Source organism: Mercenaria mercenaria, chromosome 2 (assembly GCF_021730395.1).
Source record: "Mercenaria mercenaria strain notata chromosome 2, MADL_Memer_1, whole genome shotgun sequence".
Taxonomy (NCBI): Eukaryota; Metazoa; Mollusca; class Bivalvia; order Venerida; family Veneridae; genus Mercenaria; species Mercenaria mercenaria.
The window spans coordinates 13841170-13902117 of record NC_069362.1 but is presented as its reverse complement, the minus strand read 5'-3'; the positions used below and the strand labels follow the sequence as shown (position 1 = coordinate 13902117).

Below are 60948 nucleotides of genomic sequence, written 5' to 3'. Positions count from 1 at the left end.
ACCTTGTGTCCTGGTAGCGCCACGCAAGCCGAATTGGTCTCTCTGATGGGGTGTAGTGGTTTGGTACACTGCTTTTTATCGTTCTCTTATCTTAACTGCAACCGATTTCTTGTCCGTATTTCTTTTCTTTTCTTACTCTGTATGCTTTTCTCTTTTAGTTTTCTTGCGCACCGTTATATCATGGTCAAAGATGATGACAGTATAACGTACAACCTAACTTTGCAAAATATTTGAATTTTCCACACGTTTTAAGACACTGACCTCCATATTTTGGCTAAAAATGATTCTTCTTTAAAATTGCAGGTTGGTCATATTCTGAACATTAAAATATGAGTTTTTGTCTCTAAACTAGGCCTATCTTAAAAATTCCAAATCAAGAAAAAATGTCAGAGTCGGAAATTGAATCCGGGCCGCCGCAGCAATATAGGCCTATAATTAAAGCAGTTTGCCTCGAGTAAAGCGTTACAAACGCTTTTCGATTTTCAGTGTAGAAATTAATAAAAACAACTAGTTGTAATAATTCCGGATACCCAATATTTAATTCTTTTTTCTTGGCAAAAAAAAATAGCATCTCAAGTAAATAGGCTATACGACACTATAGATCTACATGTATTGTATTCTGATTTTCGCTTGAAGAAATTAAGTAAATGAGCCGTGCCATGAGAAAACCAACATAGTGGGTATGCGACCAGCATGGATCCAGACCAGCCTGCGCATCCGCGCAGTCTGGTCAGGCTCCATGCTGTTCGCTTTTAAAGCTTATTGGAATTGGAGAAACTATTAGCGAACAGCATGGATCCTGACCAGACTGCGCGGATGCGCAGGCTGGTCTGGATCCATGCTGGTCGCATACCCACTATGTTGGTTTTCCCATGGCACGGCTCAAATATCGTCATTAACTGTCTACAAAAATAAACCGTTTCTATTTTTTATTTGTTGTCACCAACTGTAATTAAATGTTTCTAAAGAGTAACTACTTTGGAATACCCTTGTAGGCCGTATATTGACGGTCCTAATCTCTTACACAAAACCGTGCATGGGACAGACTGAAAATGTCGGATGACATTGTTCATGATAATTTTATTGTTATGCAAATATAGACAAATACACCAGACCTGATAATTTTGCATGTGGATAATTTGCCGCGACATTTTTGATCTCTTGGACAAATTCTGCAAGTCCAAACAGAGATAAAAGGTCTTTATAATGGTACGTTTAAAAGATTAATCCGTCGGTAACCGACAAGTATGTTTAGACTGGTGATTTTGCGTAACAGGTTTCCTGGAGAGAAGTATCACTTTTTCTCTAGAGTGTGAGTCGGCAAAACTCAGATAGACTGATTTTTGCAGCGTATGCCACGAAATGTCAATAACTGCAATATCATAAACATATCCATACAATTGCATTAAAACTCAAAGACAACCTACTTATATTATTTCACCATCTGCACTGACTGTTGTCTAAATATTTTGTTATAAGATAATACACTGCTTCCTCTGTTTCATCTTGGAACATGATTTTAGGCAAAACTGAGTCTCTACTAAAAGTATCATGTTGAAAATTTAGTAGATCTGGGGTAATGTTCGCCGACTGAGACTGAGTTTTGCTTTCTACAGAAAAGTTTGTACCCTTTCCGCTTTCAGATTTTGGAGCTATATTAACAGTATGCTTACAGGGAGAAAGGAAAGCTAAACTGCGACGAACATGTGCTCGTGAACTAGAAATGCCATCACGTGCAGACGATCTTGCGCCGCACAAAGGCGAAAGCCCGTGCACAAAGCGTTTCCTTGAGACTAACGCTGAAGAATCAGTGACCGACATGAATGACTTCGCTGAGAAATTTCTACTCGATTCGCTTGTATCTACTCTAGATGATGTCCGTGTTGTGGAACTTTCCGCAGCCAGTCGTGTCTCTGGATCCGGAGTTGACGTTCTGAAAGTACTTTTTGCGAGATATTCGATGTCGTGTTTAAATTCCTCAGTAAATGAGCTCGTACTATGTGTTCTGCAGTAAATTTTTGGTATATTTTATGAAATTCTTTATTAATTTTGATTTTAATAACTATAAGTAAGGGGGTGTAAATTGTTGTTATATTATATGATATTCTTTTAATGTATGTAGTTGGGAGTCTAAGCAATTCAACATGTACAGACATACAACATGTTCAGGTAGATCTAAACAAATAAAAGATAGATATACAATTGAATAACGGTATTTGCAAGGTGGAAATCTATTGCCTGAAGATGTCTAACGCTATATCCCTTTAATAATACATTACCTGCGATTACGCATAAGGACCTTTGAACAGAATATCTAACTGAGAGGTCAAACACATTTTTCAATTAGGATACTAGTTACATGACTTTGATCAAACACATTTTTACAATTAGCACACTAGTAACATGTGTTTTAATCAGTAAATAGGGATTAGATTGTGTCATCAAAGATTTACTTAGACACCATTTTTTTTGTATTACGGACAGTTTTATGGCAGTTAATTTGCTTACTTGCCAAATCCTGTTTTAGAGTCCGAGACGAACCGATTTTATGTACGTATTTTTCAATGGTCAGTTGAATTTGTAATAAGATTTTTAATTGGATAATTTCGAAGAAATCAATCGTTTCCAAATCCTTTATAAGCACATCAGCTACCCCGAGAAAGCCAAAACTCTGGCTTCGTAGAAAAATAAATGTTATTGGGAGCTGACAAGATTTTTATTCTTTTTATAGGTAAGTCAAATTTTGTACTCTGTATTTTTTTCACATTGGTAAAATCTGGATTGGTAACTTTTAATTTTTAACAGAGATCCTATCTTAATGCTACTTTTTTATTTTAACAGAGATCCTATCTTAATGCTAGGCACATGTGTACGGGAATTGTTTGTTTTTATATCTATCCAGCTATTCACACAACTAATTAGTATATTTGTTCATGTGTAAGATTTGTACTTCTAAAGTTTAGTTTTATCATATGCATTTCGCTATTCAGAAAACTTCAAAGTAATTTTGTTTATGAGTAAGATTTAGTAGGTTCTTTTTACTGTTGATTTATTACAGAAATTATGTTTTATAATGAAATTGAACTAGTTATTATTCACATAGAGAAAAGAAACGTATACTCTAATTCTCGATCAGTTAAAGCGTACTTTCATTTAGAACTTATTTAATTTTCGTTTTTCGTCCATTGGAATAGTATTCTAGGCATTGAGTACTCTTCGTAGGAAAACAAATTTAGATGTATATTTAAAAAAAAAAACTAAAGCAAACTGAAAACATAACTTTTAGGCATTCCAAAGCTTATAAGAAAAAGCTAGAATACATGATATTTATGTTGCATGAATGTTGATTTAATGTAAGAAACCAGAATGGTAGGATTTTTGTTTGTGTATATTAAAACTATTTGTTGATAAACTTAGAGTATGATTTTCTGGTTCATTAAAGAGTTAATCTCTAGGCTTGGTGAATTATTTATCATTTTCTAAAGTTTATTGAGCATTGATTCAATGTATGTTTGATGTTATGTATGTGATTTATATGAATGTTTGTAAAAAAAAAAAAAACTCTGGCTTCGTAGAAAAATAAATGTTATTGGGAGCTGACAAGATTTTTATTCTTTTTATAGATCTTAGTATCCCCGCGGCCTTAGCCATGAGGCGGAGAAAGAAAAGGAAGAAACCCTTGTAGCAAGGAGCCTATATCAAACGGCCATAAGTACTATACAGTACAGGCTGAAAGAATAACCATCCTTACAGACATACCGACAACATCTTTTAAGTGTAACACATATATAGAGAAAACAACATAAATTAATGCGTAACATATGCGGAGCCTCGGGCTCATTCAAATCGCTGATACTGAACTGATCTCGAAAGCACGATAGTCTCGTGGTAGGGGACTCGGTTTCGTTCAGTTCGCTGGTACAGGATTTTTCATCAAAGGATGGCAAATTTTGGGGCCCAGGGTTCTTTATGTCACTCATAAATGACGTGTCATCTGATGAAGTATCGTACCGTATGTTCACTGATCCCTGATAGCTATCTGCACTACAGCTACTTAAGTTAAAACTTGGAAGCGATGTACTACTTTCGGTGTCAGATCCGACCCGGAATATTTCAGACTGATTGTATGATTGTGACACGTCTCTTACAGAAGAATATTTGTTGTAAGAACCTTTTGTCAACGGTCTCTGGTATGATGATGCCATAGAATTCTGTGAATCCGACGAACAATTTAGATATAGTTTACGGAGGCTTTCGCTAAGTCCGAGACCTGTTTCCAATAGTTTAGCCCTGGATTTGTTAAGAAAACACATGCTGTAACTTGAAGATGAACTCAAGGATTCAGAGCTGACATTTAAATCGTGTGATTTGTTTACTGTCTCATCTAATAGTTTACGTGTTGAATAATTTGAACATGTAGGCGAGTGTTTTGTAGTTTTCTTACAGCAAATGTTGTCTTGCTTAGGAACATTTTTCAATTCAACCGACCTTTTTACTTTACCAAATAACTTTTCTGTTGTAGTTTCACAGCTCTTGTATGGTATTGATTCGTACACTATTGCGAAGCTTTCTTCATCTTCCGCGGTGATGTCATTCGTAAACGCCATCACATTTTTCGCAGCTCGTGCATTCTCGGACTTCTTCGGAGATACACTGAATTTCCCCAAGGCTGACATAACTTTTCTTGTAAGTGACTTCACAATGCGTTCACCATCTGTAATAAGAATTGAGTCCAATACGGTTTGAAACCAAATCTGTCAATGAGAACTTTTCCCGTATTGTAAGTTTTATAATTATGACTATTAGGGGTCAGATTTTATTATTACTACATATTCTGTTATAAATCGGATATACACCGGAAATATGAAAATCGTTTTGGAGATAAATAATTAACGGTTGTCAATAAAACGTTTTGCTTTTACTTTTAAAAGAAAGATACGCAACGCACATACCTTCAAAATTGAACTCCATTCTTGTTGATTTTATTTTTATAAATTTTGATTATATCTTTGGTCTATAGATGTTTTGCATGGCGTCTACCGTAACGTCACTACGTCAAGCAGACGAAATCCCGCCATCAGAGGACATTTGGCCCCAACATTTTCTGGTATCTTTTATGATTTTAATATGGTATAGAAGTGAAAAATATTTCACCAGTTTGGGTTTTACAACCTTTGTAAATTTCATGTAAATTTCAACAGTATTCCTTATTAAACTCCAGTAGGCCCCTGAAGTAGAAACTCTGGCGTTTTAAACCGTATCATGCTGGACATGATTGATTCTAGTTTTGCGGCCAGTGTAGATCAGGATCAGACTGTCTGATCAAGATCAGCACTGTTCGCCATTCAGTCAGTATTGTTTTGGTAAGAACCTATTTTAACAGTTAATGGTACTGTCCAAACTGAAAGCGTATACTCTTCATATTCGATTTCGAGATTGCCCGGTTGTTACGAAAATGCAAGTTTCCGTTATGACCGGAAGGTACCGAAATATCATGACGGTTCATTTCCTTCAGTTCAATCTAATTTTTGTAAATGGTTACGCATTCAACATGTATATTTCTTTGTCATACTGACAAGAACAGCAACGGTACCCTGTAACAGCACCATATGTAGTGAGGGGTTGTTGTGGGGAGGAAGTAGGCATATACATAGCTTGATTCAAACTCACTTTAAAATCTGAGCATCGATAAATTTGTGTGTGTCTGAACGACTACAGTACTCCTATTCACAGACAGGAAACAACAGGAATGTCTACTGAAATGCAGCAATCGAAAACTGATTTATCCAAGTAACATGGCCTGGAAAAGCTCTCCAGTTGTTAGTTCTTTCCGGAACTGAAGCGAACGAAATCAAAATACAGCATCCTGTATGGATCGCCGCCAAAATTACCCATCGCAAAATGAATGCTGCAATTGGTGAATTTCATGTTCAACAATGTATACTACATGTCAGTTCGTTTGTTAAATTCTAAACGCAAAATATTAGTGACTTATGTATTCAAGAATGCAATCTTTAAATTTGCAAACATGTACATGTTATCATACAAAGGTCTTTAAGTGTAGCCAGTACCTTTATTCAGAGTCACAGTTTACATGCAAACAAGTTGTAATAGTTCATTATCGCATAGTGCGGCAATTTTCCTTTGATCTTTGCAGCATGTTATACATAGTAACACACATTATTACTACAAAACTGTGCTGATATCTTACAAAACTGTTGCGATATATATCAACACGGAAATCTCTATGGAGTTTCATAAGAAAAAAAGTGTTCCGATATATATCAGCACAGTAAAACTGTTCCGATATATATCGGAACACTTTTTCTCTATTGAGGTCCTATCAAGGGAGTATAATTTTTTCCTTTCAAAGAAAAGATGATTTTAGCTCCAATTTACAGTTCACAGAGAAAGAATTGTCACAAACACCTACATTTATAAAGTAAAAGAATAAATAAACTAGAATATTTCAAAAACTTGATAGTTATTGCCAAATTCAGAAATACATGAAATATATGAAATTCTGAGATTTCTCAATGTTTCTTTTTCTTTGATTTTTTTTACAAACAAAACAACAAGTTTTACAATATGTTGGCCAATGAAATACAAATATTTAAAACCAATGCAGAAATTTGTTGGGTATTTTATCTGGGGAACACATTTTCTAAAACAGAAGTTTTAGTGTTTCAGTCAGCGAGGCGCAGAAAGGGAATCAAAATAGTAAAAATAATAATAAACAAATTTAAATGAAAATAATATATAAATTTTAATGATAAACTATGCGATAAAACAGTTATAATATGTAGTGCTCGTGTGTTACCAGGATATATCAGAGCTAGGGGTACATCTCGTTATTTTTCTCTTCACATATCTGTCTCGGCCTACCGGCCTCGACGATATGTGCAGAGAAAAATACCCTCGATGTACCCCTAGCTCTGATATATCCTGGTAACACACTCTCACACATACTATAACTATTACTTAACTGTGTCTGCAGTCAACGGTTAATATGTTAATATCTTTCAACAATACGATACATAAAAAGACATAAAGCTGAACAATGTACTAGGCACAAATGCGAAAATGATATTTTTTTCTGTGAAAAATTCTAACTGCAAAAAAGCTCGATATGTACTGTATCCGAAAATAATGTGACATGTAAAAAGCAGACATGTAAAGTTTGTTCATATATTTTTAAGTACGCTATAATGTTAAACACATGAAATGAAAATTCACTATGTGCAACATTTCTCATAATAAATAATTTTGGCGGTGAAATCCCTGTCTGTAAAATACATGGGTTATGATAATGCCATCTTATCTTAAATGTACAGACGGGCAGACACTATATGGTTTGATTTTGTTTCAAGCCTTAACAATTAATGGTGATCAGCCTACGACTTCGACAAAATATCAATATTTTCTCTCTTTTGTGTGATCTTTGCACAGTATGCGGGCAAATGCGAACTTGTATGTTAATGATGATTTAGCAATGAATTTTCTTTTGATTAAATCAATTAAAGTAATGCAAATTATGCAAGTTTTATATCCCAAATAAAAATCTGAGCATTCCGTTAATGACAGAAATAGAGTGGTGGATTTACGAAAGCTTCTTACACTTCATATTTCATACTTCGCACTTCAGACTTTAAACTTCATGGATAAATGCTTTATTATTATATAGGATCTTTCTTCATATTTCAAACTTCACATTTCAAACATCAGAGTTCATACTTCAGACTTTATACTTTAACTTCATACTTCACATTTCATACGTCTGAAATTCAGACTTCATACTTCACACTTCACATTTCATACCTCAAATTTCACATTTCAAAATTCAGACTCTCATGTGTTTTGACTGACGTCATGCGATTTTCATGCGTTTTTTTTCTACTTTTAAAACATCCTAGAATTCCCGAGATTGGGCATAATGACAATATGTTTATTTTTTAATTACAAAATAGCTCCGCCATGTGATATATAAATCCGAATGCGTAACCGAAAGGCATTTAAATAAGTCACATCAAAGACATCTTTACGGTGTTCCGTTTGGACAATCGTGCCTTTTTATTGAATCCTAAGCCGCGATGCAGGATGGTACGATGACGAAAATGCGAAGGTGCGATGATGAAACAACGATGGCACGATGGTGAAAACGCGATGGCACGATGATGAAATTGCGATGGAGCGATGGTACTATGGTAAAATGTCGATGCTATATCGCGTTTTCATCATCGTACCATTGCGTTTTCATCATCGTCCCATCGCATTTTCATCATCGTACCATCGTGCCCTCACGTTTTCACCATCGTACCATCGCGTTTTCACCATCGTGCCATCGCGTTTTCATGTTCGAACAATCTAGTTTTCACCATCATACCATCGCAATTTCACCATCGTACCATCGCATTCCGGTGGTCACGCGCAGCGGTACAGTGTTTCTTACAGAGAGATGTTTCAATAAAATACATGCTTGATACAATCTCATTTTTACATTGCACTATGTTCCTTCTACATCCTAACAAGAATAAGCTGAGTTTGAACAATATAATATGACTACTACACCAAGCTTTTTATTTACTTTCTTGCATACATAAAATACAAAGGACGTGACCTTGAAGGTTTGACACAGTTTTAATGAACTGAGCACTGAATATTTTGTGAAACATTTTGTAAAAAAGCAGAATCGAATGGTAAATTTCTTCTCACAAAATACATTGATTTATTGTTTACGAAAATGTAAGTGCACGGAACAACGCATACCTAATCGGAAGGCGATGGTGATAACGCGATAGTACGATGGTGAAAACGCGATGGTACGATAGTGATAACTCAATGGTACGATGGTGAAAACGCGATGGTACGATGATGAAAATGCAATGGGACGATGGTACGATGGTGAAATCGAGATGATACGATGATGAAAACGCGATATTACATCGACATTTCGCCATCGTACCATCGCACTATCGCGATTTTATCGTCGTGCTATCGCGTTTTCACCATCGTACCATCGTTGTTTCATCATTGTGCCATCGCACAATCGCGTTTTTGTCATCGTACCATCGTGCATCGCGGTTAAGGATTCAATAAAAAGTCACGATTGTCCAAACGGAACACCGTACAAAACCGTGTTTTAACACTATTTAGACACGATGGACGGTTATACGTCGGACGTAATAATTTCACGAGAACTGACTTGGTATGAGGTAAGTCTGAGCGTTCTGATTGGCCAGTCATGTAAACAAACCTAAGAAGTGATTTGTTTAAAAAAACAACTCGGAATGCATTTACAGTATGTCATTATACGTTTTGACAAAATTTGCTACGTTTAGTGTGTATTGAAAAAAGTTTTATCACCAAATTTCTCCCGCCATGCCAACGATGTAAACGAGGGATTATCTCATTCACACGAAAATTACTTAAATTAAGTATCAAAATTCATATGTTTTTCGTCCGATATTTTGGTAGAACTAAGATAGTTCTTGTAAAACATGTAAATACTGTAAATGCAGTAAAAAATCTTAATCTTGAAAATAATAATCACTTCTTGGGTTTGTTTACATGACTGACCAATCAGAACGCACAGACGCTACCTTATTCCAAGGTATACACTTACCCCATTGAAGTTTTTTGAATTAGTGGTCTCCGACCTTTAAGCATTGCTAGTCATATCAGAATTATTGTCAACCAATAAAACATCATGACAACCAATAGCGATGTAAATCCGTCTATAATGATTATGACCGCGTTACTTTTGACCCCAGAGACATAATTTGAATAAATATAGTAGAGGATAATATACTTCAAGAGAACGAGTTATTCCATATCACTCGACATAAAATAAGAACATGTACCATTCTTTGTCTTTTATTTATCTCATTGTTATACTGTTAAATGTTTTAAGATCATATAACACATTATGACGAACAAATGACTTAAGGCCTATGCTATTTTGAAATTATGAATTAGGTGGGTGGGGTACATGATATTATTTCTGATTAATTTCGAAGTTACTGTAAAACAAACGTTATTCCAATGTGACAATACATCAAAACCATGAAGTGCTGAACTCTTACTTTAATTTAATAAGTAAAGTGGGAAAAGTTATCAGTATGTTCGTGTCACAATTTTCGGGGTAAGTATTCTATGTCATTGTGCATAACTGCGAAAAACTATAACATACATAATAAAGCTAAACTATCCGTGTAAATGAGCTGAGAGCTATTTTTCTATTTCCGTTTATTACTTTTCTAAAAAAACACATTACAATTTACCAGGTGTTGGCAAAATTTGTCATTTTTGTGCACATGCCTTTACACATTAAAGAAGTCCGAACTATAGGTATGGTGTGCGAGAGGGGCCTGAGCGCTTACGTAGTGCTCATTTACAGGAATTGTACTGCTCATATATATATGAATTTTATAGGTAGATAAAATTATTTATGTCATTGTTGTACATTTGGAGCAAATCGGTCCTATTCTGAAATATGTTAATTTATATACTACGATAAAAGCCAATCAATGAATTCCTTTTATACCGTTGAACCAATCGTGAAACGGCATCTTCCTTCTTCGTCAGCATTTAAGAGTGAATTGCACGCTTCTTTCTTTAATTTTATTTTGGCTAATTTCTGGTTTTATCTTACCACCAAATGCCATTCCGCCTCCTCTTTCAAGTGACAATTTTCTAATTTTGAAAGATTTCTCTTAATATGCAAATTCATCTACATTTCTTGATATACTTTCGGCGGTTATATCCGCCCTAATATGTGAATATATATATTGTTATGGTATTGGACTGTAACTCCATTCAGATTTGAGAACATATCTATTTGTTAAGGACGGTATGTTTCGCCCAGATATGTGAAAATATAAATTTGTTAAGGTATTTTTCGGCGGTATTTTCTGCCCAGACATGTGAAAATATATATATTTTTTTAATGTATTGTTTTGCAATGGCGGTATTTTTCGCCCATATATGTGAAAATATATATTTGTTAAGCGGTATTTTTCGCCCAGATATGTGAAAATATATATTTGTTAAGGTATTGTTCGGCAAAACAAATGTTGCCCTTTTTCAGCCAACACTTAGTTCACTCTTATATTTTCCCATACATAGTCCTCAGGGTCAGTGCTTCGTTGTGAACAGATGCACATAAATAACTTTATCATAAGTCCGCAAAGTGCAACAAAAGAAATAGCAGTATTAATTTTGTAATAATATTATTTATTTACAAGGTATGTCTGACAAATGACATCGAGAATTCTAAATTTAGAAAGCTGCATTTTCAAGTACCTGAATTTTTCCACTTTGGTTAAAAAGAGTTTTTTCACAATAGATAATGACTGACTACAGAAGGTAATAAAAATACCATTGACCTAGAGAATGCTACAACCTACTAAACTTCAGAGTTTGTTTAAAATTATATTGAACACGTTTGCTTTAATTTAAGGTGAAAAATAAACTAGAACTCTATGATAAAAATCGAATAAATCATTTCGAACATGTTAGACAGTGAGAAAGAAAACATATCGTACGTATTATTTAGCATGGATGATTTGAACTGTGAATATATACTTTTTACACTTAACATTTAATTCCACGAGTACACACACATATACATATATATATTTACCTTAACCCTTTATACAATAGGAATATATTTGTTTTACCTGTAAGATTAAAGCATAACCCCTCGTGAACAAATAATGCATGTGGCGTTCACTGTTGATATATAATTGTAATATTATATTTTGACGTTACACTGAAACAAACAAACCCTTTTTGCATATTCATTTATATAAAACAAACAAACAAAAACGGGAACAATGTTTATTTTGTTTGATTGTGAGTAACACCGAAACGACACAATGAACTTTTCCCAGGTTTTGTTGGTGGTGAGAGGCTCCAGGGGTCCCTCCAGACATTTTTTGAGGCTCAGACTAGTACCTAGATCGAGACACTAACCTCAGTTGGATGGCTGCCTTACCTGAAAAGTTTCACACCTCAAGTCGGTTTTTGATCCCACGTCGGTGATGGGCGGGGAATTCGAAGCCAGCGACCATGACCATCAAGTTTTTTCTTTTGCAAGTATAAAACATAAATATTCAATTAAATTTCGTAAACATAACTGACAATGACATTTACCACGTCGGAAGTTACAAATGGTTTGCCGAATACACCATACTTTTAAATACAGAAGTTTACACACCATGTGGGTCGGAAAGCACGAAATTTACGTTCTTGAACGTATATGTGAATAGTTACTTTTGAAATGTAAACAAAGGCATAAAAGTAACTGTTTTCATGTTCGTGGTAAGGATCGACTTGTGATTGTCAATGTTCCCGATACGGAATATATATGAATGTATAAACAGACACGAGCCGTTTCATCTTACAGGACTTACAAGAACATAGTAAGCGGTTGTTTATTTATTGTATTTATGTTCTAGTAACCTTTGACACTGATTTCGAGGACAGACCGGGTTTGTGACATATACATGTCTGTTGTTGGGCTGGAAAAAGATAGATCCAAAATTTATACTAAAAGCTATATTGCATAAATGTTTCGTTATTTCTGTGCATACAATTCGGTTGTTTGAAGGTTAGAATATCAGAAAATTACAGGAAATAAAACATGTCTTTGAAAAAGTACCGATCTTTCATCATTTGTTTGGTTGGCGCATGATTACAAATTTAATGTTAGTAGGCCGTGATGTCCATGAAGCCATGTAAAGTGATAATTTTGATGACACGTTGGTTTTATTTTGTAATTGTGAGTGATCGTTAAGTGATCAGAAAGATCGGACGTTGGATGTTATAAAAAAGTGATGTTTTATTTAGATTAGAAAGTCAATCGTACTCTACAATAAGGAAATCTAAGGTAAAATACTCCTTTTATTTCGTTCACTGAAGAAAATATGGCGGACACAGTTTTGTAAAAGAGCGGTGCACGTGTGATTCGTGTAACATAGTTTAACGGCGTTTTCTTAGAAAGGTAACGCTCAGCTCATTTACACTGACATATCCTTGATTGAAGAATATATATATTGTATATATATGAGAGACTTACGGTACCAAATACTTACCCCGAAAATTTCTATGCATTTTCTTCTATTGCACTGTTGGGACATGTTTTTGATTGTCATTGATACTTTATAATTAATTCGGAGATACATTTTCTTATAATTATTAGTTTCTTTTTGATCCCCGTGCATTTCTCGCGTTGTTACGACAATCTCAGTTTTACATACGAATTTTGCATTGTCGAAATAGCATAGTCCTTAAAATACTTGATTTCTAAATTAATATATTCTACACCTGCTAAGGTAAATGCATCAATAGATCTGAGAAAAACATTGAAAAGTTAAGTTGGCATGTTTTTGGCCGCTCTATCTTCAAGCGAGAGGAGACCAGGCGCAAGCATGAGACAACACGCGATGCGATGACCCCTAAAAACCGCAGACGGCACCCAGCACACGGACCACACCCGAATGTATGACAGCAGACCTCAGCTCACCACGGCTTCGCACCAAAACGATGCCACGAAGCAAGTCAAGAGCTGCTACCAAACACTCAGTGCTAGAAAGCTGTCTGATATATGTCTGTGCTAAAACAAGAACGACAATATTGGCATTATTGTCCACGAAAACGGCACGCGTTAAATATTCATGAGACAGCCCAATTCTTCAGCTAGTAAAACTAAAATACGGACTGACCGGGCCTACCACACAAAACACCAACTGATGCACCCTAGACACACTTCACCTTGCAAGAAGCAACGCAACATAGGCACCACACAACATTATAGTGAAGCATTACAGACAACGGAATGCAACCAGGGCCTCACCAGTACCATTGTGATGCATTACAGACACTTCATATCGCAAGAAACAACGCAACATAGGCATTACCAACACTATAGTGAAGCACTACGGACAACGGAATGCAACTTGGGCCTCACCAGTACCATAGTGATACATTACAGACACAACCTAGGTTTCGCCAATACTGTAATTATTCACTATAGAAGCTTCACTACGCAAAAAAGCAAAGCAACCTAGGCATCACCAGAACCTATAGTGGTGCAGTACAACCACTTCACAAGCAAGCAACGCAACGCAACGCAATGCAATCTAGGACTCGCCAGTACTATAAGGACGAAATCCTAGTAACCCGAAGCAACTTCAGGTCAACCAACCTTAAATAGCAAGGTGCATCTTTTGCAATGAACAACCTTTGGTGCACTGTTTAAGACAATAATGCCCTTGTGATAGGCCCGATAAAGGCAAACATAGCTTCACCAAACTGAGCGGACCGTGTCCATAATTGACAGACGACAACGCAAATTACACTGAACTGTTCCGAATAAAATTCATCACACCAAACGCATAGATATATCTCTAGTTCGGCGTCTACCGTATAAATCGCCACAAAACAAACACCCAACCGGTTATTGTTTAGCAATCTTATTAAGGTTTCGATGGAGGCCTTGAGAAACAAAAATCAAACAACAACAAATCATAGAAAGAAAGAGTTGTTTGACATGAAAATTGAACAGCATGTAAAACATGTATATTACTTTACGAAACAAGTGTCAGTATACTGATATAAACATTAAATTCCGGAAAAGGGCTGCCTAAAGGGGCTCCACTTCCGGAAAGTTAAACGCCTTTAAAAAACTCACCATTTTCAAAGAACAGTTACAAATGTTCGTTTTGTTGCATTTGCAATAGCGTGCGAGTGGTGAAATTTCGCATAACAAGGTGGAACACAGTTTTCAGCAATTGTTTATCATTATTTCTTTACATATGGCATTCATTTTCAAAGGGAGACAACTGTTCCCGATTATTTTAAGTACAAATGGCATTCATTTTCAAAGGGAAACAACTTTTTCCGATTATTTTAAGTAATCTTTGAGAAAAAGTTGTCTCCCTTTGAAAATGAATGCCATTTGTAAAGAAAAAAAGATAAACAATTGCTGAAAACTATGTTCCACCTTGTTACGTGAAATTTCACCACTCGCACGCTATTGCAAATGCATCAAAACAAACATGTGTAACAGTTCTTTGAAAATGGTGAGTTTTTAAAGGCGTTTGACTGTGCGGAAGTGGAGCCCCTTTAGGCAGCCCTTTTCCGGAATTCAATGTTTATATCAGTATACTGACACTTGTTTCGTAAAGTAATATACATGTTTTACATGCTGTTCAATTTTCATGTCAAACAACTCTTTCTTTCTATGATTTGGTGTTGTTTGATTTTTGTTTCTCAAGGCCTCCATCGAAACCTTAACTCGATATCTCGCCTGATCCCCTCAATTCAACATTATTTGAGCGACAGTCCTAACATTTGAGGTATAATTACCGATTCATAAAAATTACAAAACACATAAATAACTGCCAGTGAGCATTATCTTTTATCTAGAAGCTAAGATACAAATGAAATACCTAAGCTAAAGTAATACACAAGTTCATGTAATTTCTTTCCTATATATTCTTTTACAGAAAATGTCTTAAACATTAATTTAATTTCCGATATCCTAAAAAAGCACACAGTTCCAGTTAAAAACATTCTAACGAATGCTGTTATTTATCAACACAATACACCTGAATTCCATAAATCGGGAACTATCCAAAAGTTAATTTCCAGGAAGTATCTACGGTACTTTGAAGTTCCTTCGACTTGGCTTCTATCACAGAACATTCATTCGTAACTTCTTTGAGTATGATTATAATTGGGATATCGGAGACTTCACAGTGTACGTTGCACTAACAGCTCACTGACATCTTCAATAAACGCCATATAAGAAATCTGTACCCTGAAAGTATAATACAAAACGCAGCAAATCTGACACAAATTTCTCCAGAATGTCAGGTCTTTCACCAAAAAAACTAAGTTAACCATAAAAAACTACTGCATTAGCAACTTTAGGGGTGTGGCGGGAGGGTAAGTTTATCTTTACTGAACGACATGTAGAAGAACTGTAGATTCTGTCAGTCAGTGTATAATAACGGTCTATTCGCCCTTTCAGACGCAATGTGAGAAATCTGCACGGGTTTTTGCTTTTATATCGAACAACTGGCTGTGTTCTCGGTTCGCTGAACATGCACATCAGTACTGTATTGATAAAACGAGAACCAATTCAACTGAATTATAAAGGCCGATTAATCCCGAATCCTTAGCAACTAACAAACATTTTAAGTCTCGAGGAATAAATGAAATTATTTTAAAGAAATAATTTATAATATTAAAAAGATTTTCCTTTGTGAGTCTGTTCAAAAGTACTGTCCCTTGGATGGGTCAATTTTGAATGCAGTGGACCTTTAATACTAGAGGACCGTTAGGTAATGCCACACACCATATATCTAAATTCTAGGCATTCCTGTTTTACACATGAAGACTTTTTAAACAATTTTTCTTTCGTTTACCATGGCAGCCAGAGCTCTGCATTGAATGGAACTGTTTTAGCAACTTTCATGTGCGTCACCCATGAGATTGTTTAAAAGTTATCCCAATATTTTTTCTCAAGAAGACTTGAACAGACGGACGACAGACGGTGAATTTCCCTTTATTTTTCGAATATCAACAAGCGATATAATCTGATCTCGGGAAGTCGTTTATTTTCCCAGAACATTTAAAATGTGCGCAATCAATACTACTTAAAACACAGATCTAAGAAATGGCGTAAACATCTATGCCAGTACACAATAAGCAGAAGACGTCAAGTCACGTAATGTTTAATCTATGAAGTGCGAAGTGTGAAGTATGAAGTGTGAAAGCTGAAGTATGAAATTTGAAGTATGAAGTCTGAAATATGAAGTCTGAGGTATGAAATATGGAATCTGAAGTGTGAAGTGTCACCATCGGTCTTTCGTATGGATTTCTATGAAGTAACCCACTGATATTTTAAAATACGGCTTCAGTAGCTTATGGAATTTGTTGTTGTTAACAGAAAAGACAGAATTTCATTTATCCATATACTTCGGGGAGTAAAAGAAGAAACAAAACATGTACATGTTGACTTTTTATATTTTGTTATCTACAAACGCATATCATATCACCCAACAACATGTGGATTATGCCCATTTGCTTGGAAGTTGTTATAGAAGCGACCAATGTTCGTCAATGTTGAGGAATCGTTGTGTAATAGACTTGCTGCTGGAGTTATCCATCCATTTCCAAATGAACGTTTTATTCTAGCCTCAAACCAAGAATACCTAGACAAAAAGAAAAGAAGGGAAGCAATTCATAAAAGGAGCATTAAAGCGATGATAAAATCTCCGAATGATGTTAAAAAATATTGAACCAGACCAGGGCAACGGTAACCATGATAACCATGCCATGCATAGCTATAATTTGTTGTGATGTGTGAAGTGAAGACAAGTCTTTATACGAACAGTGGCCTAGGATACAACCTGGATATTGCTAGTTTCTTACCATCTGCCATCGCTTTCAAGTTTCATTATAAAAGGAAGAATCAGTAAGAAGATTAAAACACTCGTAAAGAATATGGTTTATTTGGGTTTTATTACGGGGTTTAAGTCACACAGATATATTTCATGCCATATTGCGAATTTTATATGTGTCGAACTTACAATGAAAAGCAAACGATAACACCAGTTTAACAAAACAACCAAAACAGGTTTTGTTAAAAAAGGTGAATTTTACGGTTTCGGCAGTTTCATCAAAAATACTCAATAAAGATTACTTTTACTCCTTACAGTAATATCAAATTCAAGGGTTCTGGCTCATTGTTTGATAAAAAAGTGATCTCTTCAAAAGTTGCAATCTTATAGGCCCGAACTCTTTGTTTACCTGAATACGTAATCCGCAGCCTCTAGTTGTGGCAATAAAGTCTGCATTAAATGTAACTGTTGATTTTCGTCTGAAGATTGCGGGCACGCGAACTCCGTCAGCCATATTTTCTTGTTATATCTATGATACAGTTTCTGCAGGAATGACATAACATGATGGGCATCGCAACTGTACGCATGCGCAGCGACATAGTCTATACGACAACCATGGCATAACCTATAGAACTCATCGCTCCAGTGAAAATGTTGAGCAGCTGGTGCGGGACCGACAAGAAGTTTTCCATGAGAGTGCTTTTCTATTTCCGGCCAGGCATCAGCGGCTTGTTGTGGAGTCATATCAGCTTGATCTGCGTGGTCGGGCTCGTTGAAACCCAAGATAAACAGAGCATCTCCTTGTATATTGAGAACTGTGTGGTTGTTGTATCTCTTTACCATGGGAATATGTGGCGGCATTGACTGGTCCGTGGAAGGTGGACACACTTTTGACACTTTTTCATGCCAAAACGACAGGTCCATACTCCAGTCATACCTTCAGCATATCAAAACATATTCACAAGAAAATTACAATACTACAAAATATACAGGAAAACCTTCCAGTGTGTAATTTTTAACGTAGATCACAGTGTGAACAGGAGTTTTCCTCCATTTTAACATATTGACCTTGGTTTTGACCAATGATGACACAGTATCAAACTTGCCATGATGTTTAACGAGGCAAACATTCTGACAAAGTTTCGTTAAGACTGAGCCAATATTGTAACCTCTAGAGCGTTACAAGTAAAATGTTGGCAACACAAGACTGACGACGGACAGGGGGAGATCACAACAGCTCTCATGGGTTACCCGATTTTCAGGATGAATAGATTTAGACGATTATTGTTCAGTACGGCCTCAACACCGAACTTTGTCTCCACATACCTTATTAATGACAATTTTCGCCATATTTTCAGAGGTATGGGAAACTTGCTTCACATTTGCTATCCTTTGTTAAGGTATCACGGATAATATGATCGAATGTTCAAATTCCAGCATTTACTATTTTAGTTATGATATTCATTTGTGTACGCATAGCCGTGTCGACGGTACGGCAAGTTATACCGGTACGACAAGTTATACCGGCACGACAAGTTATATCGGTACAACAAGTTATATCGGTACAAGTTATATCGGTACGACAAGTTATATCAGTACAATTTATATCGGTACGACAAGTTATACCGGCATGACAAGTTATATCGGTACAACAAGTTATACCAGTACGACAAGTTATATCGGTCGGTACGACAAGTTATACAGGTACAACAAGTTATACCGGTACGACAAGTTATATCGGTCGGTACAACAAGTTATACCGGTACGACAAGTTATATCAGTACGACAAGTTATACTGGTACGACAAGTTATATCAGTACGACAAAAGATATGTAACTGAAATCTTACCACCATGACATGTTGTTGAGAACTTTGAAATCGTCGCACAGATGAATCCCGGGCCATAAAGACACGCCCTTTTTTACAGATCCCTGCACGGAGTTCGCAAACAAAAGAATATTCAATAGAATCAATAACGCCATTTGCTCACTATAAACGTTACTTAACAAAAGATTATAAATATGTAAAAACTTGCTAGATATCAGTATAATTTATAGTACGATAGAGGGTTGACCCAGAAGTAATTCCACCATGTATGATGAAAAGAAAACAACAAAAAATCATACATGGGTAGATCTACTCTGCAATATGGTCTAATATATAAAATACATCGATTACGGGATCCTGCTTTTGTTTCTTTCCTACAATTACCCAGTTATCAAAGCTGAATGATAGGATAATAATTTGGTAAGATTGCAAGGATAAGATATGCTTGTTTGTTTTGTTGAGTTTAACGTCGTATCAACTACACAGATAAATTGAATGTTAGCTCAATGATTTCAAGGATCAAGCAAATTACCCAATATTTTAACCTACTAACTCATAAGTAATTAATTAAGGATGTTCCGCTTAATCTCCTATGGCTGGAACTAATATGTAGAAGTTCCTGACAGAACTAGTCTTTGAATCAACATTATGCGAATCCTATTGTATGGCTGTTCAGAATAAGTCCTTTTACCAGAAACTGCAACTTATATATTTGCTCTGATTGCTTGATGTTCAGCTCTTATACGCTATCATTTATAGCATTCATGTACCATGATAGTATGCGCATGATGCATTGGCAACGCTGGATCTATCTTCAGTTTCTCTATGTTCAGCTTTTATACGCGGTTGTCATGAACCTTATTTGTTGTGAGCATAATAAACAATGTTTGACAGACAGTTTCTATTATTGTGTCCCTAAAATAAAAAAAAATCTTCAAAAGCACTGACTATGACGGATGATCAAGACCCTAGAAAAATATTCTATTTAAATACTTGAGCTGATTTTCTTTCTTAAGCTGACCAATTTTAAATAACCAAATAGATTCGCAATCCTTTGATAAGACCTCGTCCGTCACTGGATAAGCAATTGCCCAATAACCTATTAGTTGAAGTGCGTTCTGACTGGTGCTATTTATAGAAGTCATTTCTGATTGGTCGTCATTCGTATACCAATTTGTTGGTCCCATTTAAAAATTGTAGTATAATGCGTGATACTGGGAGGAAGCTTTTGCTGAAGTTATTCAAAAAATACCTAACATTTATTATTCACAGTGATTCAATTACATAATAATAAGATGTAATAGGAATTGGACACCAGCTGTGCTCGTACATCACGCCATCAACTCATCCGAAAACAAGAGCTGTCACTTTTAGTGACAAATGCCCCCGAAACGTGCCCAAAAATGCTAATGTCTGCGCAAAATATGCCAGAATAGTTTAGGTATGTATTATTTTGTGACAGACCAGAAAAAAAGTTCCCCAAAGGTAACCTTGATCTTCGAGCTAGGGGTCTGGATTTTGCGGATGTCAATAAACTCATTATAGGGAACACTTGTGCCAAGTAATTTTAAAATCCCTTGACGAATGGTAGAGTTATTGACCGGACAAGAAACAGACCGTGTTAACATAAGACTTCTAAGTGTGACCTTGACCTTGGCACTAGGGGTCGGGGTCTTGCGCATGACAAATCGTCACATTATGGTTTACATTAATTCCAAGTTATATCAAAATCCCTTCATGGATGGCAGAGTTATGGACCGGACACGAAACAGACCCTGTTAACATTTGACCTGTAAGTGTGACCTTGATCTTGAAGCTAGGGAGTCTGGGTCTTGCGCTTGACATGTCGTCTCATTATGGTGAACATTTATGCCATTTTTTTAAAATCCCTTTATGGATGGCAGAGTTACAGCCCGGACAAGAATTTACACGGAATCACGGACGTACGCACGGACGGACGTACAGTGCGATTTTAGTATGTCCACGTTCGGGAGCATAAAAACCCAAATTATTCTGATTTTATGAACAAACCAGGATTACGTAATCGTTTTTATGTGAACTTTGTAGTACAACATTTTTACACTTTATATATAGATAAACCTGCCCTCTCGCCATGAGCATTGTCGGCTGTATAAGGACGTTACTGTCTTATCGTCATGATTGAAGTAAATGACCGACTTCTTGAGACCATATCGCGAGTATACATAGACAGGAGTAATCAATGCACTTAATGAATTAAATGCGGTGGGCAAAATCAATTGTTAATAATATTCATCACTCCAGACATGATCTATTTTACAAGCTCACTCAGTCACTGCTTTAGGGGTGACGTTAATAAAAGACAATAAAGGGAGATGGGTACTAGGAGCAATGATCCCGTATATCGTAATACACAATAAAGTCATTGTTTAGGTTAAACAGTACTTAATGTCCCCTGCTAAAATTTTCTATGTAAAAATAACGTATAACATCTCTTTATCAGCATTAGCATTTTCGATTTTCACTTTTGTAAGGCTATTTTTGTCTTGAAGTTCTTTCTGTTGGCATTAAAAGTACGAACAATATGGAGTTGACCATAATGCAAGGAAACAATGGTCACGTCACGTAGACACCAAGAAATACCTATTTTCACTTTCATAATTACCAGCAGTTTTAGCTCAAACGTAGAAGCAACTCAGGTCGCTTTAAATCACCCGCTGACATTTCTTTTTACAATGAAACATATCTGCATTACTTGACGGGAAAATGATACTTTATACTGATATGGACTACATTTAGGGGAAATACTGAAGCACATCCGGCAAATTACTACCATCGTTCTCAAGATCCTGATATTTATGATCTTCGATATATATGATGCTGGACTGGTCATACAAATGCTAGATTTGCTACGAATAAAAGTGTTAGAGGATCAATCTCTAGTAAAACAAATGACCATTTATATTATATACAAAATTTTGGACTATTTTTATGTTTTGTATATGCTTCGGTTCAGCACAGAAGCGTACAATATTATTAGTAGAGTTTATATATTTTAGATGTACACAGCTTTGTTGGTTTGCAAAATATGAAGAACTTTGTATATTTATTACCACTTCATTCTTAATACTTCATACTCCTGAAATTAGGACTTCATACTTCACACTTCACATTTTATACTACAAACTTCACATTTCAAAATTCAGACTCTCATGTGTTTCGACTGACGTCATTGATTTCCGGACATTTTATTTTATTTTTAAAACAACCTGGAGTCCCTAGTTTGGATATAATGAAAATATGTTGTTTTCTTTTATTACGAAACAGCTCCGTCACGCGATATATTTATCCGAGTGCGTACTAATTATGGCATTGATGAACTTTTATGATCTGGTCTAATTAGGTGACACAAAAGAGCCGCGTCCACTAAAACTTCATAATAGGTGACATTCAAATCGGAGAAAAAGGGATACAACATTTATTTGAATTTTGAAGACAAAACCCCCTTTGACAGATTCAATGAAAGAAAATAATGTAAGGAACACGTTTTATATTTGTTTTTTTTTTTTTGAGTGAATCTAGCCTTGGGAATGCTTGTTCTTTTCCGAAGCCAGCTTCTCATGTAAGATATGATTAATAACATATCTATCTTTACTCAATGTGTCATGTACAATAAATTAAGTGATCAAAATATTCTTTATTGTGGCAAAACAGTTATATAATGATGATTTCATGTAGGTTTACTTACAGTCTTTTTGCCACACGTAAAGAGCGCATGCGCATTAAAATCAAAACATCATGGCAACCAATAGCGTTGTTAATGCGTCTTTAATGATTATGGCTGAGTTGCTTTTGACTTTGAGGCATAATTTGAATAAATATAGTAGACTATAATATATTTTCATAGAAGAAGATATTAAAAAGATTTTCCTTTATGAGACCGTTAAATAGTACTGTCCCTCGGATGGGGTCAATTTTAAATCCATTAATTCTAATACTTGAGGACCGCTAGGTAATGCCACGCACCTTATATCTAAGTTGTAGGCCTTTCTGTTTTACACATGAAGATTTTTAAAAATAATTTTCCTTTTGTTTACCATGGCAGCCAGAGTTCTGCATTGAATGACATTGTTTTAGCAATATTCATGTGCGTCATCCATGGATCATTCCCGTGAAATTGTTTAAAACTTATCCCAATATTTTTCTCAAGGAGATTTGAACGAACAGACGACAGACAGTGAATTTACCCTTATTTTTCGAATATCAGAAGCGATATAATCTATAATCTCGTTTATTTTCCCATAACATTTAAAATGTGCACAATCAATTATACTTCAAACTCAAATAAGAAATGGCGTACATATCTATGCCAGATAACGTCTAGACATATGATGTTTAATCTATAAAGTGCGAAATATGAAGTGTAAAATCTAAAGTCTGAGGTTTGAAGTCTGAAATACGAAGTCTGTGGTATGAAATATTAAGTCTAAAGTTGTGAAGTGTCACCATCGGTCTTTCGTATGGATTTCTATGAAGTAACCCACTGATATTTTACAATACTGCTTCAGAATCTTATGAATTTTATTGCTGTTAACAGAAAACACAGAATTTCATATATTCCATATACTTAGGGGAGCAAAAGTAGAAACAAAATATGCATATGCCGACTTTCTATATTTTGCTATCTACAAACGTATATCACCCAACAACTTGTGAATTATGCCCATTTCCTTGGAAGTTGTTATAGAAGCGACCAATATTCGTCAATGTTGAGGAATCGTTGTGTAACAGACTTGCTGCTGGAGTTATCCATCCATTTCCAAGTGAATGTGTTATTCTAGCCTCAAACCAAGAATACCTTGGCAAAAAGAAAAGAATGGAAACAATTCATAATAGAAGCCACCCTAAACTGACCAACAATTAAGGAGAATTAAAGCGATAATAAGATCGGGTGGTCGTGGATTCGATCCCCGGCCGCGTCATACCAAAGACGTGAAAAATGGTATCAATATTGAACCAGACCATGCCAACGGTAGCCATGGTAACCATGCCATGCATTGCATAGCTATACTTGGATTGCTGTGATGTGTGAAGCGAAGACAAGACTTTATACAAGAGCGCCGCCAAGCGGGGCAATATACGCCCGAAGGCTTACATCATAGGATGGGAGCAAAATTTTAAGAACTTGACTGTTGTAGCCAAAGGACTTGAACAACAAAAGGATAACTTCAAAAGAACAAATCTAAGTCCACAAAAAAATATTCAAAGTCTACAAAAAATCCTTATCAGGTACAGGTATGTAAAAATACACCTTAAAATTGGAGGTACCATCCATGTTGTACTACAGAAAAGTGGTCTCGGTTTTTCCCTACGGCCAATAATAAAAAAGTTTCAAAATAAGCTATTTATAGTAACATAAAAGGGAAGTAATTAAAAAAAAATTATTGTAAGTACAAAAAAGAGATCTGCTAAATAAAACAAGAGCACTGCAATGCAGAGCAATATACACAAAGCAAAGTCATATATGACCTTTGACACTTAAGTGTGACCTTGACCTTGAAGCGAGTCATCCGGAAGATGCGCTCTGCACATTGTCTTTGTGTGGTGAACATTTGTGTCAAGTTTCTTTGAAATCCTTCAAGGGGTTCAAGAGTTACAGAGCGGACACAAAACAAAGTGATATGACTTTTGACCCCTAAGTGTGACCTTGACCTTGAAGCAAGTCATCCAGAACATGCGCTCTGCACATCGTCTTGGTGTGGTGAACATTTGTGTCAAGTTTCCTTGAAATCCTTCAAGGGGTTCAAGAGTTACAGAGCTGACACAAAATTGCTAACGGACAGACGGACGGACAGACGGATAGACGGACAGACAGACACCAGCGTCATAACATAATACGTCCCTTCGGGCGTATAATAAGCAGTGACCTAGCTCTATGACCCTGATGTTGCGAGATTCGCTCCAGATGCTGTTTTTCTTTCTTACCATCTGCCATCACTTTCAAGTTTCATTATAAAAGGAATAATCAGTAAGATGATTAAAAATTCCTAAAGAAGCGAAATATGGTTTATTTGGTTTTTTACGGGGTGTATGTCACGCAGACATAATTCATGTCATATTTCGAATTTTATATACACAGAAAGCAGTGTCGAACTTACGATGAAAAGAAACATGCAGAGCAAACGATAACACCGGTTAACAAAACAACCAAAACTGGGTTTATTAAAAACGGCTAATTTAAAAAGTTCGGCAGTTTCAACAAAATTACTTAATAAAGATTACATTTACTCATTAATATCAAATTCAAGGGGTAGCATATTAATGTTCTGGCTGATATTTTGATAAAAAAAAGTGATACAAAGGTTACCTAAATACGTAATCCGCAGCCTCTAGTTGTGGCAATAAAGTCTGCATTAAATGTAACTGTTGATTTTCGTCTGAAGATTGCGGGCACGCGAACTCCGTCAGCCATACTTTCTTGTTATATCTATGATACAGTTTCTGCAGGAATGACATAACATGATGGGCATCGCAATTGTACACATGCGCAGCGACATAATCTATACGACAACCATGGCATAACCTAAAGAACTCATCGCTCCAGTGAAAATTTTGAGCAGCTGGTGCGGGACTGACAAGAAGTTTTCCATGAGAGTGCTTTTCTATTTCCGGCCAGGCATCGGCGGCTTGCTGTGGGGTCATACCATGGCGATGGGGCTCGTTGAAACCCAAGATAAACAGAGCATCTCCTTGTATATTGAGAACTGTGTGGTTGTTGTATTTCTTTACCATGGGAATATGTGGCGGCATTGATTGGTCCGTGGAAGGCGGACACACTTTTGACACTTTTTCATGCCAAAACGACAGGTCCATACTCCAGTCATACCTTTAACATATCAAAATATATTGACAATGTTAAAATAGAGGGATAATCTTGTTCACACTATGATCCACATGAAACTTGGTGAGAAGTATAATTTATTAAAACTAACACACCTGAAAGTTTTTACGTATACAATGTATTAATGTAATTTTCTTGTGAATATGTTTTGGTCAAAACCAAGGATAACGCAGTATCAAACTCCTCGAAGATGTTTTACGAGGCAAAAAGTCTGACAAAGTTTCGTTAAGACTGGGCCAATATTGTAACCTTTAGAGTGTTAGCAGTTAAACGTTGAATAGTTCTAAAGGATCGAATTTAGCATTGTTCAGTATAGTCTCAAGACCGAGCCTCGGGGAAGAAAAGGTCACGAGAACACTCTGAGTATTGCTGGAATGTTTGACATTGTTTTAATTTTAAATAAATTTATCATACCTTCCTGTATCAAATGCCAAAAGAAAATGCATTTAAAAGTTCAAAAACAATTCCCATATTTGATGATTTTTATGAAAAAGCAGTAAATATTTGACTTATGCTTACTTTAACATCTGCTTGACTATAAATTTAGTCACTGAATTTAATGAAAATGTGATAATGATAATGCATTCATCAAAGACCCGATATTGAACTGTAATTGAATATGTAACGTAAGAATATGGGTGACTTCCATAAAAAAAATTAAGTTGTATATCAGTCTGAATACACAGCGAAGTCTCAACAAAGACAGCACGCTAGCCTCTCAGTAGAACAAGAATAATAACTTGGCAAGACATACGTAACGGATTTATTTATTATAATTCATTACAAATTTACATTCTATTAAGGCAATGATAAAAACTTCAATCAAATTTTGTAAGTCAAGCAAGGGCGATAATTTGAATTAATTTCGAACAAGAGTTCTTTAACTTAGGTATGTTTGTACGTATGATTTGATGGATGTTTTATGTAGAGTATCAATCCAAGTTGAATTAAATTTAATAAAGAGTTATCTAACATTGTTATTTCCATATACTTGGTCACTAGGATGCCTTTTGTAAAATTTCAATCATACAATGGCTGCTGAGACATCAGCTTGCACGCACAACTTTATCCATGGTGTGACGCATACGACGACGCCGCCTACGACAACGCCACCGACGCTAACGCTTAAGTTGTCTTGTAGTCTTTAATAAAGGAGTGGCTAAAGAGTATAATTCATGGAATACTTTTTTTCACAATGAAGACTTACAACTTGTTAAGTATTTGAAATAAGAAAACCTTTCTTTATGAACGAAATAGCAAACAAGAGGCCCATGATGGCCCTATATCGCTCACCTGAGATTAATTGCTTGCTTGAACAAATTTCTTCCCTAAAGCTTCTAAAACAAAAAACAAAAAAAACTAGGGAAGTAGGTCATGGTAAAGATAATTCAAGATAACTAATGAAATTTGTTAAAAAAATATACAGGTGGTCTAAATCTCTTTGCTGTAGCTTCAAAAACAAGAAAGTAGGTCAGTAGGTCAAGGTTAAGAATATTTAAGATGAGTATTAAAATCTGTATAAAAGTTATAAACTTGGTTCAAATTTCTAAATTGACCCCTGGGTCATGATTTGAACAAAATTGATAGTTGACCACTAGACAATACTTAATACTAAATATCTAAGGTATGGGCTTTATGGGTCTGGACAAGAAGATTTTTGAAGCTTTTTCCTATCTAAGTCAATGTAAAACAAAGGACCCCCCTGGACGTGGCATATATTGACCCCAGGGTCATGATTTGAATGATCTTGGTAGAGATTCCACTAGAGCATGCCGCATACTAAATATCTAAGCTTTGAGCCTTATAGTTTAAGACAAGAATATTTTAAAAGGTTTTCCCCTAAACAATTACAAGTTTATTTAAACCATGTGGCCCCGGGCGGGGCCAGTTTTAATCTCAGGGGGATAATCTTAACAATCTTGGTAGAGGACAACTAGATGTAGCTACAAACCAAAAATTAAAGCCCTAAGCCCTGTGGTTTTGGACAAGAAGGTTAACAAAGGTTTTTCCTATATATGACTATAGAAACCATGGGACACCCAGGGCGGGACCACATTTGACCCTAGGTAGATAACTTGAACAATCTTGGTAGAAGACCACTAGATGATGCTACATACCAAATATAAAACCCTTAGGAGCTGTGGTTTTGGACAAGAAGATTTTGAAAGTTTTTCCTTTCGGTTGCCATCGCACCCAGAGTTCTGTATGGAATTCAATTCTTTGAACAATCTTTTAAAGAACACCATCCAAGAAACATTTCTGTGAAGTTTCATCAGTATTGGCCTAGTGGTTTAGGAAGTGTGGACGGACGGACGGACGCCGGACGGTGAGCGATCACAATTTCTGCTCAGGTGAGCTTAAAAGTTACAACTTATTTCTTTTAAGGGTCGCGGGTCTGTAAAAAGTGTATCCAGTGTTTCTATAAATAGATCACTGATTGAACCATAAAGCTTTTAATTCAACAGGGAAGGAAAAGGATTTACCATAAAACATTGTTGGTATAACTTATTCTTTGTATATCATGGGACTCTCACACTGGACACAATATATTTGCTTGTTTGAAGTATTGGTGAGACAGCTGAACCTATATCATAATCTTTGACCCGGAAGTTTGACCTTGACTTTTCAAATAAGGACCTGTTTATGCGTGACACTCCGTTCTTTGAGGTTAACATTTATGCCAAATGTAGAACAGATTGCTGAATGTATGTCAAAGTTATTGACCGAACAATGCCGAACACATGCACTCACTAAATGACACATACACCGAACAGCGACATTAAGGAGAGTAACTGAAAAGTCTGGTACTAGAATTACCACTTCGATATATTGTACTGCACGTTATTTCAAAACAAACGGACAAAGTCAGAGCTACGATTCTGCCCTTGAATACTGCCATTATACTAATATCATGTTACTGTGCCATTTGGCTTATTTGATTTTTTTTTTATCAAATCACATCTTGTTCGTTTGCTTTTTATTTACATGGATGTCAATTTCTAACGGAATTTCAGTTATATTGTACTTGTAAAATATCTAATGGGTTTCTTTGTCTCCACATACCCTTTTAATGAAATTTCGCCATATTTTCAGAGGTATGGGAATCCCGGTACGACAAGATATATCGGTACGACAAGTTATACCGGTACGACAAGTTATATCGGTACGACAGTTTATATCGGTACAACAAGTTATATCGGTACGACAAGTAATACCGGTACAAGTTATATCGGTACGACAAGTTATATCAGTACGACAATTTATATCGGTACGACAAGTTATACCGGTATGACAAGTTATATCGGTATAACAAGTTATATCGGTATGACAAGTTATATCGGTATGACAAGTTATATCGGTATGACAAGTTATACCGGTACGACAAGTTATATCGGTAAGACAAAGTATATCGGTACGACAAGTTATACCGGCACAAGTTATATCGGTACAACAAGTTATATCGGTACGACAAGTTATACCGGCACAAGTTGTATCGGTACGACAAGTTATATCAGTACGACAATTTATAAAAGTTACACCTGTACAACAAGTTATACCGGTACAACAAGTTATATCAGTACGACAAGTTATATCGGTACAACAAGTTAGATCGGTACGACAAGTTATACCGGTACGACAAGTTGTATGAGTCGATACGACAAGTTATACCGGTATGACAAGTTATACCGGTACGAGAAATGATATGTAACTAAAATCTTACCACCATGACATGTTGTTGAGAACTTTGAAATCGTCGCACAGATGAAGCCCAGGCCATAAAGTCACGCCCTTTTTTCAGATCCCTGCACGGAGTTCGCAAACAAAAGAATATTCAATAGAATCAATAACGCCATTGCTCACTTTAAACGTTAGTTAACTAAAGATTATAAACATGTAAAAACTTGCTAGATATCTGTATAACTTATAGTACGATAGAGGGTTGATCCAGAAGTAATTCCACCATGTATGATGAAAAGAAAACAACAAGAAATGATACTTTGGTAGATCTACTCTGCAATATGGTCTAATATATAAAATACATCGATTACGGGATCTTGTTTCTTTCCTACAATTACCCAGTTATCAAAGCTGAATGATAGGATAATAATTTGGTAAGATTGCAAGGATAAGATATGCTTGTTTGCTTAGTTGAGTTTAACGTCGTATCAACTACACAGATAAATTGAATGTGAGCTCAATGATTTCAAGGATCAAGCAAATTACCCAATATTTTAACCTATTAGTGCACAAGTAATTAATTAAGGATGTTCAGCTTAATCTCCTGTGGTCGGAACTAATATGTAGAAGTTCCTGACAGAACTAGTCTTTGAATCAACATTATGCGAGTCCTATTGTATGGATGTTCAGAATAAGTCCTTTTACCAAAAACTGCAACTTATACATTTGCCCTGATTGCTTGATGTTCATCTCGTATATTATGCTTTCTCTTATAGCATTTGTGTACCATGGTAGTATGCCCATGATGCATTGGCAACGCTGAGTCTATTTATAAACTAGATCTATCTTCAGCTTCCCTATGCTCATTTTTTTATACGCGGTTGTCAGGAACCTAATTTGTTGTGACCACAATACGATGTTTGACAGACAGTTTCTATCATTGTGACCCTAAAATTAAAAACGGCTTTCTTCAAAAGCACCGACTATGACAGAAGATCAAGACCCTAGAAAATATTCTATTTAAATACTTGTGCTTATTCTCTTTCTTAAACTGACCAATTTTAAATAACAATATGATTCGCAGTCTTTTGATGAGGCCTCGCCCGTCGCCGGGTACTGAATTGGATTACTCGCCAGTACTGAGCCTAACTACAGTAAAGGCACCAGGGTGGGAGCGCGTAATGGCGGACAGGTTTTTGAACATTAATTTTTTACTTTTGGCATGGCAACAGAGGTCTGAGTTTAAGCAGGTTTCTATTTAAATTTCATTGTGGATGTATTTCTGACATTTTGGTAGAAAAATGGAAAAGGGGGTTGTATTTCGTGAAATGAAACTTAATTTTAGTATGAGTAGTACTTCCAGGTCACAGCATTGTGATTTTGATGTGATTTTACAGTAAGCAAATGTGACAAGAGAACTCTCTCTTAGAGCATACATGCCCCCTACTTTTCTCTTCATTTAATGTCAGTTTTATCATAACTCTTTAAAATGAGATAAGTATTTATTCTCTGAAATGGGTCTAGCTATGTTTGGTAGCTCTTTAAAAAATGTTAGTTTTATATAGAACATATATAGAAAACTATTTACTGGTGTGTGACCAACTATTAGTTGAAGTGCGTTCTGATTGGTGCTATTTAAAGAAGTCATTTCTTATTGGACGAAATTCGTATACCAGTTTTTAGTTCCATTTACATATAAAGATTGTAGTATAATGAGTTATTACTGGAGCCAACTATTGCTGAAGTTAACCCAAATTAATCAAAGAGTATCCAAAACTTATTATTTACAGTAATTCAACTATATAATAATAAGATGTAACAGGAATCTAACACCAGCTGTGCTCGTACATCACGCCATTAACTCCCCCACCCCTACTACAAATTATTCTGACATTATGAACAAAACAGGATTACGTAGTCGTTCTTATGTGAATATTGTTTTACAACATTTTTACACGTTTTATTTTTATATATAGATAAACGGTTACCCTCCCGCCATGAGCGGTGTCAGCCGTATAAGGACGTTACTGTCTTATCGTCATGATTGAAGTAAATGACCGACATACTGAGACCATACCGTGAGTACACATAGACAGGAGTAATCAATGCACTAATTGAATTAAAAATTGCCAAAATAATGAAAGCTTCAACAGCGTATCCTTACTATCACATAATGCAAGGAAACCAAGGTCACGGCATTGCACACGTGTGTGTGTGTGTTCGGGTTTAACGTCTTTTTCAACAATTTTTCAGTCATATAAACGACGGTGTCTACTTGTAGCAGTGAGCACAATGCCCAACTTTATAGTGCTGCCTCACTGGAATATCACGCCGTAGACATGTGGCATGATACCCCACCCAGTCACATTATACTGACACCGGGCTGACCAGTCCTAGCACTATCCTCTTAATGCTGAGCGCCAAGCGAGGAAGCTACTAGTACCATTTTTCACGTCTTTGGTATGACGCGGCCGGGGATCGAACCCACAACCTCCCGCACTCGAAGCGGACGCTCTACCACTAGGCTACCGAGGCGGTAGCATTTCACACGTAGACATCAAGAAATACCTACATTCACTTTCACCTTACCTAGCAGATTCAGCTTAAACGTAGAAGCATATAAAGTAGTTTTAAATCATCCACAGACATTCCTCATTACAATGAAGCATCAATACATTTTATATCGGACTTACTAGACAGGAAAATGACACACTTTATGTTGAAAAGAACTGTTTATTTCAACTGTTTATAGTAGTCCATATCAGTATGAAGTGTCATAAAGTCTGTCAGTAAAAGAACAGAGTTAATTAAAGGCCATTTCTATATATCAGACCGCGGAATAATTATTCTGGCGATGTATAACCGATTTTGAGTGTATAAATTTAGGTAAAACACGATTTGCTATACATTGTTTCGATTCTAATATGCCCTTAATCTTAAATAGTAGATAAAATATAATAGCTCTCTTTCTTTGGTCGCAACAAAAATATTGACGTCATCGCACGTTAACATGACGTCATTTTAGTGTAAGCGTCTTTTAACAGAAACAAGCATATAAGAATAATATTTCTTTCTTTCTTAATACGGATAATGAACTTTTCTTCGAAAGCCGCCTTTTCTCAAGGCTCATTTCAGTAGTTATAGTCAAAAATAAGAGATATTGTAATTTTTATTTCAGAAAGTGCTATTAAAATGGATTTTATGGCAGATAGTTTTCCTTTACAGAGAGTCCAGTAGCCCCTGTTCGCGCGTTACCAACTACCCCACCCAACTTGCACTATTAAACGAAACAAATATTTTCTTTTCGAAAAAAAACAACAAAACAACAACAGTGATACTGAATTAAAAAGAAAAAAAAACTGGTATATATGAAAAGATAGTAGCGGTAACGTTTATTAAAATCTGAAAAGTAGATTCCTCGGAAGCACTAGACACACTTTGAACAACCCAAATGTTCAGTTTCACAAGAGCATCGCTGTGTAGAGAAGTATTGTGCCTATCAAGTTTGATGAACACAGGCCAGAGTAGTTTATATAGCGGAAACTAAATTGCAAATGACAGATGACCAGAACCATTTCATAATATGTCTATTTAAACGCTTCGCAATCAAGTCGGATTCACCTTAAATGTTGTCTCTGTGAAATTGGTCTTTGACTCGATGACCTTTATAAGTGCAATCTATAGCACATGAGCAATACTCCTGCCAAAATCAAGGGAGTTTTCAAGAAACTGACAAAAACAGTTCTTGTACTAACAGCACCTGTGACCTTGACCTTTAAACAACCGTCTAAAATTAATTTTGGTCATTCTCTATCTATGATCACATTCATTGCCTATGATCACATTTACTACATATGGTCAGTAAGAGGATTATCGGTCAAGGAATTTTCAAAATATTGAGCGGAAATAGTTTTTATACTAAAAGTCATATTAACATTGACCTTTGACCCACAGACCTACTAAGGGCCATCCTCTCTACATGGGAAATATGTCTGTTAAGTGCAAGGATAGTAAGTCAGGGGACTCTTAAGATATATAGCTAAGGCTGTGATCAATTTTGGCAAAATTATTACGTAATTTAGTACCAAAAAGTAAACATTCAGTTTTGCCTCGATGAAAAGTTTTTTTCCAGAATAACACTAAGTGCAGATAATATAGAACTATTCTCAACAAATAAAATTAATTTACAATTAGGTTCAATTATTATTATCATTTCATTTACATAGCAATATAGGCCCAAGGATACCAACTTGAGGGGCTCCACCAGTTAAAGGTTTAATATCCGAAAACTCATTGTTGACTGTTTGCTTTCTATCATTTAAATATGACATAAACCAATCTGTATTCTTAACACAGATTAGTCTAAATTTGTAACAAAGTATATCATGATCTACTGTATCAAATACCTTTTGTAGATTTAACATAACCATACCAGTGTACAGACCTATTACTTTATTGTTTCTGATTAGATCTAACAAATAAATATACAAGTATGAGTAGAGTAGGAACATCTAAATCTCTGGAGATCATAAAGACAACTAAAAGCTTTTCAGGCAGTATGTAAAGAGTTTAGACGTAATGCATAAGTACTAGTGTTTGGTACATGTATGTTCTTATATCAAGTTTACTTCTTTTCTAATAAAATGGTTTTACTCTAGCACTTTTTATATCATCTGCTACAACATTCTCTGAACCTAATGTATTGATAATGTAAGAAGGTATCTATAAAACAGTAGACACATCTTTTATAAACCCGGCTAGAACTTCATTAAATCTTTTGCTTTTGGGGGAATGAAGATTCTTCATTTCTTTACAAACAAAGGGTCCAGCTATATGTCTTAAATGAAATTTGTTGTTGTGGATTTTTTTACACGTTTAATAAAACTTGTGAATTAAGATCAAACATTTTGAAAATGAAACGCAGCGTAGTGAAGGCAAAACTTATAGATCTACCAATAAGTGACCTATAGCCGACCATAATTAAAACGCTCTGGTTATTAAATTGATGCTTCTTGCTATAACCGATCTGCAGATGAAGACTTGAACTTCGCTAGATCTTTTCAGGTTAGTTTTACTCGCAAATTGTGAATCACAGTTTTGGTATTGTTGTTACATTTCGGTGTTGAAGAGTGGGCCTTCATTGGAATTCGATTGGTTGCGACTTGGTTTTTCAAGGCTGTCTAAGCTTGGAATGGAATTCATAAAGATATTTAAGAAATAATACATCTGATTTAGTGATTTGTCGCTGGAGTTCAGATGCGAAAGAAATAGATCTAGATCTATATCACGAGTGATATGATAATAGATCTAGATCTATGCATCTGAACGACAAACAATAATTTTATTCAAGAGCAAATCACTAAATGAGACAGAATCTATATTATTTCGATTCTAACACGTAACCAAGGATTTTAAAGTACATACTTGACGACATCCATTAAATATCCTGTTTTCTGTTGGTTACTTTTCCAGTGTGCCGCTATGCCGTTTGACGCTATGACGTAATAAATGTGACGTCAGAAAAATGAATTGTTGTATTATAAGTCTTCTTTGGTCAATAGGAAAATGAATAGGGTCATGCTAGAATTACCATTTGAGAACGTTTTCCGTCAATACCAAAAGGGTCTGACACGTGTGGGCCACCTAAATATGGCATAATAAATAGTCCCAAGCCACTGGGGACAAAAACCTTTTAACTACAAAACGCCCAACATTTTAAATGCATGTCATTGCATCCATTGTTTCTCTCTATGAATTACAGAGCTATGCATTGCCATTCGTAAAAAACACACAACTTTTATCCATGCCTTAAACGATGTTAATTTTGTTAGGCTTTGTATGTCACAGAAATGAATATTTCTATCCATTTACACGCGTTCGTACACACGGAATGCATCAGTAAAATGACGGTTTCTTGCAAATTATCGGCGAGTAATTGCTACAGTTCAATAAACAAACATATTTACTAAGACTCACCACTAATCTTATTTTTCTGTTTCACTTTGAAAACAGAGACAACATTTCCAAGTTAATTTCATAAACATTTTCGCCAACATCCTCCATCTTTCCTGTCGCGTACTATTGACAGAACGGGTGATGTAACAAGTGATTTGACTGGCTAAGCGTTTTGACAAAAAACCAGGTGAGAAGGTCACGGTAAAGGTTATTCAAGATAACAACTGAAATCTGTTATAAAATTAAACTTGTGGTCCAAATGTCTTTTGCTGTAGCTTCAAAAACAAGAACGTAGGTCAGTAGTTCAGGGTTAAGAATATTAAAGATGAGTATTGAAATCAGTATCAAAAGTTGTAAACGTGGTCCAATGTCTATGATGTACCTTCAAAAACAAGAAAGTAGGCCAGCAGATCATGATTAAGACTTAATTATGCTTGTGGTCCAAAGTTCTTTGCCCTGCTTCAAAAAAAGGACCACCCGGGCGTGGTCTATATTGACCCATGGGTCATGATTTGAACAATCTTGGCAGAGAACCACTAGAGCTTATTATATACTAAATATTTAAGCTCTGGGCCTTATGGTTTAAGACAAGAATTCTTTTAAATGTTTTCCCTGTACAAGTCTGTACAAATCTATTTAAACTTTGTGCCCCACGGGGCAGGGCCATATTAGACCCCAGGGGATAATTTGAAAAATATTGGTAGAGGACCAAGACTTGTGCCCTGTGGTTTTGGACAAGATGATTTTCAGACGTTTTCCCTATATAAGTCTATATAAACCATGTAACCCCCAGGGCGGGGTCATATTTGTCCCTAGGAAGATAATTTGAACAAATTTGGTAGAGGACTATTAGATAATGCTACATACCATATATCAAAGCCCTAGACACTTTGGTTTTGGACAAGAAGATTTTCAAAGTTTTTTCCTATATAAGTCTATATAAAGCATGTTATCCCCGGGCGGGGCTATATTTGACCCTAGGGGGATACTTTGAACAAACTTGATAGAAGACAACAGGATGATGCTACATACAAAATATCAAGGCCCTAGGCCATGTGTTTTTGGACAAGAAGGTTTTCAAAGTGTCTCCCTATATAAGTCTATATAAACCATGTGACCCCCGGGGCGGGCCATATTTGACCCTAGGGGGATAATTTGAGAGGACCACTAGATGATGCTACATACCAAATATAAAAGCCCATGACCTGTGGTTTTGGACAAGAAGATTTTTTAAAGTTTTTCTTTTCGGTTGCTATGGCAACCAGAGTTCTGTATGGAATTGAATTATTTGAAATCGTGAACAAACGCCGGACGGACGGACGGACGCCGGACGGTGAGCGATCACAACAGCTCACCCTGTGCTCAGATGTGCTAAAATAGTGCAAGATGCAGAACACGCTCATATTCACAAAACTTCCCTCGTTCTTTGGATGCTTGGTGTAAAGCATCCATGCACTGGACTCTTATCCCTTTGTTATTCTTTTAAGTTGGAGGAGCAGAGGTTCGAACTTGCAAGTCCTGGTTTCGTAGTCATACAAACATACAATCGGACCACTGCGTCCGCTCTTTGCAGATAGTGTTGATGATAAGTCTACTGAATAACAGTGAAAAATTATGACGAGTCTAACATTTCGTCTAGACAGAGTAATGGAATTTTACAACTATTTAGAGAAGTGCCAATTTCATCTTTACTTTAGACTATTTATGAAAATAAAAAAAGAAAACAAGTAATCCAAAAGTTCATTCCCTTTATTTTGCTGTTTATACAAAGAACATATCATCCAACAATATGCGCGTTGTGCCCACTTGCTTGAAAATTGTTATAGAAGTGGCCAATGGTCGTCAAAGTTGAGGAATTCGCGTGTAACAAACTTGCCATCGAATTTACGTAAGAATTTTTCAATCTTCTAGCCGAGAACCAAGCATACCTACAAAAATACGAAATGGGAACACATGTCATAAACAGAGCTTCCGTAATCAGAAAAGCTCAGCATTGGAACATTCTTAAATTTCATTTAGTTGTATGTGTACTGGCGGTGGGAGTGTAGTTTGGACGTGCTTTGATTTTGTGGGATAGTCTGGGTTTAAAATAAGTGAAAAAATTTGAGAAAAAATGTTTTATAGATTGTAACATTTAGAACTTTGTCCTGTATATCTTTTGTTTTTCAGAGTTTAGAACGTTATATTAAGGCATCGCCACTGTCACAACTCCATATCAGTTCATATTTTCAGGCAGGGTAGTTTTTCTTGAAAATTGCACTAAAGCCTTAACAGTTGGTCAAATTATCATCTACATAGAAATATATGATGATTTATAGTACATACGCCTCTTGTAAAATGTTTGAGTCTTGTTTAGACCGTAAGTTTACCCCAAAATATTGAAATCTTACACGCAGTCAAACTCCATTATAACACATATTACAAAGACAAAATTTAGTTCTTTTTAAGGTACAATATGTATACTACAAACTTTTACAGAATTTTTTGTCGAAATGTTCCTGATTATTCCATTAGACACAAAAAGACAACCCCATGTAAATTTAATTTAAAATGTTGTTTGTACATGCATTACTGACCATAGCTAGCTAGGTAAACTAGTACACAATATCACTTGTTTATATACATGTAAATTATGTGTGAACAGATAAAACAAATTGGATATATTGATGGTGTTTTGATTTTTGTGTATAATTCAGTAACCAGGTAAAATTTCAAAATAATTACTTTAAGATTTTTTTCTTCACGGTCTTTTTTACAATTGGCTGTAATTATTGTTTACATGTATTGAATATATATTGAGTTTGACTGCACGTAAAATTGCAAAATTTTGTCATTTTGGCCAGAGAAAAATATCGAATAAAGGCATAATACAGGTAGTGAAATGCATATCCTTTTCTTACATATGTTCACATAGATATTTAGAACATAACAATGACAAAATTATTGACTTTATTGTTACCACTTAGTAATTTGTTATTTTTATGAACTTTTGCATGTAAAATTTTGAGTAAACTGGCCGCCACTGTGGCGATGCCTTAAAGTGTCTGAAACAAACAGAGTATTTCTTCGTTACATTCACAAACAATAGCATTTTTGCTGGGTTGAACGTCGCATCGACACAATTATAAGTCAAGCTTTCCAGCTTTGATGGTGAAGGAAGACCACAGATGCACCTCTGTGCATTATGTCATTACGGGCGGGAACCTGGGTAGAACCACCAACATTCCGTAAGCCTGCTGGATGGCTTCCTTATATGAAAAAAATCAACGCCCCAAGTGAGGCTCGAAACAGTATCGGTGAGCAAGTGATTTGAAGTCAGCAACATTAACCATCCGGCCGCGGAGGCCCTCAACAACAGTATCGAACCTACGATCATAAATCATGTAAAGTTTAAATCATTTTATTGTCTAAAATCAACTAAAAATATTTTAAATGTATGCTTAATTTTTACACCTTTTTAACGGATATTTTGGAACGTTGATTTTGACTGAAAATGGTTGTTTATTTAACCACATATATTTCAGGTCTGGTTGATTTTGTATGAAAAAAAATAATTGTTGCACATCTTTTTCATCTTAAAATGCGATATTTTTATGTCTGCTTACCTATAAACGTATTTTGCGGCTTCCAGTTGCGGCAGTAACGTCTGCATTAAATGCAGTTGCTCTTGTTCACTTTTGGAATTGGGACATGCAAACTCCGTCAGCCAGACTTTCTTGTGATATTTTTGATGTAGCTTCTGCAGGTACGACATTATATCGTGGGCATTGCACCTATACAGATGTGCGGCGATATAGTCGATACGGCAATTGTGGCATAACCTGAAGAATTCATCGTACCATTGGAAAGCAATACCCGCTGTTGCCGGACTGACAAGAGGTCTCCCATGGGAATGCTTTTCTATTTCCGGCCAGGCATCGGCGGCTTGCTGTGGAGTCATATCTGCTTGGTCTTTGTGGTTGGGTTCGTTGAAACCCAGAACATAGCGAGCGTCTGCTGGTATATGAAGAACAGTATGATTGTTGTATTTCTTTACCATGGGAATATGTGGCGGCATTGTCTGGTTTGTGGAAGGCGGGCACACGCTTGTTACTTTAGTATTAAAGAACGACATGTCCATGTGCCAGTCATACCTTTAAATACACAAGAGAATGTGACTGCAATCATAATAGAATCGCAGTCATAATAGAAACTTGATAAACACATTTTATCTTGGATTAAAAAGGTGAAAATAATGTCAAATTATGCTATATGCAGATGAGGCATACCAATACCCAGGAATGTGACGACCTCACAAGGCGGAGCATACCAGATGTCACAACGCTTGATTGACATTCACTTGCCCAAATAAGACTATTTATTTATTTAACAGTCACCGTTAGTTGGATATTGCATCGTTTCAGAAATCTATTTCATCAAAACGTTGCAGAAATCAATTTGAGAAAAGAGAAATCAAAACTTGAATATAAACTAGAAGATGCTTTTGTAGAAAAGCGCATGTCTCCCCCAATGCATAGTCACGTAGGCAAGAAGTCAATAGGGGACAGGAGCGAAAGTCAAAGAGACTGATAGCTGGCTGCAATAGGGACCCTGTACTTGACTTGGCATGTCCAATCATCCCACTAAGTTTCAACACTCTGGGTCTAGTGGTTCTCAAGTTATGAATTGGAAACGGTTTTACATGTTCATGCCCCTTGGTGACCTTGACCTTTGATAGAGTGACCCCAAAATCAGTAGGGGTCATTTACTCTGCATGTCCAATCATCCTATTAAATTGAAGTGGTTTTCAAGTTATTGATTGGAAAGAGTTTTCTATGTTCAGCCCCCTGTGACCTTGACCTTTGATGGAGTGACCCTAAAAACGATAGGGGTAATCTACTTTGTAATTCCTATCACCGTATGAAATTTGGATGTTCTAGGTCAAATGGTTCTGTCCGCTACGACCTTGATCTTGATAGAGTGACTAGAGTGACCCCAAAATCAAAAGGGGTCATCTACACTGCATGTCCAATCATCCTATGAAGTTTCAACATTCTGGGTCAAGTGTTTCTCAAGTTACTCACGGGAGAAGGTTTTCCATGTCCAGGCCCCTGTAACCTTGACCTTTAATAGAGTGACCCCAAAATCAATAGGTCATCTACTCTGCATATCCAATCATCCTATGAAGTTTCAACATTCCGGGTCAAGTGGTTCTCAAGTTATTGAGCGGAAATAGTTCTCCATGTTCAGGCCGCTGTGACCTTGACCTTTAACAGAGAGACCACAAGATCAAAAGAGTCCGTTTACTCATGACAAACCATCCTTTGACGTTTCAACATTCTGGGTCAAGTGGTTCTCAAGTTATTGACTGGAAAGAGTTTTCTATGTTCAGCCCCATGTGACCTTGACCTTGACCTGTAATAGAGTGACCCCAAAAATAATAGAGGTCATCTGCACTGTAGGTCCTACCACCCTACAAACTTTTAAGGTTCTAACTCAAATGGTTCTCAAGTTATTGACCGGGAATGGATTTCCATGTTCTGTCCGCTGCGACCTTGATCTTTAATAGAATAACCACAAAATTAGGGGTCATCTACTATACATCATCCTATGAAGTTTCAACATTCTGGGTCAAGTGGTTCTCAAGTTATTGACCGGGAATGGATTTCCATGTTCTGTCCGCTGCGACCTTGATCTTTAATAGAATAACCACAAAATTAGGGGTCATCTGCTATACATCATCCTATGAAGTTTCAACATTCTGGGTCAAGTGGTTCTCTATTTACTGACCGGAAATGGTCTCCCATGTTCAGGCTCCTGTGACCTTGACCACCTTTAATAGAGTGATCCCAAAATCAATAGGGGTCATCTACTCCGCATGTCCAATCATCCTATGAAGTTTCAACATTCAGGGTTAAGTGGTTCTCATGTTATTGACCGGATATGGTTTTCCATGTTCAGGTCCCTGTGACCTTGACCTTTAACAGAATGACCCCAAAATCAATTGGGTTCATCTGCTCTGCCTGATCACTCATCCTATGAAATTTCAACATACTGGGTCAAGTGGTTCTCAAGTTTTTGATCAGAAATGGTTTTCCATGTTCAGCCCTCTGTGACCTAGACCTGTAACAGTGACCAAAAAATCAATAGGGATCATCTACTCTGCATGAACAATCATCCTATGAAGTTTCAATATTTCTGGTCAAGTGGTTCTCAAGTTATTGATCGGAAATAGTTTTCCATGTTCAGGCCCCTGTGACCTTGACCTTTGTTGGAGTGGCCCCAAAAACAATATGGGTCGTCTACTCCATAATCCCTGCCAACCTATGAAGTTTAAAGATTTAAGGTCAAATGGTTCTCTTAAGTTTTAGATCGGAAATGAAGTGTGACGGACGGACGGACAGGGCAAACACAATATGTTTCCCCCAGTTGGGGAGGGGGATACATAACACCAAGCGATAATATCAGTTATCATCTGGATATGATATACATTTGACCTTTTAAAGGGCGTATAAAGACATTCGGTCCCAGTCAGTTTAAACTTGCAGGCATGCAGTATCCGATATTACACCGTATAGAAATCAGGCATTGAAAAAATGCTTAAGATATTATTCACTCAAGTTGAGTTATGCATATATTTATGATATACATGTAATAAATAATGGCATGAGTTAGATGTCTGTCGTCGTCGGATAATGTAAAATATCCGTTTAAGTCGTCATATTGTGATAAGATAAATAACTTTGACCAGTTTTTCTAATGCTGCCATTTTTACATTTCAAAGCGTCAACGCGGCCTGTCGAGACACCCCATTATCGAAATAATTGGATGGTGTTTGATATTGTCGCTTTAGAGCGATTCGTTAAAAGATTTTGAGAAATTTCTTGTTTTGAAAAAAAATAAAAGTCAATTCCATTTCTAATGAACAGACATTTGATTTAATGAATGTTGGAAGGCTTGAAAAAATAATAGTTCGTGAGTTTTGTATGGAGTTAATTACAGCACGTGCTTCACGTGCGTGCACATTTGACAATGATTTTGATATAATTATCGCACACAAAATCACCATACTGGATCGTATTCAATGCATTATAATTGAATATTTATATACAAGTTGCAAAAATTAAATAATTGACATATATAACAAGAAGCGTTAAAATGTCGACTCGTTGAATAATATCTAACACTTTTTTACGTTTTCACACGTCTTGATACGTAATTTACGCCAGTTATCAGTCAAATAATTTTTGGATATCCCACCATTACTAAATTTCATCTGTACACAAGTAAATGATAACTGGGTCCGGTGAGGAGAAGGAATAAGTAACATAATAATGCCTTCTATCAAGATGTAAGGCGACTTTCGTTGAAAAAATAAAAGAAAAAAGGGTTAGTGCTACTGTGAAGCAAAACATATCAACATGACGAAAAGTTGAAGTGAAAGTAAATTCTTACCACCATGACATGTTGTTCAGAGCTTTGAAGTCATCGCATAAAAGATTGCCAGGATATGCAGCCACGCCCTTCTTTCTAGACCCATGAACAGAGCTTGCAAGCAAAAGAACATTCAACAAGATCAAAAAAATCATTTTGCTAACTGTAGGCGAGTGTACGTGTTAGGTCTATATATACTATACTGAAATGTCACCCTGTTTACTCTGTCAATACAACTTTCAAGAGTGTATTCGCAGGAGGACACCTTTAATTCTTTAATCATTTCTACTCTCAGTTTTATATATCGTAAACTCATGAATAAGTACATGTAGTTTTTATATACTATAGTATACTACTCAGCGTTTTGAAGATATTAACTCTTAATGTGGAAGTGATAGCACGATGTTGGTATAACAGTATTCAGTCTGCTTGTTCATTTAGTATCATATATAGTTACTGTCCACTAAACAAATCGATCATTTTTTCGTTTTGTATTTTTTTTAAATTTTATTCCAGACTGATTCAGTATGGACTATTTAAAGCAAATCTTACACTTAAGTTAAAAACTGACAGATGATGTTGATGAGCAGAGACCATAGTACATATAGACCCAAGGGCATATTATTTAATCCGCCAAAAGCTGCCCGACTTAGCTGAAGGGCTATTCGTCCATATTTATACAGAGAATGAACGAATATTCCCAAATGGCAAACAAGTGGGAGTAACGTTCGAATAAACCATTGTTATATGAACCGCATCTTCATGAATACTTTATGGGAATACATCATGAAACGGTGTTACACTTAAATCAAACACAATGTATAGAACATATACACTGAAAACAAATCATAAAACGTCTACGCATTCCTAAGATATTCCGCGGGAGGTGTTACTTTGACGTCACGTTAACCTACTGTATTTGGCGCCATACAGACATGAAATAGTACATTAAAGACATATTAGAATCGAAACAGTACATAGCAGAACCATGTTTTAACATATCTCAATAATACGAATCGTTTATACGCCCTCGTGAAATTATTTAACAAGCGTTAAACCTCACTGTATTGTTTCGATATGTAAAAGTATGGTCTGCAATACATTTGTCTTAAGTATATTAACGCAAGGCAAATTTGGTGTGGTCGTTAAAGATATTTCTCTTAAACTCATACATTCCTAATGACAGAGGAGACAGGGTGTGAGATAATCAGCACTATTACATAAAATTTGGGTTATCTCAAATTTTAAGACTGTTATAGATATGACCTCCTATCTTCTGTATTTGTTTTACTTCTGTATTCGCTATATAAAATCGTATATAGTAACTGTAAAAATGAAACAAAACCCTTTTTCGCCAGCATCGGCACTGAAAATAGTATTTCTAATTTGAATCTGAAGTATCTGTAAGACTTATTAGGTTGGCATACACCAAAGTCAGTGTAGTATGTCATAAACATAATAGGTCATAAATTTTCGTCTAGTCCTTGCACCACCTTTTCTCCAACCCCAACCAAAAAAAAAATCTAAGAATTTATCTTAAAGGTAGTCAGTCACGTTTAAGCAACACTTTATGACATTTTTAGCTCTTCATATATTCTATTAGAGGTTTGTTTAAGGAATAAAAAAAACCATTACATCCATATTGGATATGTTTATCTTATTACTTTTTTAATTACCTCCCTTTAATATAAAAGTTTTAAGAAGTGGAAATTCTTTTAATTTCAAAATGGTTTCTAGTTTTAAATTTGCATTTGATAAGTATTTGGATATTTCAATTACATGAAACAAAAGGCAATTTCTAAAACAGTGTGTAGCTTAGGAATTTATCTATATTCAATCTATTTTGGTTGCACAACCGAGAAAAACAAAGGAAGTAATAATAATTTGTAAACATTTTGGCAAAATATGTACTTGTTAATACAAATGTTTGACAACTTTAATACTGTAGTGTTTATATTCATATTATTCCTAAGGCAAAATGTGTATCTTAAATGTACACTTATGTTAAAATGACGCTATATCTTGGTTTGGCAATCAGGAAAGGAAAATCAAATTTTAAAAATAGTTCCACTGAAAATCGGCCGTGTATTATTAATTCTGTGAACGCAAATAAGGATAAATGATCAGCTGGGTAATTTTCGAACAAATCCACTGGTTGACCAAAATCTGAATTACAACCTTTAGAATAAATGCCTGGTAAAGATAAATATTAAAGGATATTAAAGGATATTTAGTATGTTTCCTTTGTGTATGCGTTTGTGCTTATGCGCGCGCGCGTGTGTGTGCGCATGCGCGTGTGCGTGTTTATGTTGTTTAGAACAGTAAAATATCAATTAACCTGATAAATTTTCAACTTCAAAAAAACAGTACTTGCCGTACAAAGTCTTCTGTAACAATTAGAAGCAGACAGCTTGAGAATATATATGCATAGTCCTAATAATAAGTAACGCTCGGTACACATGACAAGTTTTTTTGGTGACAGCGGTGCAAGATAAAACATATATCGAAAAATATCACTAACCCACATTCAAAGATGGATGGTGCAGATGGTTGGAACGATGGCCGGTTAGCATGAACGAACGTTTGAGGGAAACACAAAGGTGGAACGAAATAAGTAAGCTTCAGACAGAAATATCTTTGACATGAGTTGAGTATACTTAAAACAACAGATGTAAAGCCACGGCCAAGACAGTTGTTTTAAGACTATGGAAGAAGCACAGGCAGTACGTTTAGTGCAAACATGTCACCTTTAGAGCCCACCCGCTTAGCTCAGGAGGGAGAGCGTTGGTCTACGGATCGCGGGGTCGGGAGTTAGATCCTCCGGCGGGGCGTATGTTCTCCGTGACGATTTGGTAAAATTCATTGTGTCTGAAATCGTTCGTCCTCCACCTCTGATAATTCATGTGGGGAAGTTGGCAGTTACTTGCGGAGAACAGGTTTGTACTTGTACAGAATCCAGGAACACTGGTTAGGTTAACTGTCCGCCGTCACATGACTATAATACTGTTGAAAAACGACGTTAAACCCAAAACAAACAAAACATGTCACCTTTGCTAACACCTAAATAAAGTTCAGCTCAAAACCACAGACCAAATAAAAAAGTCAGATCGACTCGTGACATATAGAAGGAAGCCAAAAGGAACCAGCTACCTCTACACCGAAACAAGATACCTTTACTCAAAAAAACATTGGTTCCAGCTAATGAGTGGTAAAAAGCTGAAACTAGCCACTTCTGAAGAAAAAGGAAACTGGTCAAACTATAAGCTCGTTATGAAGCCTGTTCAACACTTGTTCAATGACTGGACGTATGATGAAAAAGGGTTATACCTTGCCATATGTTAAGGAGGACAGGCATAAAGACTTTTAGGCAAATTATGAGGCAACAAAAATGATTACAGCGAATTGTCAAAATCATTAGAGAATAAATTGCACCAGCAAACCAGACAGAACTATACAGGGTTCAACTCCTTGAAAGACGACCGAAATGGCAACTGAAACTTTTTCAGAGCCTGGGCAAGACATAACGTCCTACAAACATGGCATATCCAACAGCCCCAGAAATTATAAGAGAAACTTTGGCAAAAGAACAATTTATGGGTGCTCTTATAAATTCAGATATGAGAATTCGTGTTAAATAGTAAATTCGTGTTAGACCAGTACATTAGACTAATACATTAGACTAGTACATTCGTGTTAGACCAGTAAATTTAAATGACGCAGTGAGACACGCCCTAAAGCTATAACAAGGCCGAAAGAAACCATCTTGAAAGCCAGGGGTTTTTGACGATGATAACATGTCTGAGATCCATTCTACTAAATGTTTGAAAACATTGCAGAAAACGCTTCTTGAACAAGTGACTAAAGTGAGTAAAATCTCTTGAAAATAACCAAAAGAAATCCGGTCATAGGATAACAAGCAATTGTAATTTTCAAAACATTCAAAGACCAAAGTTTAACCAACAAATTAAATAAAAGCGCATTCAGAGAATTGAATTACGTACAAAGGAGTTGCCATAAATTACATCATAAACCTGGAAGCAATTGGCAGTCAAATAAACTCATTGGTTCGGGACTTAGCTGATGTAGAGTTTAATGAATTAATGACTATGTGAGTCCATACAGAGGTAAGAACTATACTGCTCCAAACACTACTCTTGGTGTAAAGGAGAAAACAAAAGTTTTTATTGAAATACAAGGCATAAAATATGTCTGGAACGTTGTAGTTTCAATATAAATATAGATGCTATACTTGGCTTGAACTTTTTTAAAGCTCAGCATTGTCAGGTTGATGCAGCATCTGAAATATTGATAATACAAAGTAAGAAATATATGGTTTGATTAGTAAAAATGAAGTGATGAAATTAGACAATAATTAGAGACATTATACGACCGCTTTAAACAAGCGCACTGATAGACATACAAAGTAACAGGAGAAAATTATCTGTCTGCAGCTGAGACAGAGATTCAGAAGGATAATAAAACAGTAGTTTGTTATAGTATTGTTACATACTGAGATAAATCTTTTTATGGTGTATGCTTTGAAATTATAATAAAGTAATGGACGTTAAATGAAGTGAAGCGAAAACGTAGGTGTGAGTAATGTTGCAAAATGGTCCTTTTCACGATTTATATACCTTTCGGGTAAGGTATTAGACCCATAATAGAGTACCTCCTTATTGAAATGTATTCAATTCCTACCATAAACCTACTCTGATAAACAATCCTATTACAAACACTTGCCATGATCATGCTTATTGTTTACCTTGTCATTCCGATACAATTTAATTGTCTATAAATGTATGCGGTTTAACTTCCAAGTTGGTCATTCCAGATTTTCACGATTTTGTGAATAATTACGATGTTTGTTGCTTTGCAGAAACCAAATCAGACAATTTTGACAGCGTAAGTGTAAACGGTTACACTTTCAAGCATATCCACATGGAAATATGTAAACGTAAATCCGGTGGGGTTGGGGTTTTTATTAGAAATTCTTTAATTAACAATGTTGTTTTCCTGGATCATTCCACAGAAAATTGTTTGTGGTTTAAGTTGAAAGATGGTTTATGTATTTACGGTGTTGTTTATATACCTCCTGAAAACTCTCCATACAGTTCCTTAAATCTGTTTGACGATTTGGAAAATAATATCTTAGACTTCAGTGTTAAGTATGAAAACTGTAATTTTGTCTTTTTGGGGATTTTAATGCAAAAAGTGGTAAATTGTCTGATTTTTGTGATTTTGATAATTATGTCATAGACGATATTTTTGATGTAAATACCAAGCAGAGTATTGGGTTTAACAATCTTGTTGATTTAGGGATACCGACCGAGCACATTTCTAGTGATCTTCATCGCTGTAATAATTACGGTCATAGACTTATAGAAATGTGTAAATTTACGCTAACGGTCGTTGTGGTTCAGATACTTATATAGGAAAATGTTCTTGTATCAGTGGTAGTTTTAGTGATTATGTTTTATTGTCCGATATAAATTTCCCTAAAGTTAAACATTTCGATATTTTAGATTTTGACCCATTGTTATCTGATGTGCACTGTGCACTTGAGCTATGCTTAACAGTTGAGTCTATTAAAGTAAAGGACTCTATAGTGAATCAGGATGAAGTTCCCAATGAAAACTTAGTGTTCACAAGTCCTGTTTGGGATAAAACCTTAAAAGAACAATTTACTGGTCACTTTGACGTAAATGACATCAAAATTATAGTAATATTGTTATTAATAATTTAACAGAATCAGTTTCAAATATTATTGTTAATGCTGCTAAAAATTGTAATTTTATTCAGCAAAAGAAGGTTTACAACCCGGGGCTAGAGGGCGTGGACGGTAGCATGCATTTCCACTACCAAACAAATCAAACCGAGCCTGCAACATTTTCGTTTCTGTCGTGTTGAGCGACCTGTGAAGTTTCCACTTTTCTCTATTTTACCAGAAGAATAAGTCTTCTAATTCTCATAAACCATGGTTTGATAATTGTTGTAAATATAAGACATGATTATTATAATAGTAGAAATATTTATAGACGATCTAAATCAGATGTGAATAAGAATAATATGATAGCAATGAGTAAGCAGTATAAAAAAGAAATCAATAAAAAATTTAAGTCATTTAATGATCAAATAGTTAAAAAAACTCAGAGGTCTTAAGAATTCTGATCCTAAAGCTTATTGGAGTATGTTAAATAGATATTCGGGTGAGAAAAAATCCATCGTACACAAAATTTCTAGTGAAGTATTTTATGAACATTTCAGTAATTTGAATTAAGATTTTGCTAATGCAGATACTTTTGAAAATGTGGATTTGGACAATATACCTGAATATAATGAGATGCTTAACTCTCCATTTTCTGAACCTGAAGTTGAAAAGGCAATCAAATTGCTAAAGAATAACAAGTCATCTTCTATTTTTGATAATATTTTGAATGAATACCTTAAAAATCTTCATCCACTCATGTTACCGGTGCTTTGTAAACTGTTTAATATTATTTTAGATTCTGGTATTTTTCCAGACGTTTGGAGTAAGGGTATTTTACCGTTGTATGAAAATAAAGGCGATGTTAACGACCCAGATAATTATAGGAGAATTACAATACTAAGCTGCTTTGGTAAATTATTTACATCTCTGTTGAACACTAAATTAAATTCTTTTTTTAGAGACTAATAACTTATTATGTGAAGAACGGGCAGGTTTCAGAAAGTATTATAGTACTGTTGACCATATATTTTCTTTGAAAATTTTAATTGATATTTATGTGCTTTTGTGGATTATCGTAAGGCGTTCGATTCAGTCAACCGCACTGCTTTATGGCGTAAGATTTTAAATCATAATGTTGATGGAAAATGTTTCAAAATTATTTTTAATATGTATGAAAAAGCTAAGTCATGTGTAAAGTCAGATTGTACTGATTTTTTGCTAGTCAGACCGGTGTTAGACAAGGAGAAAATTTAACGCCTGTACTGTTTTCATTATTTTTAAATGATTTGAATGATTTTATGTCCACTAAATACACAGGTTTGCAACTTTTGTCTGAAAATGTTAACCAGATGTTAAATGATAATGATGTAGAGGTCTTTCTCAGACTATTTCTATTATTGTATGCTGATGATACAGTTATTCTAGCAGAAAGGGCTCTTGATCTCCAGACAGCTTTGAATGCTATGTCAGAATATTGTAAATTATGGGGCCTTAAAGTCAATGCTTCGAAAACTAAAGTAGTAATGTTTTGGAAAAATAAAATGGGTATCCGTAATCTTCCTGTATTTCGATCTGAAGAAAACGTTTGATATTGTCGACCATTTTTCTTATTTGGGTGTTATTTTTTCTTTTAATGGGAAATTTAGTAAAACCAAAACCTATTTGACTGATCAAGCCCGCAAATAAAATCTGGAATGTAGATCCCTCGGAAGCACCGAGAACAAGGCAAACAGTGAAAATTGCAGACTCGGTTTGATTGAGTCTGTTCATGAGCAGTAATGGAAAATGCAACACTGCTCACGCCCCCTAGCACCGGCTTAAGCAGTATTCAATCTTCAAATCTAAATGAGTTGAAATCAATGGTCCCGAAGGACCAGAAAATATAACAACACTGAGAAAGCCATGTTTTCTGTTATTGAAAAATCTAGAAAATTACACTTGCATATTGATATGCAATCGCACCTATTTGACACCATGGTCGCACCTATTCTTTTATATAGCTCGGAAGTATGGAGAATTGAAAGCGTTGATATTATTGATAAATTTCAATGGAAATATCTTAAATATATTTTGAATCTGAAGCAGAGCACACCTAACTGTATGTTATATGGCGAATTTGGTCTTACGCCACTTTCTAATCGTATCAAAAGTAGAGTTTTAAATTATTGGTGTAAGCTTGTGAATTCCAAGGAAGATAAAATTTGCAATATCATATATAGAACATCACTTTTTCTGCATGAAAGATTGAATATTAAATTTAGTTGGATCTCCTTTGTGCGAGATAATTTGAATAATCTGGGTATGTCCAATTATTGGTTTGAACAAAAAACTCCACCGTTTACTCATTTAAAAGGATTGTTAACTCCAGGCTTAACGACCAGTTTATACAAAACTAGAATAGTATTGTTAATAATTCAAGTAAATGTTTGAATTACAGAATGTATAAACAAGAATTTGTATTTGAAAAATATTTCAAACTTCTGCCAAATGATCTTGCTGTTACACTATGTAAATTCAGGTGCATGAATCATAAATTACCTGTAGAAAAAGGAAGATTTTACAATATTGCTAGAGAGCAAAGAGTCGGTCAATTGTGTGATAACAACCTGTTAGGCGATGAATTTCATTACCTCTTTAATTGTACATTCTTTAATAATGTTAGAAAAAATATATTGATGACTACTACTTTAAACGTCCTAATGCTTTTAAATTCTCAAAACTTATGAATTGCGGAGATAGAATGACTTTACTTAAATTGGCAGTCTTTTGTAAAAACATAATGTCTTGTTTTAGATAATTTGCTAGTTTTGAGGTGATGGGCCCGTAATCAAACTTGGTAATAACCGAGTGTTTGCTTGTTCTTAAGCGGCTCAGCATTATTTGGGTGAAGATTATGTAGAGAGTTTATAGTTTGCCAATTGTGTTTCCGGGCCCACTACCTTAATAACATTCCTCATCCTCGACTTTACTTAAATTGGCAGTTTTTTTTTCTGTAAAAATGATGTCTAATCTTAGATAATTTGCTAGTGTTGGGTGATGGATCCGTAATCAAACTGGGTAATAATCGAGTGTTTGCTTGTTTTTCTCGGGCTTGTAGATTATTTAGAGGGTTTATAGTTTACCAATTGTGATTCCGGGTCCACTACCTTTATAAAATTTCTCATCCTCCTTGTACACTGTTCACAATAATGACATCTTGTTTCATATGCCATGTTGTTGTATGTTGCATTGTTTGTTAAGTTTATATCAGATGCCAATAAAAGCCTTGACTTCAAAATAAACTTGAAACTTGAAACTTGACAGCCATTTTCAGGTGGGGGGATAGGTTCAAGCCCCACTAGGACCATTTTTGTTCTTTATTTTCCTTTTTCTACTAAGTTTTTACTTCTTTCAAGACTTCTTATTGATTTATTGTAAAACAGAGTGGAAAAAAATCATCTGATAAGCGATTTCTTGCTATTCTAAGTGAATTTACCTCTAAAACAGAAGGGGTAGAGTTTTTAAAAATACTGAGTTACATGCGGTAAAAGTTCTCTATTTTGCCTTCACTCTTTAGATTACTTATTGTGGAAGAAATGTAGGTAGGTTTCACTTCTGCCCCAAGGTTATTTTTGAATGAAGTGAGCAAAATTTCAAACACACCCGCAGGATTCAACCTTATTTTTTCCATGTTGGAGTTAGAACTTTGTCTCATTAAATCCATTTACTTGAGGCATCCTAGAAAAAATGATATTGGCAGTTTTATTTTGTGTTTTATAATTGTTAACCAATAGTTTGATGTTTCTTTTATCAAAATTAATGGTATAATGAATTCTCTGCAAACGTTTTGGATTGTGGCCATCACTTTGAAATTTGTCTCTACTTGAGCTTGAGGAAATACCATAAACTTATAAAAAACGGCACGGTAAAAGTTGTTTAAAAATTGCAACACAGTGCGAAACACGGTCAACTTTAAGAATATACCAAGCAAATGCCATTTTTTAAACATTACTATTAGGTGTCCATAACCTTAATTAAACTGGAAAATGTTGTCTGATTTGTAGGCCTACACAAATTTAAAACAGAATAGTTTTTTTTTGACGTTTGAGAGTTCAATTTATAGACTCGTCAGCCGATTAGGGAAATCAGCATGATTTACCTTGCCTTATTTAAGTAAGAACCACTATTATACTGAATAACACTGTCTAAATAACGGATCATTCGATTATTAAAAGTACAAAAACATCGCTGACCTTGAACTATATTGTCCGTAAGTATTGACCTGGCACTCATTATTCTTCGCCAATATTTTTGGACGTTTTCATTATTTTACGCGTTATTTGTATCCTGAACGTAACTTCATTACTTAAAATACGGGGGATGAACTGTTACACGGGTCTCGGTTATGGAGGATATATTACAGAATTAGGATGCTGCTGCTACAGTTTTCCCCGATAACAATACAATTTGTATTTCTATACCAACGATATGTACGTCATTTGAGACATAGCTTAATTAACATGCAAAGGACAGTATATGTTGAAGTCTACCAAGCCTTTTATGACAGAATTCAAAATTGTGATATAAAATTATCAAAAAGGAATTGATTAAAATATATTTCAAGTATATTTTATGCTCATTTGCATCGATAAAAGCCCCCTTCTGACAGGCATGCACTTACAATTCGAGGTAGAAAAATTACTGTGGGTCTATTTTTTCGTGGGTTTATAAAATGTTACAGTTTAGCATGATATGTTACAGTTGTGGGCTGCTACTTCTGGATGTGTTAGGAAGATAATGTTTGGGATACGTTTAGACAATATACAACACCAGAATAATAAATGAAATTTAAACACCATTAATAATACGTTTATTTTTTTAAGATGTAACAAATATATTAGTTTTGTAGTACTTTAATCAAATCACTCAATCCGCCCGGGTCTACTACTACTTTGCTTGTTTGCATTCAATGACTCTTTTTTGTATAATAGTATTTATTAACAGGCATCGGGGTTTACAGGCATCGGGGTTTACGTTGTGTCTATAAGTTTATAAAGAATGTTAATTAAGTTATACAAAAAGTATATCAAAAAATCATCCAAAGCTATCTCGTCACTTAAATAAAATCTGGAAAGTAGATCCCTCGGAAGCACCGAGAACAAGGCAAACAATGAAAATTGCAGACTCGGTTTGATTGAGTCTGTTCATGAGCAGTAATGGAAAATGCAACACTGCCCACGCCCTCTAGCACCGGCTTAAGCAGTATTCAATCTTCAAATCGAAAGCCTGTTTTCACAAAAAGCACTGATTCTTTCTTAAAAGAGAACTAAAAAATTTCATGCTTTACTTTACAATAAGTGAAAACAAATCGATTTATTTATTACACTTTCCTACGTTTTATTGTTATGTATTAGTCACTGTTGTTTTTAGGATGCTTCAGTTTAAACTTTAATTGAAATAGGACACAAAGGCCAAAACAAGAGTGTAAAATTACTCTTTCTGTAATTATCCCACAACTTGTGGTGCTTCTCCGTTGCCGCTGAAATTATTGTAGAAGTTTCCGATAGTTGTAAGTGTGGATAAGTCGTTATGAAGAAGACTAGCAGCGGGATGTACGAATCCATTTGCCAAATATTCGTTTAACTCTAGCTATAAAGCATGAACATCTAAAACAAAACTTTGAAGTATATAGCACTGCCAACATAATGCATAACAAGAGCAAGAGCACTGCCTACGGGTGCCATCGCTCGTCTGCAAGTGCTGGTATGTACGTAAAATATGAATTTCAGTTCAGAATTTCTAAGTTCAAAAGGACCATAGTTCTGAAAAAATGCATATCAGAGTTATGGTTCTTGGACTACACAGTCACCTAATGATGTTAAACAAGTGTGCAAAGTTTCAAACCTGTAACTATTACAGTTTTTGAGAAAAGGTGGACCTAAACAAAAGAATTAACTGACGCCGACGACCAAGTGATGACAGTACCTCGTGGATTTTTTCTCTCTCAAAAATTAGACCTGCTAAAAACGGTACGGGTAAGAAAAACAAGTTCAAAATAGACATCGCCATCGAAATGTTAAAAATTTTAATAAAGTGAACCGATGGTCCAATCGCGATTGAGCAAGCCAAGCTCATATATATCCGAAATTTAGATCACTTGTATTTAATGCAGCATATGAAGGCGTTGTATCTTATCGTATAGGCTTTTAAATAATTTCTAATTTCGCAAATGCTACATCAGTTTGTTCAAACATTGCAGAAAAGCAAAAGTCATATCACTCTAGGAGCAATTATTACAAGAATAGCTTATTAACACGTCAATAAACCTTTAGTTGAATGGAGACACGTAAACTCCGTCAACCAGATAGCCGTGTTGTATCTGTGATACAGCTTTTCCAAATTAGACCTGATACGACTGGCGTTACAACTATACGCATCTACCCGGCAGCCACACCCTTCTATTTCGACCCACACAAAATGCTCGTAGATAAATCTACGCTTAAAGAGCATACCGTTAAAATTTTGTAACTTGGTATTTTGATGTATACATTTTGGACTCCAGCAACTATGCATGCTATAAAAGTGAGTAAGTGCGTTTCTCTAATTCATTTACAGATAAGATATCTAATGGAGTTCATAACATTTCATACAAAGCGTCGTCATATACATGTGATACAAGGCCATGCCTATCGTATTTTCGCAATGTACTAAAGCTCGTTTCGGAATTCAGTTACACATGTCAAAGATTGAACAATTTGTAAGTCAACGGATGATGTGTGATAATCATAAATTAATAGCATGCATTTCTTTTAAGCCAGATATCGCTTAGGCTAGATCTTTTAATGAATAGACATTTCAAACATTCACCTCTTCATTGGTTGCCTTATGAATGTAGACGGAAAGCTGCTTGGGCTGGTAATCCTCTGGCAGTAAATGTCTACTTTACCTTGTCAAACATCAGAAATAAGCATTTATAACAAAAGTAGATTTACGTTAGATCAAAGTCACAATAAGTTCAAAACAGAAACTCATTCGGTATACAGACTTAAAAAAAAACCCAATGCACTTAGAAAAAACATCATAGATAGGCAATATGCAGATATAGTGAAAACTCAATGAGTTCTTTGTGTTGACAAACAATTATCTTCCTGTATCATAATTATAATGATAAAGGTCATACTGATGAAGGTGATCCTTCCGTTATATTTATATAGAAAACAAAGAAAAATATCAAACAGGGAATGCCACGCACCAAAAACGTAGCCTCCTCAAAACGAAACCCTCAGCACGCATACGCGTGCACCACACACACATACACACACACACACACACACGCACACACACCCAAAGCCAACACATAAGGACAAAACGAACAACACACACGCACACAAAGCCAACACATAAGACGAAACGAACAAACAAAGGAACACAGTGGGGCACCGCCTTGGAACGGTCAGTGGCAAAAACACCACTGGGGAGCTTAAACCGGTTTACGGTGCACCTAACCTCACTCTTACCCCCACCATGTGCCAAAGACATGGGGCAGTGTAAATAAAAGTAATCCCCTCCAGGTGAATCTCTTACACACGTAATGGAAACAAAAAAGCATGGCATGTAAAACACAAAAATGCTCGTGTATAAATATATAAAAAACAAACCTTAAGAACCAAAAACGTATGTACTCAATGCCTTTTCAGAAGACAGAGCAACAAGAGAAACACCCTTAAGGGCCCGACGAAACAGGCCAGAAGACAAATATCAAAACAGTTCAGTCCTGGTAGGATTTAAAAACTGCTCATCATAGAGTCCTCCCCCTCTTCCGTCAGACGCAATCAAAGAGGGAAGCGTAGTGTCCAACTGTAAACGGGTTGAACACTAAACATGCGGTATGTCTCAAAACAGTTGGGTCGTAACCTCTTTTAATAAAACGTTTGATAATCTTTCCAAGTACATTTGGAAAATTACCGTGACCCAAGATCTTACGAAGTTTGTAAACCACATCCCCATAAAAAACGGGTTTAGAAATACCTTCTCGCAGAAGTGTCTTTAAATTACTATTGAATTTTAAAACTAAATCAGAATTACGATAATAAAATTTAGCAAAATATTTACGCAATTTGTAATAACGGTAGCCTTGCTGAAGAAGTTTACCTGTAATATATTGATTACGTTCATTGAAATGCTTGACATGACTACACGCTCTGGCAAACCGAATTAATTGAGAAATATATACCCCATAAGATGTAGACTGAGGTACATCCCCATCCAAATGGGGAAAAGTTACAATACTAAAATTAAAATCATCCCTAAATACTTACGTAAAGAATGGGAAAATGATTTTCTCATATACATGCAATCTCCATTATTGGATCCATTATTGGAATATAACATAACATAACATAACTGGGTAAAATCAAATTATTATAACTATGTTCCATCTATACTGATCTTTCAGTTTCAATAATAAGTTGCCTATTAAAAAAGTGTATTTTTTATGCCCCCGAAGGGAGGCATATAGTTTTTGAACCGTCTGTCCGTCTGTCAGTCTGTCCGCAATTTTCGTGTCCGGTCCATATCTTTGTCATCGATGGATGGATTTTCAAATAACTTGGCATGAATGTGTACCACAGTGAGACGACGTGTCGCACGCAAGACCAGGTCCGTAGCTCAAAGGTCAAGGTCACACTTAGACATTAAAGGATAGTGCATTGATGGGCGTGTCCGGTCCATATCTTTGTCATCGATGGATGGATTTTCAAATAACTTGGCATGAATGTGTACCACAGTAAGACGACGTGTCGTGCGCAAGACCCAGGTCCGTAGCTCAAAGGTCAAGGTCACACTTAGACATTAAAGGATAGTGCATTGATGGGCGTGTCCGGTCCATATCTTTGTCATCGATGGATAGATTTTCAAATAACTTGGCATGAATGTGTACCACAGTAAGACGACGTGTCGCGCGCAAGACCCAGGTCCGTAGCTCAAAGGTCAAGGTCACACTTAGACTTTAAAGGATAGTGCATTGATGGGCGTGTCCGGTCCATATCTTTGTCAACCATGGATGGATTTTCAAATAACTTGGCATGAATATGTACCACAGTAAGACGACGTGTCGCGCGCAAGACTCAGGTCCGTAGCTCAAAGTTCAAGGTCACACTTAGACGTTAAAGGATAGTGCATTGATGGGCGTGTCCGGTCCATATCTTTGTCATCCATGGATGGATTTTCAAATAACTTGGCATGAATGTGTACCACAGTAAGACGGCGTGTCATGCGCAAGACCCAGGTCCGTAGCTCAAAGGTCCTAAACTCTAACATCGGCCATAAATACTCATTCAAAGTGCCATCGGGGGCATATGTCATCCTATGGAGACAGCTCTTGTTTTCCATGCTTTACTTTATATCACTGAAATAAACATTCAGATTTCAACCTTAGGCAAATGTTATTTACAATATTCTGCAAGCATTAAAACGAAACTTTTACATAAGTGATTGTCACATTTTTCTAAAAATATCAAATTTGAATTTGTGCACATCTCCAGACAGAACTTGATCGTTTTTGTGAACTTCATATCACAACATTTTGACACTTTTATCTTTATATATATATAGGTAAACGGTTGCCCTCGTCGGCCCTATAAGGACGTTACTGTCATATCGTCAGTTTATTGAAATAAATGACCGACGTATTGAGACCATACCGCAAGTAGACAGGAGTAATCATTGCACTTAATGAAGTAGAATGCGGTAGGCAAAATTAATTGTCAATAATATTCAACACTTCAGACATTATCTATTATACAAGCTCACTTAGTCAGTGCTTTAGGGATGGCATTGATAAAAGACAATAAAGGGAGATGATTACTAGGAGAGATGATCCCGTATATCATACTACACAATGTAGTCCAGTCAGCATATCCTTGTTTAGGTTAGGCAGTACTAAATGCCCCCTGCTTTTTATGTAAAGATAACGCATATCAGCATTTCCAGCTTTTTACTTTTGTAAGGCTATCTTTGTCTTGAAGTCCTTTCTGTTGGAGTGAAAAATATGGAGTTGATCATAATGCAAGGAACCCATGGTCACGTCATTGCTCAAGACATGTGTATTGCGTACGTAGACATCAAGAAATACCTACTTTCACTTTCATACTTACCAGCAGTTTCAGCTCAAACGTAGAATCATGTAAGATCGCTTTAAATTACCCGCAGGCATTACTCTTTACAATTAAGCATCTCTGGTTTACTAGATGGGAAAATGACACTTTAAACTGATATGCTTAGCTCAGTAGGTAAGAGCGTTGGTCTACGGATCGCGGGGTCGTGAGTTCGATCCTAGGGCGGGGCGTCTGTTTTCCGTGACTATTTTGATAAACGACATTGTGTCTGAAATCATTAGTCCTCCACCTCAGATTCATGTGGGGAAGTTGGCAGTTACCTGCGGAGAACAGGTTTGTACTGGTACAGAATCCAGGAACAACTGGTTAGGTTAACTGCCCGCCGTTACATGACTGAAATACTGTTGAAAAACGGCGTTAAACCCAAAACAAACAAACTGATATGGACTGCATTCAGGGGGAATACTGAAGCACATCCGGCGAACTACTACCATCGTTCTCAAGATTTTGATATTTATCGGACTTGTCATACAAATGCTAGATTTGTTACGAATAAAAAATGGTAGAGGATCAATCTCTTGTAAAACAAAGGACCACTTATAATATATACAAAATTTTGGACTATTTTTTATGTTTTGAATATGCTTCGGTTCAGCACAAAAGCGTACGTGTAGTCAGTTTTGTTTCTACAATATTATTAGTAGAGTTACATATGTTTAGATGTACACAGCTTTCGTGGCATGGAAACTATTTACCATAAGTAAGTTACCGTGCCTACCATAATTTTGTCCCCGGCCGTCCTTAGGCGGTACCCGACTGTCGTTTTTTCCACCAGCTTATGTGTGTGTATATGTACAAGTGAGTGCGTGTTTGTCATGGGCGGTGCCCAACAGTAATGTTTGTTCTTGCTTGTCTTTTTGTTTATATGTGTATGTTATTTGTGTGTGTGTGCGTGTGTGTGTGTGTCTGCGTGTGTGTGTGTGTGTGTGTGTGTGTGTGCGTGTGCGTGTGCGTGTGTGTCTTTTGTACGTGCGTGTCTGTGACGTTGTAGGAATACTACGTTTAAGGAACATGGCTTTCCCTGTTTTATATTCATCCTTGCTCCACCTTCACCCAACACCCGATCCTTTTATCTACTCTTTACCACTCAATCCCCATTTTCTGTATTTTGCATATATTTATAATGTACTTGTTGTTGGATTTTTGAAGTAACCCGTCTACAATATTTTCCCGTTTCAGTTTCTTTTGTTGTAGGCCTGTTTTGCGATGCATGGCTCTATGCCTGTGTTTTGGGTGCTCTGTGCCTCCGGGAAATCTACCCTTACCTTTTATCTTTTGTATATTTATTACACATCATATACCTTGGTTATTTGCTATGCTCTAATAATAAACCTTTGGAAGCAAAGAATGCAACCAAAAAGAATGATAGCAGACTTTGCCCCTAGCACCGGCTTAAGCGGAACTCTATTACACATATGTTGAATGGACTCCATGATCCCAAAGGACCGGAAAATATAACAACACTGAATCCAAGTACGGGGAGACTTTTAACAGCCGCCACACGGCACTTAAAGATTGCTGTTGTAATAGTTAATGAAAGCTGTAAAAAGATCCTTTGTAAGCAAAGACTGCAACCAAGAAGAATAATAGCAGACTCGGTTTGATTGTGTCTGTTCATGAGAGGTTATGAAATGTCAACACCTCTCACGCGCCCTAGCACTGGCTTAATTACACATAAGTTGAATGGACTCTATGATCCCAAAGGACCAGAAAATATAACAACACTGAATCCAAGTACTGCACTTAAAGAAAACATGAGTGGAATGCAGCACGGACAGTTACCAAGTTGCCAATCTTCCTACCTTCACAATTCACTAAAGGCGTTTTAAATTCTATATGAAAACTAAACGACTTTGGGCGCCTGTCGAAATAAAACATAGTTGGGTAATAAATGACCAATCACCTTAAACCAATAAAGTGCCA

General features: G+C 35.9%; 4 protein-coding genes across 4 annotated transcripts; all 4 read right to left on the bottom strand.

Moving 5' to 3' along the window:
- Positions 1–1424: 1424 nt before the first annotated feature.
- Positions 1425–5050, bottom strand: LOC123562576 (uncharacterized). The gene is made up of 3 exons (XM_053530389.1): positions 4953–5050; positions 3820–4714; positions 1425–1996 (listed from the first exon to the last, which is right to left on the bottom strand). Exons 1-3 carry the CDS (start codon positions 4969–4971, stop codon positions 1438–1440), a joined length of 1473 nt encoding a protein of 490 aa, XP_053386364.1. The 5' UTR covers positions 4972–5050; the 3' UTR covers positions 1425–1437.
- Positions 5051–17016: 11966 nt separating this feature from the next.
- Positions 17017–19434, bottom strand: LOC123562574 (uncharacterized). The gene is made up of 3 exons (XM_045355203.2): positions 19260–19434; positions 17821–18348; positions 17017–17222 (listed from the first exon to the last, which is right to left on the bottom strand). The coding sequence occupies exons 1-3, from the start codon at positions 19391–19393 to the stop codon at positions 17063–17065; spliced, it is 822 nt and encodes a 273-aa protein (XP_045211138.2). The 5' UTR covers positions 19394–19434; the 3' UTR covers positions 17017–17062.
- A 4438-nt stretch (positions 19435–23872) lies between these two features.
- LOC123562573 (uncharacterized) lies at positions 23873–30067 on the bottom strand. Its single transcript, XM_045355202.2, has 3 exons — positions 29840–30067; positions 25585–26103; positions 23873–24075 (listed from the first exon to the last, which is right to left on the bottom strand). The coding sequence occupies exons 1-3, from the start codon at positions 29848–29850 to the stop codon at positions 23916–23918; spliced, it is 690 nt and encodes a 229-aa protein (XP_045211137.2). The 5' UTR covers positions 29851–30067; the 3' UTR covers positions 23873–23915.
- Positions 30068–37482: 7415 nt separating this feature from the next.
- Positions 37483–43341, bottom strand: LOC123563243 (uncharacterized). Its single transcript, XM_045355931.2, has 3 exons — positions 43186–43341; positions 39357–39884; positions 37483–37679 (listed from the first exon to the last, which is right to left on the bottom strand). Exons 1-3 carry the CDS (start codon positions 43317–43319, stop codon positions 37529–37531), a joined length of 813 nt encoding a protein of 270 aa, XP_045211866.2. The 5' UTR covers positions 43320–43341; the 3' UTR covers positions 37483–37528.
- Between the last annotated feature and the right edge of the window lie 17607 nt (positions 43342–60948).

Bases quoted from the DNA above. Each gene is read 5' to 3' on its own strand.
- LOC123562576 (XM_053530389.1), bottom strand. The intron at 1,997-3,819 runs GTTACGCATTAA...CAGAACACATAG, and splicing joins GAGCCCGAGGCTCCGCATAT to TACGAGCTCATTTACTGAGG.
- LOC123562574 (XM_045355203.2), bottom strand. From the start codon at position 19,393: ATGGCGTTATTGATTCTATTGAATATTCTTTTGTTTGCGAACTCCGTG. The intron at 18,349-19,259 runs GTAAGATTTCAG...GATATGCTGAAG, and splicing joins CTCAACAACATGTCATGGTG to GTATGACTGGAGTATGGACC. The intron at 17,223-17,820 runs GTAAACAAAGAG...CTTTTTGTCTAG, and splicing joins GCTGCGGATTACGTATTCAG to GTATTCTTGGTTTGAGGCTA.
- LOC123562573 (XM_045355202.2), bottom strand. The intron at 24,076-25,584 runs GTAACCTTTGTA...CTTTTTGCCAAG, and splicing joins GCTGCGGATTACGTATTTAG to GTATTCTTGGTTTGAGGCTA.
- LOC123563243 (XM_045355931.2), bottom strand. From the start codon at position 43,319: ATGATTTTTTTGATCTTGTTGAATGTTCTTTTGCTTGCAAGCTCTGTT. The intron at 39,885-43,185 runs GTAAGAATTTAC...GTGTATTTAAAG, and splicing joins CTGAACAACATGTCATGGTG to GTATGACTGGCACATGGACA. The intron at 37,680-39,356 runs GTAAGCAGACAT...GTATTTTTGTAG, and splicing joins GCCGCAAAATACGTTTATAG to GTATGCTTGGTTCTCGGCTA.